Source organism: Tinamus guttatus, unplaced genomic scaffold (assembly GCF_059628265.1).
Source record: "Tinamus guttatus ecotype Peru unplaced genomic scaffold, ASM5962826v1 Tinamus_guttatus_pri_ptg000602l, whole genome shotgun sequence".
In the NCBI taxonomy this organism is placed as follows: domain Eukaryota; kingdom Metazoa; phylum Chordata; class Aves; order Tinamiformes; family Tinamidae; genus Tinamus; species Tinamus guttatus.
The window spans coordinates 1057059-1129147 of record NW_028289136.1 but is presented as its reverse complement, the minus strand read 5'-3'; positions in this window follow the sequence as shown (position 1 = coordinate 1129147).

The window sequence follows — 72089 nt, the reverse complement described above, 5'->3', positions numbered from 1 at the left end:
GGCCCTGTTCATTCAGAAGGGTATTTCATTTTAACTTTAAACAGGTGGGTTTTGGGTCCGAGAATGAGATTTCTTTGGACTGAAAATGATTTATTATACAATTGTACAACAGGACGAGGCTCTGGGTTTGTGGAATAGTGGAATGATTTAGGCTGGAAGAGACCTTGGAAGGTCATCTTGTCCATCTCCTTGCTCAGAATAGGTCATCATGAATAGCAATAAATCATCCTCTTTGGTTTTGATTAGATTTTTCTGACATAGTCAGACCTAAACCGTAGAGTTTGCTTATTTTTAATAAGAGCATTGCAGAACTTGTCCATCTCTCATTGCCTGGCATAAAAGAGATGGATCGTTCTGCTTTTTGTTCATTATCAACCCGCTGATGACTGGTCATCCCCGGATGTCGGAGACTAGGATGTGTCCAAAATGGAAATGTCTTCTAATGATGTTGGCAGAGGATTAATAGGCACTGCTCAAAGGTTAGTACTGCATAATTACATTCACATGATAAATAGCAGCAATTTACCATCCAGGAAAAAGCCCAAAGGGGTCACATATGGCTCAGTTCTCTCCCCATCCACCACCTTCCCAATCCCCTAACAGCTGAATTTACAGCTAAAATGACCAGCAGTGTAGCTGAACAGACTTAATGCCTCATTAATTATCAAGGGAGAGTTAGTGCCTGGGGGATCCAATTCTTGGCAGTTTTTTACCTTGAGAGCTCTATCTGCGAGTCTGGATGTAGCGGTCCCAGATTTTGCCCGTGGAGGACTGGTTGAACTGAACTGCCTGTGTCTGAACATGGGGGATATGGTGTCTTCACAAGCACAAGGCTTAGAAATTAACAGCTGCCCTTTCAATTTCACTATATCAGAACTACTGAAGTCAGTCAGATTTGTGTCTCATTTAAATGCCTTTCACCCTACTAGATACTAATGCAGTGGTATTTCACCTGGATTGTACCTGGCATAATAGCCTAGTGGAATTATGAAACTGTAATGCAGCACCTTGAAGAGAGAAAAGCCCACTTTTATGCATATAAATTAATATGCATATGTGCATATTAATTAAAATGCATATAAATTAATAAATACTCAGAAAAAGACTGGTTTGATATTGAATTGCTATAGGGAACTAACTTGTCCTTGGCACTACAGAGTATGTATTTTAAGCATCTGGTTATTAAACCATAAACATTTAGACTAAGATCATAATTGTTTAAGTGGATGTATAACTGTGTAGGCAGATCATTCTCCTTGTGAATAAAACGTATTTTAAAGCTTGTGTCTATAAGTATACAATCCTTTTGTGTAATTCTTCTTGTATTTGAAATGATACTTCAGGATGAGGGAATTGCAAAGCTTTGTTAAGCTCCACAGAGCTGCAATGTGTGATATAAAACCACACTTTCAGTTCAGCGGAGTGCTTAAACTTCTGCTTCAATCCTGTTGACCTCAAGTTTTGAATTCTGTTAGTGCTCTTCAGAGTTAATCCTCATTTAGCATCTTTGTTACATCAATGCCTAGAACAAGAAGTGATAATCTTTGAATATAAATTATGCATTGGGTAAGATCCACAGATATTTGATAGCATGAGGTTGGTTAATTAAATATCATAGGAATAGAATGGTTTGTAGAATTGTTTTTTGTTTCAGAGGTAACAAAATATCAGTGTAATAAGTAGTGTTTTTTCATAGATTTTGTCCTCTCTGTTGTAGTCTGTGATTTAACATCATTGCAGTGTGTGGACATGTACAATGTTTGGCCATATTTCAAGGTTTCATCTACTGCTGAGAATCTACCAGTTCACAGCCTTTCTCTTATTTACACATGGCATTTACTGTTGAGCAACTATATTTTCTTGACTTTAAAAGAGAACAGAATGAGATCTCAGACCTGTTATCTTTTGTTAGGGACTTAGGATTTGATATTTCAAGCCTAACATGGACAATGAGTTTCTGTGAATCACCACAGTTCCTTGTACATTGCTCTTCTGAAATAAATATTAGCTACTTCTTGTTTTAAGAAGGCTTGTGAGGAAGGTTTTTGAGAGTGGTCACGTAAGGATTTGTGTGATGGCTCCATTCCCTGTAAATAAGATTAAAATGCCAATAAATAGAGACATGAGGATCTCGGTAGCTCATTCAAATTGTGGAGATAGATAAATGAATCTGCTTTTTTATTTATTTTTAATGGTAGGAGATTGAGCGGGAGGTGGCTCAATGATGAGGCAATTCAGTAGAATCTCACTCACATTGGCAAAAGATGAGGGGGCAGAAAAACGTGATGTTTAAAAGTTTTCAGAACAAACCTTTTATTGGAAATGACAAAATTTTAAAGTCTATTCTGAACACTGAGGTTTACAAAGGAAACAGAAAGGAAAGCAAATCCACTTTATTGTGCTGCTCTGTCAGGAAGATGCAGGTCTTGGAGAACATATTCCTATGCACATTCTGTTATCAACCTGACCACTATGTGGGTATCAGCTCTGATGACCCAGTTCATAATCAATTACCAATTGGAGGTCAGAGGATGGAGTCTTCCCAGCTTGGTGAAGAGAGCTTTAAATAAGGAATGATGAGGGAGAGAGGTGATGACCAACATTCAGGTGGTAAAACAGAGGTCAAAGCTGGCAGACAAAGCGGGCAGGCTGATGTGGAGAGGAGAGACTTTGATCCCCATTCCATGTGCATTTGTATGCAGGTACTTCAGAGAGGCACCCACTAATACTGATTATTGAGAAAATGTCTGAGAGTTTCCCCAATAAGGCTGTCCTGTGGGCACTCCCTTAGTTGTATATGTATGTGTGAATTTATCCCCTTTCCGCCTTTAATGTTTTGCGTGCAGTTGCGTGGTTATGAGCTCGTTGGGTCACAGGGATGTGGGGCAATAGCTCACATGATAGGAATGCTGCAGTGAATGGATGAACGGATACAGCCTTTAGGAAGCACTTTGGGAAGGCAAGGAGGGAGTGTTGCCTTTTATGTGAGAGAGCAGCAGGAAGGCATGGAGCTTTGCCTATGCATTTGATGATGGGCTGAGAGCTTACAAGTTAGGACTGAAAGGCAGACTAATATGGGTGGCATTGATGTTTCAAGTGTTTGCTATAGGCCGTCTGAGCAGGAAGAAAAAGAAGAGGCTTTTCTCATATATTTGGAAGAATCCTCACTATCACTGGCCCTGGTCATCATGGGGACTTTAATGATCCGGGTATCTGCTGGATGGAGAACCCAGCAGGAAGGGGAAGGCATGCCTGACTAACTTGATAATCTTTTTCGTGAAATGACTGTCTAGGTAGGTGAGAAAAAGAGCTGTGAATGTTATTTATCTTGACTTTTGTGAGATTTTCCAAACTGTCTCACATAACATCCTCATTCACCAACTGATGAAGTACAGAGGTAGATAAGTGGACCATGAGGTGGAATGAAAACTGTCTGACTGGCGGTTGCTATCAGTGGTATGAAGTCCAGCTGGAGGCCAGTCACTGGTGGTGAACCCCAGGGGTCCTGCCTTTCAGAAAGACCTCTGTAGACTGCAGAAAGGGGCTGATGGGAACCTCATGAAGTTCAACATGGGGAAATGACAAGTCCTGTACCTGGTGTGGAATAACCACAAGCACCAGGACATGTGGGAGATGACCTGCTGGAAAGCAGCTTTACAGAGAAGGACTTGGTGTTGTTGGTGAACCTCAAGCTGAATAAGAATCCGCAATGTGCCTTTGCAGCATAGAAGGCTGGTGGTATCCTGGGCTGTATCAGGACAAGTTGGCAGGTCAAGGGAGGTGATCTTCCCCTTTACTGAGCACTGGTGAGAACACATCTGGTTCTAGGCTTCCCAGGACAAGAGAGTCATTAACCTACTGGAGAGAGTCCAGAGAAGGGCCTCTAAGATGATTAAGAGACTGGGGCTTCTATTATATGAAGAAAGGTTGAGAGATCATGGTTTGTTTAGCCTGGAGAAGAAAAGGCTCAGGTTGACTCTTAGCAGTGTGGGTAAATCCCTGATAGGGTATTTACAGATAAAGAAGCTTGAGCCAGACTATTCTTAGTGGTGCTCTGAAAGAGGTTGAGACAATGGACACAAGCTAAGATACAGATCATTCCACTTAAACATAAGAACAAACATTTTTACTGTAGGATATTTGAACACTGATGAGATGGCCCAAAGAGGTTGTGGAGTTTTCATCCTGCAAGGTATTCAAAATCTGCTCTAGTTGACCCAGCTTTGAGCAGAGGTTTGGACTAGGTGTAGGTGATCTCCTGAAAGACTGTTCCAGCCTCAACTACTCTGGCTTTTTTGGTTCTGTGAAAGGTTTAGGCTTGTGCCTGTAGCTCAGACCTCCAATTTAATGAGCATCTGTAATTATGTTGCTGGAGCAGGAAAGAGTGACCTTTGCCCCCCAGGACTGCTGCCAAACCAGTGTCCTGTTGTTTAGGGAGAGGAGTGGCAGACACATGCCCCATTTTTGGGAAAAGGCTAGTTACGAGCAGAGCTAAGTTTATGGCTGTAGTCTAGCATATAAATCTTTGGTCATGCTGCAGGGTGTAAGAGGAGAATTTGGCTTTAGGTCTTCACTACGTTTTTGATATTTTGACAGAAGTTCTCATGCTGAGGTAATTTCACACAAGAAATATTTTAAGGTTTGATGATTAACTGCACAGCATGTCTGGTAACTGAACTGCAATGGTATGCCAGTAGTACTGCTGTTAAACATGGGAAATGTATTTCTCTATAGATTCTTTAGTCAGCAGGCTGTCTGGGAATCATCCTAATGTCCTGTAGATCCACACAACCTACTGAACAAGCATATGGACTGCAACTTCCACATGTGTGTTAGGGACAAGTCATCTTCTCATGTATTCTAGGGGACCTACAGAGACAGACCCACCCGTCTCAACGGCATTGCTCAGATGGGAGCAGGTTTAATTGGCAACTGAAAAAGACATAATAAGACATAATAAGGCATAAATCTGGAAACTTTCAGGGAATAGGAATGGCTCAAGTGTGGTTTTTTGTTTGTTTGTTTGTTTATTTGTTTGTTTTAATAGTAATTGATTTTCTTCTGATCAATTCTATCATCTTTTCAATGCATGTTTTGAAATTGCCAAATAAAGTCTTTGTTAAAAAAAAATGATGTTTTGTAGTAGGATTGGAATTCATAGTATTTTCAGAGTATATAATTTAGCTTAAAACAAGGAAAGTCTTTAAGCATTTCAGTGGTTGTAGAAGAATGGCTTTAGTAGGTGGTGATATACAGTACAATTTTCATAAGATGAAAATGAAAACATACAAAATGTTTTGCAAAAACAAAATTCTGGTCCAGCTGAACTACATAAAACACAATCTACTAAACACACATAGTTTCATGACTTTTATATTTTAAAAGTCCAACTTAGTCATGAGTTCTTGGGAGGAGAATGAATGCTGAAAGGATTAACATAATAATTGAACTGGCCAAGGAAAACCTTCCTGTGCTTGCCTGTCCATGTACTTTTAGCCTGTTTTACTATGTTTTATGTTAATGGGTTGTTGTTCATATTTTGTAGGAGAGGGTAAGAGTATGAAATTGTGTTGACATCATGCAGCAGTCGAAATCTGTATATTAACACAAAAACTGATTATTTTGATTTTTAATAGACAAAGGAAATGGTGCAACATCTGTTCTTTGAAGCTATGGATAGGATTTAGTCAGCCTGCCAGTTAGCAATTATTGCATTGTATCAAAAAGAAAGAGCGTCACACAATTTCTGACATATGCAAAGTGCCTGGTGGGGTGAATTTCCATCTGGGTTGCCGAGCTGAGCCAAAAATTCAATATAAATCATTCATATGACAAAATTGTATTCTTTTGCTTGCAGGCTATTCTGCCTATCTTTTTGAGGACCTTCTATTGCTGTCCATAACCGCAATATTTGATTCTTTTTCTCACAGAATTGGAAGGGTCATTCCAGGGCACTTTGAGCAGAAATGAGGAGTCCTGGGTTCTTCTCTGATTGTGTCCTTGCAATTCACATTTATGGATCACCTGCACATCAGGTAAAATAATAAATCATGAGTGTCCATGAATGTATGTTCAATTTCCTCTTTTTCAAATAGGGCTGTTACTTCTCCTTATTAATGTTTTGAAGTTGCTTGCTCTTTCTGCTGCATTTTTTTACCCCATTACTGTGCGTCCACAGGCACAGTTAATCTGGAGTTTGATACAGCTGAAGAGCAGAAGAGAAGGGAAGATCTAAGGCAAAAACCTGTTAAACCATCTCCCTCCTTTGATGGAGAGGACCGTTGCCCAAACCTGCAGACCTGGAGCCCATGAGCTACACTTGTGACTCTGCTCCCACTCTTCTCCCCAGTGAATTGCAGAATCATAGAATGGTTGAGATTAGCAGGGACCTCTAGAGATCATCTAGTCCAACCTCCCAGCTCAAGCAGGGACACGTAGAGCACAGGGCGCAGGGTGGCATCCATATGGGTTTGGAAGATCTCAAGAGAAGAAGATTCCACAATTCTCTGGGCAGCCTGTTTCAGGGCTCTGTCTTTCTCACAGTAAAGAAGCTCTTTCTCATATGGAGATGAAAATTCCTGCCCATTACCCTTTGTTCTGTCACTGGCCACCACCGAGAAGAGTTTGGCCCCATCTTCTTTACATTCTCCCCTCAGGTATTTATACAGATTGATCAGATCGCCTCTCAGTCTTCTCTTCTCCAGACTAAACAGGCCCGGCTTGCTTAGTCTTTCCTCATAAGATAGATGCTCCAGTCCCTTAATCATCTTTGTCGCTCTGCATTGGACCCTCTCTAGAAGCTCCATGTCCCTCTTGTCCTGGGGAGCCCAGAACTGCACCCAATACTGCAGATGCAGCCTCACCAGAGCTGAGTAGAGGCGTAGGATCCTCTCCCTTGACCTGCTGGCAACGCTCCTCCTGATGCAGGCCAGGATCCCACTGGCCTTCTTGGCCGTGGCGCATTGCTGACTCATGGTTAACCTGTTGTCAACCAGGCCCCCCAATCCCTTTTTGTGGAGCTGCCTGCCAGCAGGTCAAGCCCTAATCTGTCCTGGTGTCTGAGGTTATTCCTCCTCAGGTGCAGGATCCTGCACGTCTTGTTGAACCTCATGAGGTTCCTCTCTGCCCAACTCTCCATCCTGTCTAGCTTCCTCTGAATGCCAGCACAACCCCCTGGAGTGTTGTCCACTCCACCCAGTTTTTTATCATCTGCAAGCTTGCTGAGGATGCACTCTGTGTCCTCGTCCAAGTCACTGATGAACAAGTTGAAGAGCACCAGGCCCAGTACTGATCCCTGGCGCACACCACTGCCACAGGCCTCCGACTAGATTTGGCCCCATTTATCATCACCCTCTGGGCTCTGCCATCCAGCCAATTCTCAATTCACCTCACTGTCCACCCATCTAACCCACATTTCCTGAGCTTCTCCATGAGGATGTTATGGGAGACTGTGTTGAAAGCCTTGCTGAAGTCAAGGTATACAACATCCACAGCTCTCCCCTCATCCATCCAGCCCGTCATCTCATTGTAGAAGGCTATCAGGTTGATGAAACATGACTTTCCCTTGGTGAATCCTTGCTGACAACTCCTGATCACCTTCTTTACCTTCACATGCCTAGACATTGTCTCTAGGATGAGCTGCTCCATCACCTTTCCAGGGACGGAGGTGAGGCTGACCGACCTGTAGTTTCCCGGCTCCTCGCTCTTGCCCTTTTTGAAGACTGGAGTGATGTTGGTTTCTTCCAGTCCTCCAGCACCTCCCTCGCTCTCCATGACCTCTTGAAGATGATGGAGAGCGGCTGAGCAATAACCCCCACCAGTTCCCTCAGCCCAAAATGTGGGCCCATAGATTTTACCCCTCCAAAGCAATGGTTGCTCTAAGGGAACCTCTCTGAGGCATTGCTCTTGCAAGAGAAATGGGCAATGACTCTATGTCTTTTCAAACTATTTATGTCAAGTTATTTTTCTTTGGTAGTTACAAGACAACACAAGCCCCCTTATTTTCTCAAGAGGAATATTTTGCAGACAGAGATGGTATTTTCAGATAGTCCTCATGATTCCAGATCTTTTAGGGCCTTATTTTCGGCTAGGTTTAAAAATGGAGACAATGATACTGTCCACCTGTGGATCACAAACCATTTTCTGAAGAGATTAGGAAATGCTGTAAGTGTTACACAGGCTTAGCAATGACAGGCCAGGAAATCATATGGTGTCTATTCTGGCCCTGCAACTATGACAGTATAACCCCATCCGGTGAGAATGTATTTGTAGCTTTCTTTCATACTCACAGCACTGAAATCTGCCTTCTGTGAATGTTGCTTAAGAAAATGGGAGTGCATGAATTTTCAGTGATGATGAAAAGAAATAAGGAAGGAGAATTGCCCATGACAGAGCAATATAATTATGTCTGCCAGCTCTGCTTGGTATCATGAACCACAACAAAACCATAGGTCAATAACTCTGTAGATATATATCTCTATCATATCTTTAATCTTTACTATAGCAAGTTTCTACTTCTAGATAAAGCCAGAGTTGTGAGTGATTTGGGCTATTTGGGCAGTATTTTCATTTTATTCCTTTGCTTTTGTGGTCAAATAGCCAATTTCTAGCAGTACCAGCATATGTGTGTGTGTGTGTGTGTGTGTTTGTTTGTGTGATTTGACAGAGTAGTAATTTCTTAGTTATTAAAGGTATCATACCTCAAATCAAATAGCAAGCTTTTGCATGCAGTGCAAGACAAATATAATGTAGAGCATTTTTGACACTTCTACTGTGCAAAATAGAGTCCTTCTAGGATCATCTATGTGTGATATGCAGATGCTTACATAAATCCATGCACTGCACTGTTGAAGAGCAGCAACACCTTCTACGAGGTACATTGCAGCAGTAAGAGAATTTGGAGTTCTGTTCAGCTCTAGCACTTTGTTCATCCAGGACTCTGGATGACAAAGGCTGACAAAGTTTCTGGTTAGGCAGAATCAGGCTCTACACTTGAAAAGAAGATGCTCACGTTGCCCTTTCTTGGCAATACTGCCAGTTCACTATCTGAGAAGTTATTTCATTTCTGTGTGCAGTCCCATGTGCTAGTTTGACCACAACTAAGCTGGTGCAAAAGACTGTAGTCCTCACCCCACCATCCTGGTGTCTGCTCTGCCTCACTTCCTCCTAGGATTGAAAGCTTTTACAGATTTGCTGGCTATTTTTTTTTCACTTGCCTTGTCTGCCAAAATGTCTTCTTCAATAAAACAAAACCTACTGAAAATTGTTTTTAAACTTGGATATGAATATGTTTTTTGTTTTGGAATGGTAATGATGAGCATCAGATATGCTGGATGGGAGAGGTGGGGGCAAGAGGCTTAATCCCTTAAACCAAATCAGCTGCAGGCGGTACAGCACATCTGGCCATGCTGTTATACAGTGTAAGTGAGAGAGGATCCAGATCCCCAGGACCTCAGGGAGCAGGAATTTAATTAGGATCCCTAAACCCAGGATTTACTCTGAGAGCAGCCACTGCCTCGGCCTATCTTGTCTCTATTAGTGTTCTGGCGTTTGACTGATTCAGCAGTTTTATACCATTACATACTTAATTTAATTTTTCTTGGCCTTTGACTCATCTTTTATTCTAGCCCTTCAGATAATATTCTGCTGCCCACAGACACATTAAAAATGTATTCTAATAACAGATAAATGGCATGGTAAATACTCTTGGGTCTCATTACCGCTCAAGAAATTGCTATTTAAGAAATAAGGCCCCAAATGTGCTGGCAAATGAAAATTATTAGTCATAGCCTATCATGAACAACTGCTTATGGTATGCCCTCTGCATGCACTTAACAACCTGTGTATGAGTAGTGCTAACTACTGGCAAGTGTCCTTTTTCACCCTGGCAGGATGTGACTGGAGCTGGTGCTCCCTGCTCAGGCTCTTTTCTAATATCATTGCACTTAGTGAGCCTTTAAGTCACACGATAGCACTCTCTGGGACAGTACAAAAACTGAGGAGGAACCATGAGTATAATGGAAGGTTCTTCCTTTCTGTCCTCTATTCGGTCCTCCTGTATTCCTTGAGAAATCCAGGCCATGGAGCAAGTGCAAGTGGAGGGGCTCTGACGGCACCTCTCAGTTGCCTTAGCAAGGTGTTTGCTGTTTCGGCTGGAAAGTGAGTTAGAGTACTGTTCTAATGAAATTGATAATTTGATAAAAGTCCACATGGACTTTTGTGGACTTTCTCTTCTACCTTCTTCTTGCACAGGCTCTAGTTTGCCTGTGCAGCTAAGCCCTCATCTCAAATGGTGATTGCTTCAGTTTCTCTTTGTTTCTTGCCTTTCCCCAGTCAATACTCTCAGAGCTTTGTGGTCTTTGCCTGCTGTTCTAACCCAAATGTTTGCCCTCCAGGATTTATCTCCTGACATACTTCAGTCTCTACCTATGTCTTGTTGGCTCAGTGATCCTTTATCTGATCATGGGACCTCCACAAAAACTCATTTCATGGTGAGATATTCCTTCCAGGAATCAACTTTTCCTGACGTTTTTGAGTGCTAACTTCTTGGTAGCATTTTTTTGTTGCAGGAAACTGCAAAAAGCAAGAGTAGATAATATATGTAGCACATGATCCAGAGTTAAAAGGAAAAGTTTCTCTTTCTGGTGATACCATGGCCCTGTTGCGCTGACTTTTGCAGTCACCCAGCTTTCGTGTAGAGGCTTAAAGCTCAGAGAATTTTTCTATTAAGCATATATGATAGTAATGTCTTTGCCTACCCATCAAATAGTAATAGGAGAAGCACATATGCACAGATATCATTTCCATAGTTATTGCTATGCTGGAAGATTACAGTAGTTGTCTCAGCCAGACTAGTCACTAATATTTCCTAGGGCACTTAATCAACCCTGTGGAAAGAAGCCTATGGATGCTCCACTGCCCCGTATCCACTGTTAAATATGCAGTGTGGCAATCGGAGTTATTAAAGAACTTCAGTTGTACGGAGAGCAAATCAAATGATGGCTCTACAAATGTTTTATTAGAGTAAGCAAAAGTGACTGCCCTCTCACACTCCATCCCACTGCTCGGGAATAGCTAAGATGCTTTGTGCTCACTTGAAACGTCCTCTTCCAGTCCTTTCATTTGGGCAGCTCCTCTGGTCTTTGCATGTAGAGGCTAACTTAGAGCTGCTCTCTGTGGAGGAGGAAAGGTGCTGGAAATTAGGCTGGGTTGAACAAGATCTAAGCAGCCCTTTTGAGACTCACTTTTGTATGCTCAGTAGATGATTTTTTTTTTCTGCTTCGTATTGTTATATCCCTTTTAGATGGCCTGGGATCACAAAGGCTGATATCCCAAGGAAGTGGGAAGTTTCCCATGCTGGCAGTCTTGTCACTTGATCTGGAGTCATCTATCTGGCCATTTTGTTCATTTTTTTTTCTGGTAAGCTAGTTTTTATACCTTGTTGATCACTCAAAGAAAGCAAAGGGTGAGTACAAGGCTAATGTACCCAAACTCTCAGATCTGTGCAATATCTACTTTGAAGATTATTGAACTTAGATGCAATAGGTCATTTTTCTGAATATCTTGCTGGTTTTGGCTAAAGAGCCCTATCACCCTGTTCTCTCATTGTCTCTATTTACAATTCGAATTGGAAAGACAGAATAATAACTACTTAGATAAAACCACTGTCATTACTGGAGCACCTGCTCAGTTGGAGGATACATTGCAGTATTTTTTAAGACTTGCAGAGATAAACATACTTGAATATAGAGTTACTTTGACAGTAAAAAGAATGTCTTAGTATTTTTCCAATTAATGAAGACTAGCTTAACAAAATATTGTTTGTTACTTGCAAATACTGAGAAAACTGCTCTGTGTATTTCAGAAGATTTACAAGTCCTTCAAATTTTGTAGATTTTTGCATGATTAGTTCATTGAAAAAGTCAGAAGGCTGTTCAGAGTTTAGCATTCCTTACTGTCAGTTATCACTTAGTGAGTGGAGACAATCCTTTATGATTTTGGTAGTCACCAATACATAAAAACAAGTGAATCATTACACTGCCTTTTTGGAAAGTATCCTAACTTTTACTATATGGTTGGACTCGGTGATCTTGAAGGTCTTTTCCAACCATAATGATTCTATGCTATTGTTCACTGAAGGTATTGACGAAATTTTCAAACAAAGAGTAGGTTTTTATGCAAGAAATTAGTATGAATTTGTGGAAAAATACAGAGGAGACACTTCTGTAATAGTTATTAGTTTGTAAGTAATCTGGCTAGTTTATTTATAAAGCAGTTACAGATGTGGAAAAATCTTTGTGAGGAAAGCCATAAATGCACAGACCTATTCACTCTAAAATCTGAATGGAGGATATATTCTTCTTCCTATTGCCAAACTCAAGGATAATTTTGCGTGTATCTGTGCATGGAAACCATGTAGAATGGCTTCTTAATGATTTTTCTAATGGTGTCTTTAAACCTGGGTGGGTTTCTCTCTCTCCTGAGAGAATTTCAAATTTGTCCACTTCCATTCCTTCGAGTTTGTCCAGTTCTCCTAATTATTCCACTGCTATCCTCAGTGTTCAAGTAGTGGAAACCAAGTGGTTTCTCACCTTCTCTTTTCCAGTCAGCTTTTCTTTCAAATTGCCTTGCCTTAGGGTTAAAACCACTGAAGAAGGATGTTTCTTAATAGTGATTCTCAGGGAGATTTAATTGCAGGAAAGCAGTGTTGAATTTATGTTAATATTGCCTTTGGCAGAAACACTGTTCCTTTTTAATAAATACAATCTAAAATGGCAAAACAAGTTGGATGAACCCACTGAGCTGTTTTTCTGTTACTGTCAGACTGCTCTGCATGAAGGGAGATTTGAAGTTCCCAAATGATCTGCCAGGTGTCTGGTACAATATAGCTTAAAAGATATTTTATCATAATGGAGATCGATGTATTACTGTAATTCTTTCTCCTGTGGCTCTATGTACTTGATGATTTCTCAACAATTTTGCCTCAGAAAGTCAAAATCCAGATGACATTTCGTATATAGCCCGAAAGTTGAAAATGTCTTTAGTCATCCTGATTGCTACTGTATACGTATTTGATAAATCCACCATTTAGTAGGTCGCAATGGAGGTCTGTGTGGGAAGGACATTGAAAGGCTCTGGCCAATAATGCATATATCCTGATTAGATTCAGTGCCAAAGAAAGTTGTTCCAGCTTCACACTGGTGCAAGTGACAACAGATTTGGTTGCTGCTAAAAAATTCTCCTTCTCAGTTCTTGCGTCCTGAACAGAGTTTGCCTTTCAGACCCTCACCACTGCATGGATCGGTGAAGGAGCCTTTCTATATTCTGTGCTCATACAAAAGCATTTGATGCAAACAGATAGGGTCTTCTGGCTCTGATGTCCATTCCTATCTGTTTACATTCAGAACAGGAACTTAATTCTTTCAGAACTTGGCGGATTTTATAAACAAGATGAAAAATGATATTTGTAGGGAGCTGAGATTTCATTGCTGCTGACCTGAGCAGAATGGATGACCACAGAATGCTGTTTTGGTCTTCTGAAGACAGTTAGAATAAACCAGCTGTACATTAAGAGGAGTGGCCAGAGCGCGTGTTAAGCTGCTAGCTTTAAAATGTTATTTTCTTGTTCCGACATTTGTGAAAATGACAGGTATTTAAGCTTAAAATTTATCTGTGTGGAACTGGCCTAATCTTATAAAATTTTACATCCAAAGCAGCAGGTGTGATTGACAGGGGAAGAAGGCGAAAATGTGCTTCTATGTGCTAGAAGGCGAAAGTCAGAAGAAGAAACATCAGAGTTCTCTGAAATTCCCTGGTTATTTTATTTTGTTTCAGTCCAACTGTTTTCTCTCACCTATGTGCAGATGAGTCAGGAAGAATTTAGCATTACAGAAATTAGGTATACAGGGTTTTTGAAGAGAAATTTGCAGTTTTTCTGATAAAGCAAAAATGTCTATTTTAATTTAAACTGAGACTAAGAGAATTTGCATGATATCTGTCCCCCACTATGGAGTGAATCATCCTCAATTCTGATTAGCCACAATACTAAAATCCATCTTGTGATTTCGCAAGGTTCATAAGAAGTTATTTGGACATCACTCAGATGAAAATAAATGCTCATTTAGCTAAAGATGTGGAAGAAACCAAATGCTAGAAAAACACCCAAACAAATGAAAATTCTTTGTTGTAAGCTGATGTCCTTTTTTGCTTGCCAAGTGATTGAAGACAGAGCACTTAATGACACACATAAATTCTTAAAATAGCTCCGTTTAAGCTTGGGAACTCTTGCTGTCTCCACACGAGATATAGGGTATTTATCCTCAAAGTCATCAGAAACTGTCTACCTTTTTCTGCGCAATTTGGTGCTCATTGTGTTGGGGGCAGTGAGAGGACACACAGAGATTGGGACAGTAGGTTCTCCCAGAGCTTGATTATGCCAAGAGTTGAGCATGCTTTGCTCTTCCAGATTGAAAAAGACCATTCCCTTATCAGACTCTATAAATACCCATGCAGTCAAGCGTGTGTTATTCCCCAGTTTCTCATCTTGTCTCATGCAGTGCTTGGCCACATCTCTATCTCACTGAAGATCCATATGATGCCATGACAACATGGGGAGGCCGTTTTTTTTTTTTTTTTTTTTTTTTTTTTTTTTTTTCCCCAAATCTCAATGGTTTTAACAGCTTTCCAAAAATGGCCTTCCTTTGTCATGAACAAGTTCTGCTTCACCCAGTGTATCATCAAATCCAAAATTTCTGTATATGTGATCCATGGGACTGCCAAAAGATTAGATACTCCTCATCACTTCCTCCACACTAGTCTGCCAGGCCACGGAGGTCTTCTTCAGGATCTTCTGGAAGCTCTCCTTCTACATGAGGCAGTTTCGAGGTAGATAAGCTTCTGGCGTTTGACATTGTGTCTATCTGTCCCTGCCGCTATGAAAGATGGTGTTTCTGTTGCTTTGCTCCCTGGTAGGTGCTCCTCAGTATGTTGCTGCTTAGAGAATTGAAACACATATCTTCTTTAACAACAGCCATTTTGGCAATTGCAAGTGCTTTATTTATAAATAGGTAGCATATATCTCAAATTCATTTTTCACCCAGAAAAATAACAACACCCACTGTAAATGCCTCGCTCAGCACACAGGCAGAGTATGGGCTAGGAAAATGAAGTTAATTTGACATGATACTTGTTCCTCCTCTAAGTCTGTAGCTGCTTTTCAACCTTCTCCTCCAAGCATTTAACATAGACCCAGTGAATTATGTCCCTGGCTCCATTACTTAATTCCTCCCCCTCCTTGCAAAATATTATATCAAAAAGGCTCCTCCTAAGACCTTCTGCTGGCCCTTGTGGGCTTCCTGCAGATTTCTGGGGTATAATTTCTCATGTAATGCTCGTCAGCCTTCCTTAGTTTGTAATGTCCAGCTGGGTACTATGGGAAAGACTTAATTCTTTTAATGTTTACCTTAACCCCTCTCCACCTAACTCCACAGGAAACCTCACCAGAGCATTCGGGATAGGAGTGTCAGTCAGAAAACATTTTTTTTTTCTTTCTTTTTAAGGTCAGGTCTTTCTTTTAAGGTCAGGTCTTCAGTAACATGAAGTTCTCCCATTCTGCACTAAATTCTACTGAAGGAAATTTATTGCCTTTATACCTGTTCATTTGTTCTTTTGTCAAAATTTTGCCTTTGTTTTTATTCAGTTTGGTGTTTTGCTTTTATAAAAAAATGCCAAATGTTCATTTATTTATTATCTATTGCTGAGGGTATAGTTTAAACTGTTGTTTTTTCCATTTTTTTCCTGGGGGTAGATTTATATTCTTATACAACTCTTGACATGCTCTCAGAGTGTTGCAGTTTAAGAGAATGTACATATGACTTCAATAAAATGACTTAATGTGTCCTCGTGGCTTACTGCTGAGGAACTGAGCTACTAAACTCCTGCATTTAAACTAAGTCATTTTATTTTACAATTGCAGCCTAGTTGGAAAGTGAAAATGACTTCCTAACAATGATCACATTCCAAACACCAAGCAGTTAAGTTGCAGCAGTTCAGAGTCTGACATCTCTCTTAGCCTATACCCTAAAACAACCTTCCCAATATATGCCCTTGATTTATTTAACACAGTAAGGATGGTCAAACCCAGCAAAAAAACCTGAAAGCCAAGCCATGGCTCTTTGATAGCTCTGCAGAGGTACAGCTAATAAATAATTGCACTACCATGATTTTCAAGTTGAATACGCAGATAATTTTGTGGCTGGTTATCAGTCTGTTCTGGGAGGATTTTACCCTAGTTTTAAGATCTGATGTTTTTACCGGGTGTAAGGACTTGGGTAATTGATTTTCCAGGGTCTACTACTCATTAATGGGCTAAAGTGGCCACTGGATGCATGCACCAATTTAAAGAAATGGGATTACTTCCAAAACAGAACAGCATATTTTTCTCTTCAATCAAACTTCAATAGCAACTTCTGCATGTCTGGGGGATGTATGCTAGAATTAAGCATCTTCCTCCATTTCAAACCCAAAACTTCTTTGAATGGGCCATTTTTAATAGCTGAAATTCAATGTGAAGAGCATGATGCCGAATAGTGGCTTTAGAATAATATAATTTATTATTAGTGAGATTATTCTCTGAATATTAGCACAATGTACAGAGACAACCTGGTGCAGCCCAAAAGGAATATATTCTGCAATGCATCTGAACTGCTGCAGAGCCAGACGAGCAGAAAATTCACTGTCTATGTGCTGGCCTCCGGACTAGCAGTTGAAAGCATTGCTGAGATGGCTCTGCACTGAGGTTGCCATTTTAGTGCTCCAGCAGAAGGAACTCAGTAAAGCCCAAAATTCCTCATGCACAGTGATTTGGGAGCTAAATGAAAATGTTGCGATGCTTCACTGTGCAAATGGGGAGAAGAAACCAGCTTTCTAAAATACGCTTTTCAAATCCCTTCTGGAGGCCATAAATGTTTTTTTAAAAGTGTATTTAAGAGCAGGTACACACCTATACAGTTGGACATGCTCACATGCAATCATCAGTGTTGCCCGATATGTATTTCAGCATCGCACAAACTGAAAGCACTAAAGTTAATTCGAAGGTATTTTAAGTTATTTGAAACTTACTTTAATCTTTAAAAATTTCAAACAAAAAGTAAGGAAAAGAGAAAACTACAGATGCTATTTACTGAATCCTGAACTTGTCATGAAGGTCCTACCAAAATAATTCCGGGCGACACTGACCTGGGATCCAAGCATACATAAGGGATAAAGAGCTAAGGTGAAACACTGATCTTCTGCCACCAGGTGGGATCCGAGACTGCGGTTGGCCTGGGGAGAGGCCTTGCAAGCAGCGCGGTGCAGGCGTTGGAGCCAGAGCATCCTCCTGGCACTGGGACCAAAGCCCTTCCTGGGAGCCACCTGCAAGCTGTGATGGACTAGTTAAATGTGGATGGTCCAAAATAATTTCTGCATCTGGCTGCAGCTGAAGTTTCCATGACTGTCACACAGGCAGGGAAAACACAACCTCTGCTTCTGAGGTACAAACTTCTGTACCCAGATTAAGCCAAATACATTCTATCTGCAGACTCAAGAACCCCAAATCTCTAGGATTAACTGAGAAAAAGCAAGGCAGCTAATGACAGGACACAAACTATGTTGTTATTCACCTCCAAAAAAAAAAAAAAAAGAAAATTTCAAATTCAATTTCATTTTCTCATCATTCTGGCTGTGGTGGAATTTAAAAAAAAAATCTCAGAGGCATTGACAAGGATAAACTTTAATCCAATACTGTGTAAAAGTGGCTCAAATTGCCCCCGGGGCTAGCTGTGCAATGCATGACTTTGAAGTGTCAAAGGTAAACATGTGACAGACAAAAAGTGGAATCGTCTTGAAACCTGAAGAATATTTGCTGTGGTGCTGAAATGCATGAGTGCAGGATTTGCCTTGGATAAGCATTAGATATTTGACAAATGATAAACGGACAGTGTGACTAAGTCATAAATAGGTGTAATGTGGGTGGAACTGTTTCTCTCGGCATGGATTTAAGTTCACCTATCCAATCTGGAAAAACTTGCAAGCCTGCACACAGACTCCAATCCAAGAATACCCCAGGGGCCTTGCCCCTCTCAAACAAAATAATCTGGCCCCAATTCTCCTTAGAGCAAACAATCTCATCTGATCCACTTTTTACTTTGCTCCTATTCAGAGTCAGGGTCTAGGTCAAAAAGACTTGCCTGATCAAACTGGAGTAACTACCTGCTGTGTGGGCTACCTTCTTACCTTCTTACTCAACCTACCTGCCTCAGTAGGTAGTATTAGCAAAGAAATAATTGCTGTCATATGCAAAGTAGATTTAGGCATTTATTTTCGAATTGGGAACATGTACTTAGAAACTTAGAAAGTGGCCTAGAAATCCAGACTGAAACCCTAACTCCTGACTTTAACAAGGCCAGTATTTGACCTAATGTAAGTAAAGGAGACTCCAGAGATTTAGATGCCAAATACAGAAACCAGTGTTCCTGTTACATTTACTGTTGGAAGAGAGAGGAGCAAAGCATGAGTTCAGAAAAGACTTTGATCTCCTCCTCTTGCTCTCCCAAAACAAACAAAAAACAAAACCATCATCTCCAGAAAGCATAATTCAGTGGTCCATCTTTTTGCCTCTCTGTACTGGTTTTTGTGAAAATCGCTATTGCCTAAATGTGATGGATATACCCCTTCTCTCACTCCCAAATTATTCATAAATGCAGTCGTTTCACTTTCCTAACATCAGAAGGAAATATTTCCCTATTGTATTTAGAGGATTTTAGAGCAGATTTTGAGCCCCAAATGATTGTAAATTTTAAAAATTTGCAAAATAAACCTTTTCTCCCTCCACATATTAATTTATGCAAATTTTTAGCAAAATGAAGGAAGGGGATAAGTTGGAAAGAGACAGATGAGAAGAAGATAAGGCAACCCAGTCAAAACTAGTACTGCTGATTTGGTTTGGTAATCCCTGCCTAGAGCTCTCCATGCTCTGGGCTTCCTCACCTCCCTTCCTGGCTGTCTTTAGATCCCCTCCAGCAGATCCTGATCTTCAGTTTGCTGACTGTCATCTCCATCTTCACAGCCTGTTGTAATTTTCAGTGTGTTAATTGCAGGATCATGTTACCAAACTGTTAGTCTGTACCTCTTTAAATTAAAAACTCTGATACTATTAACTTCCATTTTGAAGCAATTCCTGTATATTTTCGACTTAGATTTATAACTTTTGAGGCCCTATTTGTAATACAGAGCCATCCATTTGCTAGCTCAGGGACCGGAAAAAACAAACTATAAATTAGAAGCGCACTTGTAATTATATAATTACCTAATGGAGTATTAAAAATATTCATCTGTTTTATTACAGTCATTCTAATCTAATGGCAATGAATAAAAATTGCTTCCAATCAATTACATTTGTATTAAGGAGTTCTTTCTTCAGGTTGCCACCTCTGTGAAGTGCCAGTTCTTTCCTTATTGCATGTGATTATAAAACTTGTTATTGATGTTCTTAGTTACGAGGGACAAACTGTGATCTGATTTTGACTTCTACGGAATAGTCTGAGAGGTTACCAGGATATATGGAAAATGGATTGACCTGAAAAGTTAGGGGTACCCTGACTTTACTAGCAGTATTAACCATCTTCCAAAAATGACATACATACATTCTATTTCCAAACAGTTGGGAATAAGGAGAGAAGTATACGCATAAGAAGGTAGGGACAATGGTTAGCGTAGCTCCTCAGTGCTGCAGTCCCATCCCCTACCACACTTTGGGGATGGGACTGAGCTGGACAGTCCTAGACTGCATCGTGACCAGGAGCCTCTCCTACCTCTTTTTTTTTTTCCGTGCTCAATGCCCTTGGTCACCCTCAATGTCTGCAGATGTATCTGAACAGCTCGTATGAAGGAAAATCCGCAGGTCTGTGACCGCTGGAGGGAGTCTGAGAAGTTGTGTCCTGGCCTCCAGAAGCACTGCTGTTCTGCAGCTATTGAGGGTCTCAAGATGGGCTTTGACAGAATGCCCATAAACTGGAACCAAGAATAGAAAAGCAGGGAAAAATGAAAGTAAATCTTCAGCTTTCATCTCCAGATCTATAATCCATTGTTTTTTACAGAGTTCTTATAGAATTCTGTTCAATATCCAAAGATATTCAGCAATAATTTCATCCCAAAGTTTTATTTTGCACACTCTGTGTCTTTATGATTAAAAATTTTGCTGTTGGTTGAAACCTGACTAAATACAATAAATAAATAAAAAACACCACATTTTACTGTTATTTCTAAGGATTTTGTCTCACACTTTCGTATAAGGTCTGTGGTTTCTAGTCTAGATCATCGAAGTGTGAAGCTCTGTTTATTTATTTGTCTCCTAGGTGATTGTGGCTAGCTTGGAAGAATGCAAAAATCAAGCAGTGGTTTGTCATGATTCTTTTTTTTTTTTTTAGTAACAATTACTTATGTGACTGTACTGGACTGAAAATACTGGGTTTTTGGATCTTTATGCTACTGTATTTATATTGTGTTAGGGTATGTGAGTCTGATGTGAATAAATGCTGCCTATTCTTCACTGGACCATTTTTTTTTTGAGAGACAGGAAGCAGCCATGAGGGCTGACCACATATTGGGCTGCAATAGCAGTAGTGGAGCCAGCAGGTCCAGGAACATTGTTCTTCCCCCATCCAGCTCTTGTGAAATCACTTCTGGTTTTGTGTCTGTCCCATACAGGACAGACTGATAAACTCGAGAGAGTTCAGGAGAGGATTCCCAAGACAGTCAACGCTAGAGCACTTGCCCTGTGAGGAAAGGCTGAGTGACCATGGCTTGTTCAGCCAAGAGAAAGGGACAGTAGAGAGACTTTATTGATGTCCACACTAGCAAGAGGTGACCGACTTGTTGTATTGAGGGAAATCATTCCAATTTTATCCAATTAGAATCAACCTGCCCCACTACCACCACCAACAAAAGAGATCCTCCAAATATTAACTTGAAAATATTTTTGAATGTAGTAACAAGTTTTTCAAGGATGACATCTGCGATAGATTCTCTGATGTATGAAAGGATGTGAAAGTAACTGAATCCTACTCTTGGTCTCAGAGCACTCATGAGGTTTATCTCCTGTGCAGGCCCTGCAGTGCATAATGGTTTTGAATTCTTGCTGCCACTTTTTAGTCAATGAGGGCAATAATAGAAGCTTTATCTCTTTTGAATGTGGTGAAATCCACAGGATTATAATGTACTTGAGTCTTCATCAGATTTTGTTGAAATTAGTGTGTTCAAAAGGTTTCAGATATAGCCATAGACAGTAAGATGAGCATAAGAAATGTGATCACCTGGATTTCATTTTGATAGAAAATCTGCTTAAAAATGTAAGCTATTAAGAAAGTATGAATTACATAATGGCATATATGAACATGACAATACTCTTTTCCTGGTTATCAAAAAAGTGACAAATTTACAATAAAGGTCTGTTTATGAATAGACTTTAATATCCACTTTTTGACAAACATCACAGCATATAAAAGCAAATTAAAAAATCAGAAGAAATTAAAATCACTGATTTAAAGCTAGACATCCTAACCAATAACTCACCTTCATTTCATTAAATTTTTGTCAAATGGGATTGAAGCTAAGAAAACCGAACAGAAAAAATGATTGAGTCTGAGCACATTTTTTTCTAGGACACAAGTGACTGCCCTCTAGTCACCTCTTCCAAAGCAACTAAGAAAATTGCTGTCACCCTTTTGGGGAGGGTGGTGTGGGGAAGACAAATCTTTCCTTCATCTGAATCAAGGCAAAATCATGAGCCTTTCACCCACTTTTTGGTCTCTGCCAGGCACAGTGACTTGGGTGTGACCTGGAAATGGAGTAATGTGATAAGGTAATTTGGCAGGATAGGAGTCTGAGTAGACAATTCATCTCATTTAACCTTAAGCTATGTAAAAATTAGCATTCAATACAAATCTAGTGATTTTAAACATTTTAGTCAATGAAAAGAAAGGCAGGAATCTGCAGATACTGAGTAAGCTAATCTAGGGTTGATGTCTAAAATGAATGGAATGAACCTTCCTCTAGACCAGTCCATCTTTCTCCAGTGACAGTAGGGGTGGATTGAGGCCAGAGAGATATAACTCTAAGACACTAAGGTTAGATGAGATAAATCCTACCCTTACAGACCAAAATTCATCTTTTATCTCATCTTACTCTCCCCCTTCATCTGAGGAACAACAGAAATCTGCTGTCTGAGCTTTCCCGTTCAAATTCATAGCTCATGCAAAGGCAATATCATTTGGCCTTTGAAAAGAACGAGATACACTAGTGCTTCAGTGTCTACGCTTCAAAGGGCGTAGACATATTCATATCATCTAGAGGTAGATGATATGAATATTTTCACTTTAATTAAAGCATTTTTTTTCTCCAGTCTTGACAAACAATATATGAGAATCTTCTTTCACACAATTCAGGGTTTTTCCTTGCATGGTTTTGTGTTTAATTGCTGCAATTACCTCGACCAGTTGAAGATGTTGGATTTTTTTTTCTATTGTATTATCTGCTTGTCAGTATAACATTAAACAAAAAAAATATCTTTGTTGCAATTATTGATCTCCCAACAAGAGCATGAAGGACTCTGTAGAACTATCTAGAGCTGATGAAGAAAAAAAGTCCTGTGGGAAACACATGAAAGCTGAGGAAAATCATATAGACAGTGCAGTTTACACAACTTAATCTGTTTATGAAAAGAAAGACTGAAGAAAGACTTCATTGCAGTGTGCAAATGCCTTCATAGAAAGGAAGCAGAGGGGCAAAAAGGAGAACATAAGGGCCAAAATTGGAAGCAAGATAATGCAAGCCACAAAAACATTAAAGGAGGAAGGAAAAGGAAGAAAGGAAGGAAGGGGAAGGAAAAAAAATCCCAGTGATGGTGGCTTATCTAATATAAGTACGAATGTCTTCCTGGAAAACGTTTTCATCAAACACAAGTACAATCAGCCAGTGATTTACAGGATCCTTGTTTTGATTGTCCAATGCTTCCTTGAAGCATAAATATCCAAGGACCTAAGTTTGATAGGTGAAGAAAGAAAGCTGAAGTACAGGAAACAGCTTCTGTTCAGTCAGCTATGATTATATTCAGTTTTATTAAAGGTTCAAGACAACCTTTTTCTTCTAGATATTCTTAATGAGTTGCCAAAACTAACTGTTGTTGTTATAATGCTTTTCATAGATCGATGACTTAAAAGAAAAATGACTTCATAGGTGATTCATGAGGGTGGAAAAATGAAAATAAGATTGGATCAATCAGCATCAGCTCATGGGTGGATATTGGAGTGTAAATTTTGTGATTCTGTGGACTATACACCATGCCAGGGAATACCAAGTGTGTTTTGCAAGAGGCTTTAATTATGGGGTCTTTCTCTTTCTAGTAGGAGGGCTTCTTCATAACTGATACAGTCAGAAGTTGATGCACTAATAAAATATAGTAAAGTTTTAAAATTTTTACAGTGATGCAAAGCCAATTTGTATATTTGTTACAGTCTTCATTCACCTCCTGAACCTTTTACTCCAGTACAGGAGAGGGTTTTTCCCCAAAAGGATGCTGCCCCCATTTCCAGGTGGATGTCATATCAGCAAAGATATTGATCTGAGTTTATCTGTAACATGAATATTAGCATGGTTTTGCTTGGCTTCACTAGCTATCAGCTAGACATTGAAGCTATTTTATCTGAACTCTGGAGATCAACTAAGACCACAGTGGAACCAGTGAATGAAAGGGAGGCTCCTGCTCCCACCTACACAGCATGGGACTCTCCACAGCTGAGGCCACTACTGATTATCCTCAAATCTTCTTGCTGCATTCAGCTCTGATCCACATCTGGCACTTTCTCCAGTTCTTCAGCCAGCCCTGGCCATCATTTCTGTGCAATCAAAGCACAGAGGGAAGCCTCCACACTGCGTTTGCCAGTCGTTAGTTATTTAAGAAGGTGACTGAGTGAAGCCAGTGTTCTTCACTATAAATAATTGCTTGGCTCAGTAATCACTCATCATAGCCAAGTATAATAGCCAAGAGTCCCAACTTGCTCCGCCAGTCCCAGAAACAGCAGGAGTCATTCTCTTTCTCTTCATACTTTTCCCATGTCTATCAGTTTGGTCTTTTGGGAGGCCACTGCAGTGAAGCTGTCTCTGGTTTCTCTGTCTTCGCTTCTATATCTGTACAAGATTCTTTTTGGGCTGAGAAAGTGGCAATCGAGAACATGAAATTTAGAGTGAGCACAACTGAAAAATTTCTTGGCTTCTTTCATATAGTAGATCTGGGTTTTGGATTACAGACAGCCCTAAATACTCTGCCTTTTGACTGAAGCTCTCAGAGTTAAATTTTATAGACTGAAAAATAATAGCCATAGATTTTCCAGCCATCCTACAAGCAATTTTTCCTTAGTTAAAATGAAATCACCTCTGGGATTAACCATCTAGCTTATTTTTGGCAAAGTAATATATTTGAATCCTTAGGGCTTTACTTTCTGCAGAATTATTACGTATCTTTATGGAAACAAGAAGAAATGGCTTGACCTTAGAAATAGTCATGCAAGTGGACTGTGGAGTGCATATTCAGGACACTGAGCTGATGGTGTGACTGTTTTTACAAAGTGCTGAGTGTCTAACAGCTTTCATTCCTATGAAATCCAGTAATACACACTTACCAGGTTCATTTTAAACAAATATTTTGTATTATTTTGTCTAAATCAATTGAATTTTATCTAAGACAAAAACTTTGTTAGTAGGTAAGCTGTGAAAACTGGGAAGAATAAAAATATCTTTAAAACAGACAACAAAAGACAATCTCCCAGACCCTGGAAAACTTCATAAGTGTCCAATAAAATAGGAACTGGGCCTGGGTTAACTCATCACTTCTTTGATAATGGACAACAGTATGAAATATAATAGGAAAAAAATCCACAATGGTTCATATACCACTTCTCGGAAGTATAATTTTAATACATCAGTGAACCAAGAAGAAAGCCCATTCTTACTGCTGGTTGTTTCCAAAGAGCAAAAAAAAATCATGTAGGGCTTTGTAATAATACATTATAGTAGTATTTAACTAAATGGAGTAATTCTTGCATGTTATAGTATGTTCAAGAGAAAGATAAAGGCCATAAACCAAGGATGCCCAATATTAAAAGGAAAATTATCATAAGTTTCAAGACATCATCAGGCTTTAGGCTGAACATTAAATAACAAAATATGGCTGATTTTAAATTCTCTGGCTCCTGTTCAATGTCCCTGACGCCAAGTTATGATGCTACTATCATCACAGATCACCACAGATTCAGTTCAAGATAAAATTTTATATTGAAGCAGGAAGGCAAGAAAACATATTAAGAAGTGTAGTCAAAATATATCTATTACTGAGGTAAATAATGGTAGCTACAATAGAAATTTACACAAAATTAACTCTTTTGCTCACACACAGAAAAATAAACTTTTAAAATAAACTTTTTTAAAGAACCTTTGGGGGGTTCAACTTTGGGAAACCCAAATGTTGTTTCCAAACACTGGAGAACCCCCACAAAAGAAACCAGTTTTATTTCTGACTTTCAATTCTCCTTGCACTGTATTTGTTGAGTCTGGACTCTTATTTTACTAGATATGAAAGAAGGACAAAACTAATAGAACAATTTATTCAAATGCTTTTCATATTTCATATGGGAGCTGATGCTAAACTTTTGACATTAAAATCTTCCTCCTTCAAATCTCTTGTGAAAAACCTGCTCTTCTGAAATGTCTACAAGGTTCTGTAATACTTAGATACATTGAATCAAGTCTCGTTTTCCCTCACAGGAACTTAAAGTGAGACTGATTGAAGAACAAGTTAAAAGTCTGGGTGAATAAAGATTAAATACATACATACATACATACATACACACACACATATATATATATAGTTAGAGAATGTTAAAAAAGACAGAATAGAAAAATTGTGACATTTATGTTAGTATGACACTTACATTAGTATGAACCTCTACGGCATTCCTTCACAGATTAAATGCATTTTGGGCTGCTTCAATACAATAACTGTAATCTCAGTAAGACAAATATGTTCCAAATTATTCAAATTACAAAGTATACTAAGATGATAGAGTGGAAACTACAGATGATTATGACACAGTAGAAAGTTTTGAGTAAATGACTGTAATGCAAAACATTAAAGCTAAATTCAAGTCTAATTTCATAGCAGGTAAACTGTATGTAAGATTCCTTAAATGAAGGGTGTTTCCAGCTCTCCTTGCACATACAACAATGTACAGGCGATAAGAGCCTTCTCTTCTGCTTTCCCGGTCCGTGTTGTGGGACTGATGCTGCTGTCACACAGGTCCTGTCCATTTTCCAGGCTGAACTTTCTCTCTGCTCTACTTTATTTCTTTGCAGTCCTTTTGAAATTTACAGGCTTATTCAGAAAAGTTTCTGTTAGATCTGTGAGGATTTTACGAACTTATTTAATCAAACTGGATGTCACTGCAAAAACATGCTAGTATATCACTTCAAACAGATTCAGATTAGCTCAAAAACAGCCAGAAGTCTTGGTTATATAAAACCTCGTCTTTTTTTTTCTACTGTTCCTTGTTCCTCCAGTAATGAGTCTGAAATTTTTCATCTCTTTATTTCCATGCAAAACCCTAATAAGCCTCAGTGGATGGACATCCATTTTTTAATGAGCGGTGCTTAGGTTTACCTTGAGGATGGTCACTCTGTGCTGGATTTTCAGTGGGAAGTCATTACTTAGGAGGAGCAAGGTCCCTTCTTAGGGAACAGCCTGCTTTTCAGAAGTGGTGAGCCCCAAAATTCCAGTGTGAGAGGCATTTAACAGAAACAAAATCTCAACCTACTTCAGCTAAAGATACTAAATATGGTTTCTGAAACCTTGCAGGAAGGCTTTAGTATTTCTAGCTGATAATATCATACAGACATTTTCTGCATTATAAATCTTTATGAAAGCAGAGTTCTACCCTTTGGATAGGGAACGGGATCTCTGGGAATGAAATGTGCTCTATAAATGCAGCTAATTAGACTACATATTGCATTTTGTTCTCCAGAATTTTATCCCCCCATAATGCTGTGACCAACTGTCACAAGATGGCCACAAATGTGTTATTGAGCTTTGAGCTTCCCTAACAGGGTCCCCGTGGGACCTGCCTGCTGGGCCTGTCCTGAGCCTGTGCCAGGTCCTGAGCTCTCCCTGAGAATTTTTTTGGAGAGTGTCAAAGCCATTTGGCAGAGCCAAAACTGCACCAGGATAATTTAGTAGTGTAAATGGACAATTCTATTGCATTGCTTGGAAATGTTCCTGGGAATGGCTTAATTTACATGTACAGACATAGCTTCCATGTCCAGATATGTATCTTTTACTTACTTAATGGATGCAATTTTATCCATAATTGAATGTAAGCCTCTGAAAGAGTTTATCCACCTGCATGGCAAAGTCCAGGCCCACAGCAGTGGGTACTCTACAGCTAAGGAACTGAGATGCAGAAACAGCAAAGCCCAGACACTTACTCCACTATTTCTTTATATTAACTAAGGAAGCATTTTTCCTAGTTTGATTCTGTATTAAATATGGCTATAGAAGAAGCCATAATATCTGTTGGGAATGTGTCAATGTTCAGAGATACAGGCATTTCTGGAGGACCTTTCAGTCCACGTTTCTCCGCTGCTGGGAAGAGACAGGACACAGAGGCTCCCAGCTGAGCCACTGCAGCCAAATCATTGATGCCAGGAGGCTGCAACAAGGCTAAAATAACCTGTGAAAAGTTGCATGCAAAGTTAAGATAAAACAGCTTTTCTCAGCCCTAAATAAAAGACAATGCTGGTCACACATTGCTGTTGCACAAAGGATGCTGAGGTAGACTTAAGTGCTTAATGTTTTATTCACAGGGACTGTAGCTGATAATATACACTGTCTCCAAAATTATTTTTGAGGAAAAGACAAAGGAGAGAAAGAAGAAAGGAGAAATGAGAACATGAAAACTCATCCCATGGCCAGCAGGGAAGAGACATGCCAGGGTCCTCTCCACAAGCACCCTCCTCCGCCTGTCTGGAGCAGCAAGTGATGACTACCATGGTGGTTTTTCCACCATGCTTTTCCACAATAACCATATAGCTTTCACCAGGATTTGGTCAAGATGGACTAGACGTAGCCCAGACCTTCAAACCTTCCTCCTGCTCTGCAACAGAGCAGGTTCAGGCAGCCCTAATCATTTAAGGCACATTAATTTCATGCATTAGAGACAGGCACTAGGAAGCAGTAATTGTCTAAGAATTTTTCCTAGACTGTTTGCTTAGATTTTATGTGTCTGTTTTCAAGGGAATAGTCTATGATCACCCAAAGTCAGGAAGTCTATTTTTGTAAGAGAACAACAGGTTTCTCAGACCAGTTATTCTCTGTTTAAAAGTCTGTTCGTGAGAAGTTGGTGGCTTCCTCCACGTTTACTTATTGTACATTTTCTGAGGATACAGTCCTCTGGCTACAAGTGCTAGCACACTGCCGTTCCAAGCCATAGAATTCATTACAATATTAACTTGGCATGTGTTTTGTACAGTAACTATTTTCCAGGGTAGTAAACTTTTCCAGGATAGTAAACTCGCAATATTTCCCTGGTCACAGTTATATATTTCAGCCTGCTGCCAGATGCTGCAGATTTTCTTGAGTCTGGCAAGCTTCCATGTGATATAACAAAATTGTTGGTGTGTATCATTTCTTTACTTAAAACTCAAACCTCTGTTCCTGCAAAAAAACCACTTTGCCGTAGTTGTTATTATAGGTCAAAGAGAGCAAGTTTAATGGAAATACAGTTGGAAATATTGCCTTAATGTGGCCCTTGTTTTGCATTTTGAAAGTGATATTCTAGATGATCCTAGGACGGACTCAAGCCTTTTGGGGCTCATAGTATAAGGCTAGAGGGAGCAAGCAACGGGAAGGGCAAACCAGCAGTGAGATAACACCAGTCAACCCAATGGTCCCCATCCTAGAATCATAGGTCTAACCACGCTTCAGTTTGGATGGATCCTGCTTGAGAGCTGGAGAAATTTGTCAGAAATTACATTTATGCTTGGAATGTGGCATGGGGAAAGGTGGCAGGACGTTCGCTTGCAAATGTAGCAGAAGGCTGACAGCTGATACCTTTGGCAAAGATAGACCAGTCGCTGGCATTCTGCATGTATTGTTATTCTGTGAAAATATAAGTAATGGGAGAGGCCTGGGGCTGGCTCAGCAAATTTGTGAGTGACAATTAGCAAAAGCAGTTGCTGGCTATTTTAGTAGAACAGGGTGAGTTATGACAAATAACATGAACTATATGAAGTGTTAAGAAGCTGATAGAAGTGAAAGGACATCTGTAATTGAACTGAATCAAGTTTGCTCATAACCGAAAAAACATCAGTTAGAAAAACACATTTGGCAGACACTGCATTTAGATGCTAACTACTGGTCTATGCATGTGTTGAGAGGGAAGAGAAGGAGAAAAATGTATGTGCGTGCATATGTACTTGTATAGATACAAAAGTATTTGAACTATGGTTGTGACGCTGTAGCAAATAATAATCACAATGTGTTTTGTGATGCCGATTCCTCATTAAGTTAATTTTAACAGCTTTTGTGGTATGTGGGAAAGGCAGGCACAGATATGGCTTCTAATCCACGCCTGCATAAAGGATGGATAAGAAGAGAATATATTCTACAACAAGGGTGGTCCCGATAGGGATGGGGAAAGCAGAAAGACTAATTTCTTGCAAAAGCCAAGTCACAAAAAAACTTCACCAGGATTTAATTTGCAGTTTGTCAGCATGTCAAAATTTCATAGTGAACACTAAATGATACTGACTTTGGGAACAATATTAGAAGGCAGATTTTGTCCTCTTTTTAAACAGCTTCTCTGCATTGCTACTTTGATATATTTTTTTTCAATTCTGTGTTGAGCCTTGTTGTTCCTTTAGCTTTAATGATCCACTCACTTATTCTTGCTTATGAAAATACGGTCTACAGAGTGCATTATACCGTCACTTGAGATTCAAACAAATGCTTAACTAATGTCACCAGGTATGACAAAATCAATGCCTTTTTGGCATTTTCCCACCTGCAGTCCATCTGGGACACCCCGCTTCTTATCTCTGTTCTGACTCTCTGATGTTTTATGATGTTTTACTGGCCTATACTTTATTCACAGTTCTGCATCTGTTGTCTTTTTTACTTATTCTACAGAGATGATACAGGTTTCAAAGACATCATATCCCAGGGGATCTAGCCCCAGCTAAGACCTCAGAGGTGTTTTATGCAGTCTTTTCCATCTTTCCTCATTTTTTTTATTTATTTGTTTGTTTGTTTGTTTTGTGTCAGTATGCTGCAAAAGTTCGTTCACTCACTTCATGAGAAAAAGAAATACTTCTTTTGGGGCAGGAGAGAGTTGTTCATGGGAGACTAAATCCTGTCAGCTTCTCTCAGGCATCTCTCGGCTCTAAAGTACATGACCCAAATCTGCAGTAGCTGCTCCTTTCATCCTGGACAAACTTCCATGTGCCTGGCTGTACAAAATAGCAGACTCTGAAGTTCCATGAAACTACATATTCTCTGTCCAATCAATATCATTCTCTGATGTCATGCTCCACATCCATGTCATGGAGCTTCTGGGAAAATCCCTCTGTATTGTCATTTCACCTGCAGCCTCAATTACTCATGGTAGTAGTGTTGCCAGTGTTTGAATGCATAATCATCTAAGCCATATTAACTGGCGTAAATACTGTATAAGCCTGTATACCCAGTACATGGAGAAAACATGACTGCTCAGAAGAGTTCTGAGGAGTTACTTAATGGATTGGAATAAGACCTTGAGTATGAAGCCACCTGCACCTAGCCAACAGGAAAATGAAATCATATTAGGTGAGCAGAATGTGGGCTACGTGAATATGCCCGCATGTGTCTAATAGCAGACCACATGGAAGCCTTTAAATGGTCACTATTAACTTAGTGGTGTTATTTTGATGGAGATGGTGAGATTCTGAATTTTCAAGAGAAAGGATTCTTTAGTGCTTGTGAGGCAACTCCCATTACTTCACAAAAAAGTTTGTTGGAATTTGAGGTGGTCTTCATCTCACTTGCTGGCTTAGAGGCTTACACTGTAGGTATGACTAGAGTTTAAATTCCAGAGTTTAAATCCTTAAATAATCTTCCTAAAATTTAGTAAGAATCTAGAGATGGTGTATATGCCTAGCTCAGACAGAAATATCTACATTGCAACACAGTTGGGTGGAATGAAGCCTACATTTGGTGCTTGGACACATGTTGAATATGATAAAATATTGTAATGGAGGAGAAAAGACAGACTTGGAAGGAAGTATCTTATATCAGTAAGTTACACAAAACAAGAGGATTGAGGGGAATGCATGGTTAAATTGTTAATGATATTGGCCCAGAGGGAACACTCAGGGAGGACTGGCACCTGCTGTTCTGCTTGTTCTTTAAATGCAGCCAAATGGAAAAGTATTACTGGTACAAAGAGCTGAATCGTTGAAAAAGAAGGCGACATTATCATTAAACAGAAAAGCTGTCAAAATATTTGTACCTTGGCTCTCATTTCTAATACTTACCTGTCAGAAAGTCTTTTTTGCCCAAGGCCTTGAAATGTTTTAAGAAAACAAAATCTTTGGCAGGAAGGGAAATGGATTTTCTGTAGTTGTAGCCATTAGGAGGCAATTGAGACACAGAAAATCTGATGCAATGGGTAGAGCAGGGGTAGACTAAAGCATGAGGATGGCATCCAGATAAGGTAACCAGGGACAAGCCAAGCCTGGAAACCAGAAAATAACAAGGCAAGCTAGTGGTCAAATTTGGGGCCATGAGGAAACTAGACAAAATAGCACTGTATCGTATCTAAGCAGGATCAAGGGGTTCAGGCCAAAGCCAGAAGGTCTGCGCTTTGGGGTAAATCTTGCACATGAAGCAGGCTGAACGAGGACTTAAGGCTTTGGCAGTAGAAGTCAGAGTAAGCAATCAGGGCTAGGTGGATAGAAGGCAACTACAAGGGTGGGAGAGGCGCCAAGTGCCATGTTGAGCTGCAGAAAATAACTGGCTCATGCAGCTCTTGGCTTCACGAGACAGAGTGAGGCCCTGTTTCTTGCTGTAAAGCTCAGATTCCCAGGGCCTGACAGTGACATTGCAAAAAAGCACCAAGAAAAACACCAAGTTGCAAAGATCATCCATGCAAATGCACGGAGTGTACAGCCGCCCTTTTGGAGAGTGGAAGCAGTCTGCAACTCTTCAAAATGGTATCCTTGTAGCAGCATGCAATATGAATGTACTGTCTTTTATTCCTCCATCTGAAGGGATCTCAGTGGACCTCAGAACTAAACAACATAACCATTACGGTGGTGTGAGAATGGCCACAAAAAAACTTACAGAGCAAGAGAGGTCCAACAGTACTGAGTGATTTGGTACTTGTGAGGAATCTGTCCTAAATCTTCGGGAAAGCAGAATAAATAACCTGTTAGTTTCAGACAGTTTTTCTCCTTTGGGAATAGACTGGAGCAGATTACGAATTCTTGGAATGGATTTATTCTTGGAGCACATTCAGTAAATGATTCTTTGAGCATTTATCCTACTGCTGAATATGAAGAGTAAGACTGTGTTACCAGGAACAAATCTTGTTGATTTATTCATATTTCTTAGGCTGTGCTCAATTCCAAGCAACAGAGAGACCACACTGCAAGATATTAATGACCCACAAGTTAGATGCAGTATGCGGCCATGTATGAGCTTTGTCCTAATGCAAGTCACATCAACAATCTTTAAAAGAGAGCTATACTGGGAAATTTGGGGGTTGTGGGACATATGCATTACCTCTGTATAAGAAGACTGAAAATTGTGCCTTTCCCCCCTATCTCCTTCCTCTTATCCATGCGTATACTAACCTCCAGCCTTGAAGATCTGCCTTCATTGGCCATGGGGTTGTCTCAGCATGAATGAATACTGCTGTCTTGAAGCAGTGATTTTAGCTGGCATTTGGATAGAATGAAAATATTATATCAGTTAATTACCTTATAACATCTAGAGCAAGATAGCTCTTGAAAGACAGTTGCCTGACAAATTCTGCCTGTTGAGTGTGAAAGCTCTGCTCCATTTCTCCAGAAATCCTGAAAAAAGAAGAATCCTTTGAGGACTTTGTAGCTTCTTTGTACCCATCACCAAGCACCTGATAACCATGGATTTCAAAGGTGCATAAGTGCCTGGAGAGAAGTTATATATTTCAATACCTTGGTGCAGCTTCTCCTTGTTCATGTAACAGTGGAGAAGAGGTTTTACATCTTACTACTTCTCCCTTGTCAAAAGAGACCGAAGAAGGAAGGGTCAGGCACACCAGGGCAACATGCTCTCAAGGAAAGAAGCCTGGAACTTTAGGTCCGACATCTGTACATTCAGTATAATAGCTTTCACTGTAAAGTCATGCGAGTCTTGGGAGTGCCTGGAAATTAAATCCGACAGCTTTTCCATATAAAAACAATCTGGCCAGTTTTCATTATGTTTTATTTCCTGAGGAAGCAACATAATTTTTTACAAAATTGAAGAGGAATGTTTAAATCCACCTAGAAATCCACCTGGCTTACAGTAAGAGTTAAATTACAGCTTGATGTTTTCTTATGATCCTATGGGTGAATGGATGCTAATTTACAGGCTTTATCCTTCAAGTTGCTGAATATTCTCACCATCAGTTAAAAGCAAGAGTAGTCGTTGTAAATGTTTGTCAGTTTTGAAGGTTGTCAGCTATGGAGCTTCTATTTTTCTTGCTCTTTTCAAGTCATGCACTTTACCTTTGTGTTATGATCAAGAACTGACATTGAAAAAAACATAGGTGTATTATCTCCTGTGCTGCCCATTACTTTTCTCGAGCAATCTGATGTTGACACACCTTGTTTTTGAAGCCATAGTCCTCAGGTATTGCTAAAGGACAAATGGTCTTAGGAACTGCACAAATAATACAGCCTGTGTTTGAATGCCAATCCTAAACAAACATCTCAAAAGAAATTCTATTTAACTCACTTTGAAATTATGAAGAATAATAGAATAATAGAAAGTCAGATCATTATGATGTTTGTTTGTGCTTCATTTTATCTTCAAACAAACAGAGCTCCAGGACTAAGGCCAAACTTTCTGTTCTCTCGGTTGGTTACAGTTGGGTATTTGAAACAGCTGCTGCTTCTCATGAAAAGCTTCAGCCTCCGTGATTCTTAGAAGCTTGCCCCCCACCACTTCTGACGTTAAATGAGTTATTGGATTTTAAACTTCACAATCACAACTACCATCTGTATCGTTAATTTCTGACATAATTCTCTTCATTCCTCTTGTTTTTGAGACTCTTGCTTCATGCTGCATTGTGCATTTTACCATCCATTGATGGATGTTTCTCTCTAGAATGAAAACCAAATTTAAAAAAAATTATTTTAATTTTTATTTTTTATGAACAAAATGTTTATATCCTGGTGTCAATTTTGGAAACTTTCTCATCCATCCTGATTGAATACATATTTTTGGCCAGTGGAACCTTAGGATGCTTGTAGTGAATTGTTGTCTGACTGGGGGATCCCCTGGAGTGTCTATAAACTTTCACTGACTATATTTCATACTTATTTAAAGCAAGGCTAAATAATAGGCAATAAAAATGAAGAGAAAAACTGAGCAACTCATCAGACGACATTTCTTGATGAAACCCAGCATGAGGGAATAGAGATCAGTTTTAAAGTAGAATAAATCTAGTGAAAGTTTTGGTGTGTTACAAATATTTCCCTGCTGTACAGCCAGACCAAACATCTTCATTTTGACCCCCAAAACACTGTCCTTTGGTGTCTTTTCCTTGCTAGATGACCAGAAGCAGGGGACTGACATCCACCCCTAGATGACAGTCCCAGCTCCTCATCTTGGATGTAGGCATTCTTGGCGACATGCAGTCTCTGCCATTCCACTAAACCTCTATGGACTCTTGCCACGTACAACTATTTCTTGCACTCTCTTTCCCAAATTCACTACATTTCTTTCTACTAATCTTATTTTTTTTTCTCTTTCTTAGCAACATAATTATTGTTTCTTCCTTTGTGGTAACCCCACTCTAACCTGAGGACCATTTGTACCCAGTTGGAGGTAGCAAAGAAAAGCCCAAATACCATTTTCTGCAATCTGAATAGCCCCCAGGCTGCAGAAAGAATGATTGGAGAGCCTTTTGGAAAGCCTTTTGGCCTTTTACTTTCCTTAATTATCAGTTTCCAAAATTGATTTTTGGACTCTTTTGCCTGACATGACCATTTTAAATGCCCCCTCCCTCGTGCCCCTGCAGAGTTCCTGATGACTGGAACCCACCAGGGAGCTGCTAAACTAGTGGGGGCAGGTCCCTGAGCCACCTACATCCACGTTGCTTTGCTGGCTGCTGGACAAGTGCACCAAGGCACCTGGGAAGCAAGTCAGCCACCATGAGCTCCTGGCAGGTTGCCTTCCCATCTCAAAATGCGTAGAAATTTAGGGACTCATTCAAAAAGAACTTTTGCTGCACTAGTTCCTTTAGAGAATATAAGAAATGGGTGATAAGGCTTTCAATGAACTTGCTATCATTTCCCCCCTGCCAGTTATTTCTTTCTCTAAGAGTCTGTACATATATATGCTAGAGATCCCTGCCATCTTTGTACTTCAATGGTGGGTAAAATATATACGATGGAGGGCGGCACGCTGTCAAACAAGATTTGCTGTTGGGGAATTCATAACAAGGGACTGCACTTTATTTAAGACACGGGGCTATAAAAGGACATGTTATGCAATGCTCAGAGTCATACCTTTGTTTTCTGTCATATCTAAAATTATCTTTCCTTTTTTTTTTCTTTTTGAGGATTTTAACATGTATTCTTGTCCCTGTGACTCACTTGCTCTACTTAATTTAAGAAGATGAGGATAAAGCAATATATGCCTTTTCTTCACAATTGTGTAACTACTCTAGTCACTGCAAAAATAGTTTATTGGTCTTAAGGTCCTTGTGGAATTTTTCTGTTAAGGTGGGTAAAAATATGAAGACGAAAATGAGGTCCTCCCAGTTTTATTCTGTGATGGTACAGAACTACTTCTGCTTTTTCTGTTACAGGTAGCTGAAAATCATTGCTTTTGCTGATAAGCTAATGCTCGCTGCCTTTTCTAGCTAACTTGTGAAACACTCATTATAAAGAGAAATTCTGCCAAGGTTTGTACTTGATTGGGGGCTGACAGGGCCTTTTCTCTCCACATCCAAACCTGTCAATGTGGAGTTGGTTTTAAAAGCTGAATCCTCTCCTTCACCCCAGAATGATGCCAGTTTGAGCCACCCAAGTCTTTGGGCACTGCAGCTCTGAGCAGAGAATTCATGAAGCAAGCCAGTGATGGGTTTTCTGAGACATTTTTGGAGATGGGAAAAAAAAGGTATCTGTCTGAGAGGCGGAAAGTTTTTTTGTGGTATAGAAGTATTCAATTTCTTCCTGTTCCTGAAGAGATATTAATCTTCATCTCTGAGCTCAATGCTTTATAACTTTGCTAATTGAGCAATATGTTAGGAACATTAGGTAATTCTCCATCCCTTGGTCCTTCTTAAGCTTTCCCCAAGGATCATGGGACAATGTAGCTTACTGGGTGGGCTTACACAAACCATCTCTACACGTGGCTGTAGAAATTGTTCTGCTGAATTTTAGCTGGCACAAGGACGCAATCTACATCAATTTGTTTATCAGTGGAAGAGACATATATGGGTCATTCAAACCTCTACTGGAAGATATAACCTTTTCTAATTGAAAGAAAATCCGTCTTTGATGAGAGATTTCTTATCAGTACCATATGACTGATAAGAGTCTCCCTGCCCTTGTATCGCAGGAAACAAAATGTAGCTACACCTCATATTTTTTAAAAACCTAGAAAGCTATATATGTTGACATGAGTCAGCATTTCTCCTGCTACATTTTCACACTCTTAGCAATCTTATGAATCATACTGCTGAAATTAATGTAGCTAAATGTAGGCATTAGCTAAAAGGCTAATCTCCCTAGGCTCTTCATACAGTCAATGGAGAGAGAAAAGATACTCAGCGGGCAATGCAGAGTATGCAAGTCATGTTCCTTCTCTGGATTGTCCTTTGGAGAATTTTTTTCCTTCTGCTACTTAGTGGAGTCCTGATGCCGTCTGTCTGTTGTGCTGTTACGATATCACAGCAAATTGTAGGCCACAACCATTGGGAACAGAATAGAGCCTATTGCTGTTTTTCTGTCCATATTTTTCAGAAAGTCAGACTCTTAGAAAATCAATCAAAACAGGAACGCACAGTTTCAGCCCTTCAAAAAGTGGTTTTGGACTGTGGAACAAACATGTTCTCATTTGAAGTCCCAGCAGAAGACCACTCTACTAGTTGCTTTCTGAGTCAAGAGTAGAAAGATATCTAGAGTGCCAGTACAAATGCAGATGAAATAATTTAGCAAAACCACTTTCACAGAATCATAGAATGTTTGAGGTTGGAAGAGACCTCTAGAGAACATCTAGTCCAACTTCCCTGCTCCAGCAGGGACACCTAGAACACATGACACAGGGTGGCATCCAGGTGGGTTTGGAAGATCTCCAGAGAAGGAGACTCCACAATCTCTCTGGGCAGCCTGTGCCAGGGCTCTGTCACCCTCACAGGAAAGAAGTTCTTCCTCACATGGAGATGGACCTTCCTGCGTTTCAATTCATACCCATTACCCCTTGTCCTGTCACTGGCCACCACCAAGTTTGGCCCCATCCTCTTTACATTCTCTCCTCAGGTATTTGTATGTGTTGATCAGATCCCCTCTCAGTCTTCTCTTCCCTAGGCTAAACAGGCCCAACTCACGTAGTCTTTCCTCATACGACAAATGCTGCAATCCCTTAATCATCTTTGGTGCTCTACGCTAGACCCTTTCTAGATGCTCCATGTCCCTTTTGTACTGGGCAGCCCAGAACTCCAGGTGTGGCCTCACCAGAGCTGAGCAGAGGGGCAGGATCCCCTCCCTCGACCTGCTGGCAATGCTCCTCCTGATGCAGGCCAGGATCCCATTGACCTTCTTGGCCAGGAGGGCACATTGCTGTGCCTCTCTGTTCACTCTCCATCCTGTCCAGGTCCCTCTGAATGGCAGCACAGCTCTCGGGAGTGTCGGCCTCTCCTCCCAGTTTGGTATCATCTGCAGACTTGCTCAGGGTGCTCTCTGTGCCCTTATCCAAGTCCTTGATGAAAAAGTTGGAGAGTACCGGGCCCAGTACTGACCCCTGGTGCATAACACTAGCCACAGGCCTGCAACTAGTTTCATCCCCATTTATCACCACCCTCTGGCCTGCTTAGGAGGTGATGGACTTGACTCTAATTTCAACATAGTCTTTTTTTAGTGATTAGCATACTAAAAAGTAGATGGGACTTGATAATTTTGTTTTTGGATTATCTTCTACTTCAGGCTGCAGAGGGATAAACAGAGCCCATGATTCTCTTTGCCTTAATGATGTCTTAACCTTGAAGCTGACTTTTGCACTGCAGCTCTCTGGTCTCCCGCTGTCCTGAAGTCGAGATGCTTAGAGGCGGTCTTGCAGCAGCTGAGCAGAACCCGTATTCTTAATTTCCATGGCCTCACTGCATTCTTAAGTGAAGTCACCTTGTGCCACAAGAAGGTGGCTGAGGAGAGGAGGAAGGAGAGGAGAAAGTGCAGGTCAGGAGATGCTGCAGCTATGGAGAAGAAGGGAAAAAAAAGTTATTTAAAGGGCAAAAGTCTATTTGATACAGGTGGCATTCATTTTTGTGAGAGCTTTTTGCAGGTAAAATTACACTAATTTTAATTAAACCAGGGTGTTAGCAGTCACTTCAATAAATATTATTATTTGGTTTGTCTCTATCTGTTCAACAGGACGTCCTTCTCAAAGCACTGAGAGATGATGACTCTCACTTTCATAAAAGATATCTTTACGAAGGAAAAAGTATAGCATTGGGTAGTAAAGAAAGTCTATTTCTCTATGAAATTAGCAATATCCTTCTTTTAATATTTTATTTTACATTCAAATATTAGTCTGTTACAATGAACTTAAGAAGTAACAGACAATGGAAATTATCACTGCTCAGTTTAAAGTGTGGCTTTAATAAGAGAGTTCTAATCAAACAGAAAAGACCCTTTCCAAATTCTTACAGATCAAAGAAGAGTCTAAGGTAAAAATAAATGGTGTTAATATTCAACTTAGTCATTACTTGACCACAAAACAATACTTTAGAAACTCTGTTAAGGAAAAAATCACTAATGTTTATTCCCATACAAGTGAAAATATATAGTGGAACAGAAATGTAAACAAATTTTATTGCAGGTCATGGTCCATGTGTGTCGTGAGGCAGTTTCATCACTTTTGGCAGACTAGCTCTGAATAGTGTGTCTGTTTTGCCTGTGCCTTGGAATGGCCTGGTTATATAAGAAGGAGATGAGATATTGCATTAAAAATAAAGGAAAAAAAAAAGAGTTTTTTTTTTTTTTTTTTTTTTTTTTACCTATACCAAGGCCTGGACTGGATTTATCTGTAATTTTGTAAGATGAACAATGTAAAATGTTATAAAGTCAAATGAGTGGCTGTCATAGCTTAGTTTGACTTACAATATGCAACCAATACTGCTGTCCTAAGTTTTCCCATTATGATGTTTTAAAAAGATATGCTTTAAAATGGACAATTGCAGGGCAACCAATACTGCTGTCCTAAGTTTTCCCATTATGATGTTTTAAAAAGATATGCTTTAAAATGGACAATTACAGGGTATCTATCACAGTTAAGGGTAAGCTGTAGTAATTAAATATTTTCATATTAAAAGAATACACTTTTATTCTAATCTGAAATAATAACTTCTATTTCTGTCACACTGAAGGGTCAACTACTTGTTCCACTAAATACTCAAGAAAATTAAACTGTGAGTTTAAGGGATTCCTGGATCGGTCTATTCAGTTCTTTGTAGTCATTTCAAGACACTTAATTGATGGAGAATCCCCAGGCTGAGCACATAAAACATGTCTTAAGCTCCTGTAAATCTCAGATCTCTGACCAAAGGAAGACAGCAAGGAAGACTGAGACATTCCTGAGGTGAGAAAGGATTTATGTAAAATTAATAGACAGAGCTTTGGAAATGGACTAGATGTGGTTCTGTAAAATAAGCTAAAAAAACAACCTGTCAGACTCATTCAAAGAGAAATTTAGTCCTGACAGATCTGCCAGAAGGTTTAACCCCAAACCAAAGCTTCCTGATGAGACACAACCTCTTGTCACTTGCTGTGACCTATTCAGTGTAACAAGCTTTCTGCCTTGTTCTGTTGCTTCAGAGGAAAGCAAAACCTCTCTTTCAGTCCTGAAATAAGCTGTGCATTGAGACAAAAATAAATCCATCATGTAAATATGGTGCAAACAAATAAAATCAGCAAACAATTATCAAGTCTCTTTCAATCAGCCCTAGGGATTCCAGTAATTTAGCCATCCAAGCTTTCACAAAACATGAATAAGGGCTCATTTTTCTTTCTTTATATTGTTAAACTGGACTGCGCTCCTGAATTGCTCTCTGTAAAGTCTGTCATCAAACCCTCCATCACACCTGTAAGCCGAAAACAGTATCCCTGGATCCAGAAGCGGGTACCATGCCCCAGTAGCAGTCAGATCTGCTTCAACAAAGTCATAGATAATAACATATGCCCAAATCAATAGGTTTATCTGTCAGACCTTTAGTGACAACATCTTCTGTGAGTTTGCATTTAGTCAATCACCTATCAGCTCCATTTCAGAGTGTTTGCTAAAACAGAGATTTACTGTCAGAAATTGCGGACAAGGTCCTTTTTGATCCTAGATGTCCTTTTGCATCATTTTGAAACATACATTTCTTCCTTGCTTTCCTGATTTCCAGGTAGTTCTGCCTCATTTTCTTCTTCTTTTATTTTTTGTCCCAGTTGCAAACTGTAGATTTTTTTGCCTTTGGTCCAAAAACCAGCAGAACATGCCTGCAGAAATTTGTAAAAATATCTTTGATAAAACTGAAGGTCAGTCTTAACATGAAGATCCTGCTTTCAAAGGAAGGTTAATTTAAATGTAATGTTATTATTCAAAACTCTCTATTGTTTCAAGTCAGTCTTGTGAAGGAAATTAGAAAAAAAAAAGAACAAATTTCTCTAGGGTTTTCCTGTTTTATTATTCTGTATGTTTTGGAAGTGCTCTGGATACACTTGATTTCCCCATATTCCTATGTAGTCTATTAAGTCCTCCCATAAATGCTTCAGCACATGCTTAATTTCACTCATGGGAAGTAGCCGCATGCCAATAAGGGAAACAATTCACATATAAACAAAATTCTGCATTGAATTTTAGCAGGTTGTTTTCCATGGTACATATAACAAAGGACCAGGGAGTATTTAAAATAATGAAATGCAGTGCAATGACATATGACAAACCTTGTCCGATCTGGGAGGTTATTAAATTAAAAAAAAAAAAGTTTTGAGGAAAAAAAAAAAGTGTTAAAGTGCCCATTTTTTTTCCCAAAAAGTGATTCGTTTCTGCTTGTTGGTTGACTAGCTGATTTTTCTGATCTTTTTACCTACACCAGTAAATAAAGCAGATAAGGGACTGCAAGCTGGTCCTGATGCCAGCTGGTGTGGCACACCTTGTGTTGTGCCTTCCTTGGGAGATCATGAATTCGTCCGAGTTCCCCCCTGGAAATGGTGTCAAGTCATGATATCCCCTGAACCATGCCCAGGATTTCCTCGGGAGGCAGTTAGATAGTTTAAATTGAGATTAGGACCATAATAATTTAGCACGTGCTAACCTGTTCCCTGTCCTGCTGAGTGCATTAAGGCAAATGTAGCTTGTGATTCCCTACTTTTTAGGAGACATATCCTTTCTTATCTCCTACTAATCAGCATTTAGATTTTAAATTTTTAGTCTGCTAATTAAAAATGACAGGAATTTGCTCCTAAGAAAACTTTCTTGTTGCTATGACAAGGCATCATTGCCAGGAGGTAAAAAAGTGATTACAAATATACACTTGTATCTTAGCAACCACTGAGAGCTTTCCTAATTAGTATCGTACGGCTCCTTGAAAGCTTGATTGGTTCACAGTACTTAAAGATGAATTAATCTCAGTTAAAAATTGATGGTATGAATAATTTTCTGAAATTCTAGCTGTGCATGAATTTAATTTTAAGACTAGCAAGCAAAACTTTTTGTCTTGTTTTATTGGTTATTTTTCACACACAGTTTTAAAATGCTCAGGCAAACACAGAATATGTGTAAACAACAGAGGAAGAAATTTCTGTCATTTGCTAATAACTCGATATCTACTTTCTGCTCCTTGAAACTCTATCAGCCTAATTGGGAAACAGAAAATGAAAACAATTAAAGAGGTCCTTTTGCTTTACCTGCGCCAAACAATAGCAAAAAACAAGAGAAAATAGTATTCTCAAAATCCTAAGAGCTTACTGAGATGTTGTTCCGTTTCATGGCAATTACTAAACCACCCTTTTCTGTATATGAAGTTCCTTAGAAAAAAACAAAGATATGGAAATAGGTGTTAAAGCTTTGGGTGATGCTTATATGAACTCGGATTTCAACAACAAATGTACTTTTATGGTCAGGGAGCATCTTTAGGATTTCATATCATCTATCTATAACAATATGACCGCAGAAGTGCGGTCTCATTAAAATGATGATAGATTTACAACACAATCATAACCTAACTTCTCTAGGGTAACACCAGATGGTGCTGGTAGATAATTGCAAGTTCTTTTCTCTTGTTAATATGTAAAAACTCATTTTGGAGACGATAAGGATATGCGACTTTGTTTACATAGACCTTGGATAGATGTGGACTGTTCTGTAAGTGTTCTTTTATCCTGATATTTTCTTGAGTTTGATGAGTTGTTGTTTAGACATTAGATTTACATTGTATTATACTGAAGTACTTGACTGCAGCACTTTAGATAAAGCAAAACAAAACAGAACAAAACAAAACAAAACAAAATATTGTTCTGCTTTCTTCCAACAAAGAGATCCCTGTTTCAACCTCCTCCTGCCTCAGAACTGCTGCTTAGGTGTTAAGCTAAGCACACAGGGAGGTTTTCAGTGTTTACTATGCCACCTGAAGTGTCTCCACTCCCTCTATATTATATGGAGATAATCAGGTATGTAAGGAGGAAACTCCTTGATTCCTACTGCTTTTAGTTAGAGACAATTTCTAAATGGTCTAAAAAACCCACTAATGTCCTGGCAGAATATTAGTTATCTGAATTACAAGGCATGACAACAAGGTATGTGTGCACTAAGTGGGCAGCAACAGGATCTGGTGTAATTTTATGGTCCTCCTCCTTTTAAACTCACCCTTTAAGCAGTGCATTCATGGGTGTTTCCCCAGTCTGGCAGAGAGGATAGAGACATAAAACTCCTACTCCAGCAAGCACTCCAGCTTACAGTAATTGTTTCAGGGACATCTCTTGGGAGACATTTCACAGAACTACAGAATAGCTGAGATTGGAATGAACTTACTGTTGAATGTAGAAGACATAGCCATGTAGATGATCTAGTCCAAACCCCCATGTTCACATCAGAGTCAGCAGGTTTGTCAGGGCTATGTCCAATTGAGTTATGAATATTTCCAAGGATGGGGACTCTATAGTCTATCTGGACTCTCTATATAACTATGGCTGGCTCATGGTTAACTTGTTGTTCACCTTGACTCTCAGGTCCTTCTCTACTGAGATGCTTCCAGGTGGTCACCTCGCACCCCCAGCTGGTATTTGTGCCTGGGGTTATTCTTTCCTAGGTGCAGGACTTACCATTTCCCTTTGTTCTTTTTTTCTGAACTTTATGAGGTTCCTCTCTGCCCATTTCTCCAGCCTGTTGAGGCCCCTCTGAATGACAACATGCCATGTAGTCAATCAGCCACTTCCCAGTATTGTCTGAACTTCAAACCTGCTGATGGTGCAGCCCATCCCATCATTCTGGTCATTAATGAAGATGCTAAATAGTAGTGTCCCCAGTAATAACCTGTGTGGTACACCACTGATAACTAGCCCCCAGTTAGCCATCAAAACACAATCCTCTGAGCCTGGCAGTTCAGTCAGCTTTTAATCCACCTCAGTGTCACTTATTTAGTTCTGTATTTCATTGTTTATGATATGAGACTGTTATAGGTGACAGTGTTGAAAACTGTTCTAAAATCAGTATGAAAAACATTCAATGCTCTCCCTTGATCCACTAAGCAAGTCTTTTGTTGTGAAAGACTTGCCAGACTCAGCTACACACGGCTTTCCTAACCCCATTTTTGTAATATTTGGACAATGTCTCTTGGACAGTGTTCCTTGGTCATCTGTCCTTTCTTCTATCACTTGTACTCCTTCTTTCTATCTTCAATTTTGTCTGGAGCTCCTTGCTTATCCATACAGTCCTTCTGCCAGCTTTGCTTGAGTTTCTGCCCTTGAGGGTGGATGATTGCAAGAGGTGATCCTTGAAACTCAGCTGGCTGTTCTAGACCCCTCTTTGGTCAAGGACATTCCCCCATGGGATTATTCAAAAAAAGGTCTCTGAATAGGCCAAAGTCTACTCTCCTGAAGTCGAGGGTTGTGATCCTGCTGTCTGCCTTGCTCCCTCCTTTCAGGATCCTGTAATCCACCATCTTTTGATCACTGCAGCCAATGCTGTACCGACCCTCACCTCCTGAACCAGTCCTTCCTTGTCTGTCAGTGTGGAGTCCAGGAGAACACTTCCCTTCATCATCTTCCCAGTCACCTGTGTCAGGAAGTTTCTCATCAATGTACTCCAGAAACCTTCTGTCTATTGTGTCTATTGTGTTGCCTCTCTAGCAGGTACTGTAGTAAAGTCCCCCCATAATATGTTGTTCTGCTGATACATGAGCTCTCAGCTGGTCCTTTACGTGGAGGAGGCAGAACTCCATGCATTCCCACTGCTCTTTTGCAATCCAGGAAATAATCAGACTCCGAGGTAATGTCTGAAGTCTCTGCTCTGTCTACATAGAATTAATCAGAGTGCACAGAGACTCAGGTGTGCTACTCTGACCCCACTGAATATAGGTAAATACACACGTCGCCAACAGGATAGTTTGTTCACCAGCAGCAAAGAGCTGCTCTATGCTCTTCAAAACAAAACAAAACAAAAACCAAAGGAGACATACTTGTAACGAATACATTGAGAAGACTAATCAGTGGTGAAATAGATGCATAGGTGATTTTTTTTTCCCAGTAAAATAAGGGGACTTATATGTAGTTGCAGAAGAAAGAGTGGTTTATGCTTGAAGTTACATACAGGAAATTCAGTGCCAAAGTGTAGAAAAAACAATTTAGTTCTTCACACAGCATCTACAGTGGCAAAATTCAGTAAACCAATGTATTTGTGGACCTAACTAGCTAAGATTATTCATGCTGTGTCTGTGATGAACCAAAGCCTGCTTGGTGTGAACAGAGAGGTACTGCTAGGAGAATACATAATCTTTGTCTGTGTGAAATGCTTTAGCAGTTCCAATTAGAAATAGCTCTTCTAGAGATAACAGTTTTTTCTATAGCAGTCTGTTTATCCGATGTTCCTTGAGAAATCTGGAGGAGTTTTACTGGCATAAAGGTAGAAATATTGGGTATGTAGTCAGTGAAATCAACTGGGGTGAAAAATGTGGTAAATGACTTAATCTTATTGTCTGTTATGGGAAAATGGTAATGGGAATGTCAGTGGCTGGCTGGCTGGGAATACACTGTGATAGGTAGGCTGTTCCACTCAGAGCAGTGCAGATAATCTGATTTGCACCTCTGATAAAGAGAAATGTGGAGGATTTTACAAACATATTAAAATTATAGGTAACTTCATATGTGACATTTCATCGAAACCTTCCTAAAGTGTCATGTAGAATTGAAATTCTAAATTACACTGGTAAGGTACTAACTGGTGTATTTCTGCAATAGGAGCAGATATTTTCTTTCTTTTGCAGCCTGAATAATAGCAGTTCAGGCTCAAAAAGAAACAGTCTTTTAAAACTCTGTTTCAAAGGTCTCCTTCCAGCACAAACATTTGTATTTTTGTCAATCAGCCCTTAACTTCTCTCCACTCATTAGCTTGGTTAATGTTTGATTACAGTCATGACAGGTCTATATATTCCTTGCTATTAATATTGCTAAATACCCCTTCATAACATCTAGCATGAAAATAAGCACAGTGTGTCGATACTTGTTGGTCCAATGAAAGTACAAATGCAAAAAAAAAAAAAAAAACCTCTGAGTATTTGACAATCTGAAGATATAATCCTGCAAACATACAAGAATATACTCCCTGCTATCAATGGCAATAATATTTTATAATTTCTCAATAATCATGGGATTAACAGAACATACATAAGACAGTTTACTGATTCAGTTCCAGTCTCTTCTCCTCCTTTTCCTTTTCACATATTTTCCATTAAGAAAAAAAAAATGTATTTTAACAGTTACTTTTATCTGAAGTAGCAACTATATGATAGGTAAAAGAATATAATTCTTTTGAATATTAGAATTCCTGTGAAGTATACGGAGAACTTCAAACCCTTCAAAAATCAAAACAAACAACCAAAAAAGCAAATTCAAAGAACAAGAAAATATCATCTGAAAGAAACAATGTAATAAAAAACATAAGAGAAAAGGAAATTAAGTTTTCATCTCTGTCACACAAATTACTTTTCCATTGTAGGAGGATATGGTACTATCAAAATCCCTGTTTCCAGGTAGAATTTTGTTGAAAAATACCCATGCATAGCCCTCTTTTCTCTGCAGTGTTATATGTGAATGCTAAAAACCAACATTCTTTTCTGCATAGCTCCTATTTCTCCCACTGTTATATTTTAGAGCAGAGAGCATAACTAAGCTAGGGATTTAGTTAGGGAAAGCTCCTTCTATAAATTGCTTGCAATTGAAAGCCCTGATGCTATATTGATTAAATAGAATCTTAACTTAATTTGTAAATTGGAAAAGTCTATGCAATGCAATATATATATCTACCCTATTAAATGACAACAAAGTGACACCTCAGGATACCATACAGGAAGGCCTATTTTGCCATAACCAGAAAAAATATCAAAAACAAGACAAAAGCAAATAGACTAGAAGTAGATGGGAAAGAATAGAAAGTAAAACAGTGAATGTTATTATTCTGCCATTTAGCCATGGTAAACTTAATTCTTAGTAGTTACACTCCCTCCATTTTATAAGGCTGCTCACAGGATGTTTAAAGATAACCATGACCAGTTTTCTTATTTTGAACAAATAAGTAGGCAAGGACTTTACAAGCACCCAGAAAAAGGGTGGAAGGTGCTGAGGTCTATAAAATCACGAGTAACATTGAGAGAATGGGCAGTACCAGGTCCTTATCTTAGAGGTTTCCAAAAATCTCTCAGAGACTGTGGGAGGATGGGTGCCTGTCATAGTGTCAGACAGAAAGACCTTCAGTCTAATACAGACCTGATGGTTTTATATAACATCATACTTGGAAACGGATTGAAGAAGGAATATCTCTGGGGCATAATCTGAGGGTATTCCTAAGGGCCGTTAACATTGCGGGTATGTGTAATCAAAAGTCAGACTAACTCAATAGCAGGGGAAATGTGGTGAAGCTGTTGGCTAAGAAAGGGTATGTATCATTAAGAACTGAAATATATATGAGTGGCCAGGCTATAGGCCTAGAGGACGCATTGTAAATCACTAACGGGAAACCCGAGACACAACCAGCCGCAGTTCAGTCTATGGTCTTGAGCAGCTGGATGGCTGAGCCCTGCTGAGCCTGAGCAATTGCATATCACCCCTCCCCACATGCTCCTTGCCACTGTATCTCGAAAAAAAATGGACCCGAGCAAAGTAGCTGGTGCTAAATCTGCAGCTCAATCTGCAGCTAGAGAGATATGGATTTTTGGTTATTGGTGAAGAGCCAGGTAATGGTCCAGGATAAGGAAAAGACAATGGTTTGGTCATTGGCATGTAGAAGAAGTACAAATGAAGATGAAGAGGATGAGGATCTACAATTGAACATGACTGCTTCTCATCTGAATGAACCCATCTGAAACAGAGATAGGGCTGATAAACTATGATTGAGGTGATTTGAAGTCTTTTAACTGGACTATAAATGACCGCAGTTTCTCTGCAGGAGGAAAGGACCTTTTTTATGTATTTTTGCCATTTTGGTGTTTTCTGTTTGCATTTTTAATATCCTCAGAAGCAATCAGCTTTCCCAGGATTCTGTGAGAGGGAAGAATGTGGTCTTGGCTGATCCTTTCAATGGTCTGAATAAAAGAACAAATTGCTAGTGAGTAGCACAAAGAGCTGATAAACTCGTGGAAAAAGCTGAGCCCATCAGTCCTGTGACAGCAGAATACAAAAGAATGTGCAGACTAGATTTCTAATGGTGGTCAAAGGTTTTATTTTCAACAAAACTGTGGTAAATCTACATAAAAGGAAGCTGATCTTCTTACCAATGCCAGTGAAAATATAGGACAATGCAGCTGTGGGTAGCAGATTCTCCTTGGTTTACAAAATAAAAGAAAGACAGAAAGAAACAGGTCCGGGCGCATTTCAACAGGGTCTTTTACCACCAGGGCAAAAATATTCTTCATAGGGTGTTACAAAGTCTAAGTGAACTCCTGATTACTACTTTCCTTTCTTTCTCTACTGTCAAAGTTAAAAACCCATCATTTCATCGTTGGTATTTTTATTGTACAAGACTATTTGGTACCATTCCAATGTGCTAAATGGAAATAACATCAAGCCTGAAAGTATTTGAATCTGTCAAGAATAAACTTCTCTTAAATAGAGCACTTGGTAGTATATATTCTGGTAATGGACTTGCCATGATACTGACATTGTCAATTGAAAGACAGATGTGAGCATAAGAAGAATATAGACTGAGTGGGTTTTGTAATGTAATGGGAAATAACGTAACTTACGATCTGAAAGGAATAAAAAGTTATGGGCCTTGGGCTTGATTCTGGGCTGGGCTGGATTCTGTTCTTAGTTACTTCAATTTAAATGCAATTTATTCACCTTAGAATCATGCCAGTAAATAGAATTGGGATCTTTTCCATTTGGTCTGTGTATTTGTCAGTTCACTGTCTACACGAAATGAACTGAAGAACTGATCATGAAAATTTCTCTTAGCAGAAGTAATGGCCAGAGGAACATTGCCATTCCTTCTGGATCTGATCCAGTTTTTACTTATGTTGACAATAGGACTATGATGGCCACTGGAGATATTGGGACGTAAATTACTGTAACACAAAATAATATTGAGCATACGTTGTGATGCAAATTATATAGTAACTGGCAGAATCTCTCCCCACACATGTGTTTCTTCTACAAGCCTTCAGATGTGTTACCTTCGGAAGGGGACAGACTTTTTTGTAACTGTCATGGTAGCACTGGCCACAGAGTAAGAGACAGCGCTTGCTCAGAGGAGCTTGTGATGTGGACAGATGAATCAGACAAGATGGGGAGAGAAGAGCAGTAATGAGTAGCCACTCAGGATCTGTCTATCCATTTTTTGCAGTGCCAACAAGGTACTGACGTGTCTCTGAGCTGGTAGATGTCCCTGTATGAGGAAGAGCAGAAACTCAGTATTCTCAGGAACACCATAGCTATGTCATCAGATGACTGTTCTGTGTTAAATAGTCCTGACAAAGAATTACATTAAAGTATACATTTAAATTCATAACATTAGATTTAATTAGTTTAGTTCTTTGGGATTAAAATACAGGGAAGATGAATGAGAAGAATCAGAGGCTAAGGTTTTTTTTAGGTCTAGAGTGATGCAGAAATCCTCATATTTGTGAGAACTCACACAGTCCAAGGCAAGAAAAGCACAGTCAGAAGAGAGGTCTGAAGCTACTTTCTTTCTGAATATACAAATGATCCTGTAGAGGCCACTGAAAAAGCTCTACTTGTTCCTGCCTGGTCTGCATGTGTTCCTAGATCTTTAATAGCCTGTCCAGAAGGGTTTCTGACATATTTAATGGACTGAGTGGATTGAAATGGGAGGGGAGAATGAAGGTAATAATAATTTTGTCAATAATAGTAGATTGAGACATCCTGGAGTTTGATCAATCATACTGTTTAGCTGTTTAACTGGCTCCCTAACTCTGCTCCTTGCTAGCTGGAGCTCTCCCAGACCATGGCAGAGCTTGGTGTCAGAGCCAGCATGGGCCAGGGACCTTTCCAAAGGCACTTAGCAGGCAGCCATCCTCTTACAGAGGAAGAGCAAGATAAGCGATGTGGGCATGTATTAGTCCATCCCTGTTTGCCTCTGAGCTTGCAGTTATGTTTAACTTCTCCAAGAACATTTAATTTGTGGGTAGATAAGCACGTGATGTGTGTGGAATTATGTTTTTCTCCTTGTTTAAGCCAGGTGGAGAGATAAATGTCTGCTGTCCTTGAATATCCTTGAATTCACAGATTTGTTCATTCCTAACTCTTTCAAAACTCTGCTTATTTTCATGCTCTCTAGACATCTGGTGATATTGAAAAAAAGATAGGGAAGGTAATTTTAAGTCAGAAGAATTAAGAAACTTTTATTCAAAAGGTCATAAAGAGAGGCCGAAAGAGGATGGTCTCCCTTCATACTTGTTCTGAACTAGTCATGGAACCAGCTGGAGTAACTCGATTACAGCACTTGCTTGTCCATCCTGCTAGTGGCATTCAAGACTTTCAATATGCTTTAAGATTTAAGAAGAAACAAATGCCTGTTTTTTTTTAACTCTGAATGCCTTATTATATGTTGTAATTTTATAGTACTTTTGATGAGCCTTGATAGGCAAGGTAACTAAGAGTTTTTTTTTTTCATCTGGGTGGTGGGATAGCTGCACTGTGATGACTGTAGAGGCTAACACATACAGCTGCTACTCATGTCTGATGATGGAGGCTGTCACCCCTACACAAAAGGCTGATTTTCTCAAAAATTTAAATATCTAATGCTGCAGAACCATAAAAGGTAGTTTCTTCTTGACTTTTAAACAAAGAAGTCAGTAACCTAAAACCTGAAGTTACTTAGCAGGCGTGAAACTGTGTATTCACCTTGGAAAGAGTTAACAAAACTAGTTTTATTTACTGAATAACATTTCTTGATTGTTCTAACATAACTTTTTTAAAAGGGTTCAGCAAAATTTCAGTTTGCTCTTTGAATTTTAAGGATGTATGAAATCATCCAAATCTTCTGGATCTAGCTATTCACATCCTGAATCAGCTAATATCAGGATGACTGCATATTAGTATTGAAAATTACAGCAATGAAAACCCAATTTAATGATGATGAGAATCTGATTCACTGTTGTTGTCATATCTGAATTTCTTTCTTTGGATACAGAATCTCTGCCAGATGCTAAGTGTAAAATTGTGACATAATGCAATTATGTATGCTTCATCTCTATTCTTTCAAAGACCCACAGAAATTAAAGATGAAAAAGGATATGTATGCCAAGCTGTAGAGCCAGCAGTGTGAGTTGCAGACTATTAATCACTGCTTTGTCCTTTGAGTTTCATATTATTTTTTTTAATTTCATAGGCCTTTGTAGGTAGGAAATACAAAAGTCCTTCACTCAGTTTGTAGAGGCTTTACTCTCTGGTCAGCCAAGGAATTGGGGACTGCCAAAAATATATATGCTTAATTGTCTATTTAGAAAATCTCTACCCACTATGCTCCTACATATGCATTTCATAATTCCTTACATAATAAATGAGTCCCCTTCATGATACTGGTATAATTATATCCTTTGTAATCATTCATTCACACAGACATTGTAAGGTGCCTGTATCTTCACATTTCTGTACCTGTGCTGGGTGGCCTAAGCAGATTGCACCCTGCTATTGCATAAACTCCTGTCCATCTCTAATAGATTTCCCCATTTTGTGTTATACTTTGAATAGGTCAAAATGAAATTAAAGTTTTTTAGGAATTATTTTTTTTCTTTTTTTTCACTGAATCACTGTTTGCAAACTGTTTTAATGGTGACATGTTTATTTCAAGACGACTTTCTGGAACAATTACACTGAGAAAGGCTGGTTTTGGAAATTTAATTCAAATGAAAAGAAATAATAATTGGAATATTAGGGAGTGCTAGGGATATGTTTCTTTGTGGAAATCCTTTAACATTATAACCTGCCTTGGTAGGAATGCCAGGCAGCAGTGAGAAGGAAGGAAAAATTTTCAGTATTAAGGGACAGATTTTTGAAATCTGTCCAATAACAAGTAGAACAAGTCCTGTTGATCTAACCGATGTCCTCCTCCTTTGCTAGGCTGACTGCCCACTGCTACATGTTTTGCTGTAAACTGTCACCTTGGATTAACCTAGTGTGGATTGAATTTACGCCAGCAAGAGAAGTAGATACTGCTGCATGGTCTCATTCAAGGGAGAAGACAGAAAGTGGTGCTCATCTGGAAGGTTCAGCCTGGAGAAAATTTTAATCAATACCTGAAAAGCTAGACCTGAGATCTAATTGAGCATGGAAAAAAAAGAATTTGAAGAACCAAGGGCAAAAACACAGACATTTTAGCCTACATACTCCTGAATCAGTGAAAGATGGATCTTAAGTATCTGTAAAAATCTAAAGAGGTGATCATGGGACAGAGGAGAGAAGAATGCATCACAAGGCATAGTCAGGATTAAGTCCTGTTGTGAGCTGCTAAAAGAGGGAGAGCAGCTTTGGAGAGCCTTGCTCAATGTGCCTAGACTGGCAAAGTCCTGTAAAGAGAACAAAATCATTGATAGTGACAAGTTGTGCCCTACTGTAATGTTGTGACTAAAGTAATACACAGAATGAGGACTGACTGATTTTATCACATTCTCTCCTATTTGGAAAATCCGTGGAGGGCTCTGTCCAGGGCTGGGGTCAGCAAGGTCCGGGATGAGGTGAATCTTGGAGAGGCTGGAGCTGTGGAGAGCAGCCTCATCGAGGAGGATCTCGGAGAAGTGACTTCTCCTACTGCCACTCTCCTGTGCACACACACACCCCACAGGCATTTGGGAGGGAGGTTTCTGCCAGCTGCAGTTCATATGACTTTCTTTTTGAAGAAATTTACTAATTTTTCAAATGTCATGTTTAGCTCCTTCTCACTGAAATATCCTGATTTGAAGGTTACTGTATGGCAGAAGTCTTCTCCATTTATTTAAACCCTGAGAAAAAACATTCTTGTGAGGGGAGCTGTTTTACACCTTGTCCTGAATTCTGACTTATTTGAGGCAGATCAGGAATATTTGCTATAACCCTACAAATCCAGTCTTACAGCTAAAATTTTGTATTCAGTCATTTATATTCTCCATACGTTTTGACATTATAGAATAAATTCAGTCTTCAGAGACATTTTCTGACTCAAGATTTATCTCTAAAATCTTCAAAAAAAAAAGATATATTATTTGCTATAGGCATTCATATTATGTCTGGACTAAAAAAAATTGTATTCAGTTTTCATAAGAGGGAGAAAAAATTCCTCAGTGGTTGAAAAGCACTTACAGAGAGCATACTACATTCTGCTAGGAAGAAGAGTTTGAATCTTATCTTTTACTGCGTTAAAAAAATAATAGTAGGAAAATAAACTCCTTTCTTAAATTCTTTATTATTATAAACCAAGAAGCTGTAAAATGATTTTATAGAAGGGCTATTGGAAATCAAATTAAAGCTGTGTTAATAGTTTGCTGTAGGAATAAGCAGCATGAGAATTTTCACAGCAACCTTAATTAGTGCACAAATGTAATTGAATTGCAGCTGACTAATTGTAGTTCATTTCTTCAGCATATGAAATGTTTTACTTGCCAAACTGTGCCCTGTGTGTGTTTTTGCATATCTTAAACAAAAGCTCTCAGGAAGCAGTATGACACCCCTAAAGTGAATCTACTACTGTTAAACTTTTATTGCACTTTGTCCTGTATCTGTCCAGGTCACTCATTTATTTATTTATTTATTTATTTATTTAAGTCAGCGGTAAAAAGTTTTATGATGGGCATTTGCTGAGCTTATTGATAGTGGTTCCTCACAGGGATTCAACAGTGTCTTTTAGTTTCTATTATGGGGATAGGGGAGCAGTAAAACCACATATGGAAGCTGTTTAGCCTCAAATTTAAACTAAGGGACTTTTAGGAAATGGAATAGACATCACACTAAAGGAATAAACCAAGAAGCAGCAAAGAAGAAAACCAGAAATCATTGGAATAAACTATCTTGTACCTCTCAAATGAACTTCTCTTTAAATTAAATGCTCAGGTATAGGTGTCAGAATACATGCTGAATTTTGTCAAATCCCGCAGGTTTCTTCTTTGTGCATTATATGTCCCAAGGAGGGCAAAAGTGATTTCCATGCATAGGAAAATGGACATTCCTGGCTAAATCTAAAGCCTAAATTGATCTTCAGCTGTTACCTGTCACTGGGTCTCAGTAGGCAAATGGCAAAGTAGGACTGTCCTGGAAGCCAGACCTGAGAAGACACATGCGTGTCTTTGCCAGTAGCTCTAGTTTTCACTTTTCTTGAAGGAAGTGCCACTATGACATTTTGACAGCTTGCTGCCTGCACAGCTGGCAGGGCCAACATCTGTCAGCATGGATTTATATTCACCCTTGACAGATGCATGGGGATCTGCACTAAATGTGCTGTTTTGCAGGTGTAGATCTTGTGTGCTTATTCTGCTGTGTGAATCCTCCCAGCTGCTTCATATATAAGGCTGTTTAAAAATGTGCATTCAGAGTTTCATCAAAGTGTGTAGGGTTAGATGTGGAGCTGGAAAGATGATGTCTAATGCCAAAAATTACATTGGAGGAGAATATGAAGTGATAAGCAGTTTTTAGAAACTTGTCCAAAGGAACTTAGCACGGGTTTGAGTTAGGACACTCTATGCTTTCCTGAACCGATAGGTTGAACAAACAGGTCTTTTCACTTGAGGACACTAAAAGAAGTATTAGAATTTCTAGCATTTTAAGAACTGTAATAAACTATGTTGAATGCACAAAGGGAAAAAAAATCTTCTTATCCCAGTGAAATAAATTTCCAATCATAGGTGATTGGAGAGTTGTTTCTTATTCATGTCTGGTGTGGTTATACCTGGTACTTCACAAATCTTTCAGGGAAAAAAAAAAGACAAAATAAAATGCTCTTTCTCTCTTTCCTTTTCTTTCTTTCTTTCTTTCTTTCTTTCTTTCTTTCTTTCTTTCTTTCTTTCTTTCTTTCTTTCTTTCTTTCTTTCTTTCTTTCTTTCTTTCTTTCTTTCTTTCTTTCCTTCTTTCCTTCTTTCCTTCTTTCCTTCTTTCCTTCTTTCCTTCTTTCCTTCTTTCCTTCTTTCCTTCTTTCCTTCTTTCCTTCTTTCTTTTTCTTTCTCTCTTTCTCTCTCTCTTTCTTTTTCTTTCTCTCTCTCTTTCTCTCTCTTTCTCTCTCTCTTTCCCTCTCTCTTTCTCTCTCTCTCTTTCTTTCTCTCTCTCTTTCTTTCACTCTCTCTTTCTTTCCCTCCCTCTCTCCTTCCCTCCTTTCCTTCCTTCCTTCCAAAATTTATTTATTTATTTATTTGAAAAGAGACCATAACATGAAATTTCCAGTCTATTTTTGGCTACTTAGGTGGTTTGGATAAATTCTTAAAGGAGAGGACATAAAAACTGAAAGCAGAGGTAAACACAGAATGAATCAAAATAAATTAAACACTATAACAATCGTGGAAGCCTGCAAAGAGATTTGTCATTATGCTTTTTCCAAAACCAAGCACAGAATAAAAGGGCTACCTGGCCATGACAACAGTGAAAAGCAGGGATATTTTTGTGAACCATTAATTATGGGTCTGAGAGGTAATGTGTCACGTTAAGGATTCAGTCTGCATATCTAGTCAGGCAGTATTCTTTTTCCTTTGTGTATTCCTATGGTTTTGGTTGCAGTAAAAAGAGAAAGCAGCTGATAGCTCCTATTCCAAGCAACACATAGAAAAAAAACAGGGAGAAGGGAATAAACAGAGGTCCACCTGTGTTACCAGCTATTTGAATAGACAATGGCGGCAGGGAAGCAATCTGCCCTGTAAAAAATGATCAGCAAAAATTAATTTAGATGGGACGTTAGGGAACAAACTGTGGCCGTGGATCATACTGAATTGTCTGTGTTATTACAAATAAATACTTCCTGTGTTTCTCTCTTCCTGCAACTTTAGTCCAGATGGCTTGTCCTGAATATTCTGTTGCTTTGCTGAGCATACTGATGTTTGCTTGTTAATTTGGGTGAAAACTGTAAGAATGTAGAACACAGAAGATATAAGAATGGCTGTACAGGTCTGTCTTGGCTTCACAGAGCTCCCGAAGGAGAGCCCAAGGACATTCCAGTTTCCTCCAGACCCTCCCAGCCTCCAAGGCTCTTACTGGGGTTTTTGTCACAAGGTAAATATTTATGCTTGCCTCCTAATAGTCTTCTTTATGAAACATGACCACTGAGCTCTTTATATAGATTCTTGTTTCAAGCTGCCGTTCTGCTCTTGTTCTCAGAAATACGAATGATTATCCCAGTACTACAAACCTTGATTTATTGTTTGGTGCTCATCCTTCATTGCATTATATGATTAATTTTCTTGCTCGATCAGTTATGGTCCCATTTCCAAAGCTTTATGCATTTTCAATATTTTTGTCCTTGGAGCTAGTAGAGAGATATACATATATGAGGAAGTATTATTTATGTGTCCATCAGAAGTATATTTCATGCATTTGTAAGCAAATCTGGAATAAGGAGCATGGTATGTTCAACCTCTCATTATAACTTGTCTTAAATTTATAGATATTAGCAATAACACTAAAGTGTTTAGCTAATACTGGAGTCCTAATGTGAAAACTCTTTACAAATACACAGTGAAAAGCCTTCCAAGTATCTTTACATACTAAATGTATTTATATCAGAGGCAAAGATAGGAGCTAAGACTAGATCCAATGGATGTGTACCTTCTGTAAAATAAAAGAGGGTCACAAATCAAATTTAATTATCTAAGTGCTCCTCTTTTAGACCATTTCTCTTACATCATTTCAATGCAAATACTTCAGGGAAAATTTAGCCCTCCGAGTGATCACTAAAAAAAAAGCAGCATGCGCCACTTTTGGTTCTTTTGGTTTTCTATATGGGCTTTCTCTCAGCCAGCTTTTCACCTTGACACACCCTTGCATGTCTCTATGCTATTCCCTCAAGGTCATACATCACATTTCTTCACTTTGTGCTAATTACTGTCAGAAACTGAGTGTCTGCATCTGAAGTGCCTGTCTGGAACAGTTCTTGGTCCATGCTACAGTTCTTGGTCCCAAACCCTTGGGAATTTAGGGAGCGCAAACTGAAGCATCAGAGGAGTCGAACAACATCAACACCAACAATTTAATTCTGGATTTTGGGCACATTATTAACACTCTTTAATTTAAGCAGAATAGCCAGGGGATGCTCTGCCCCAGTCAGTGCTCTGGCCCAGTCGGTGTTCTGCAGTGTAGATGCAGCTGATCTATGCCACCAAGGCTCTGGTTCCTGGGCCTGTTTTGTTTACGAGCGTACAGGCAGTTCTCCAGCACAATTATTATATGTTTCTGGTTGTCTTGCAATTGACTTCAAATTGGAAGGCATATACTTACTTACCACACTGGTTCTGCATCTTAGGTATGAAATTGCCATCACAACATGTCCTGAATCAGCATGACTTACTTGGTTTCTGCTTCAGAGTTGAAGAATGGTCCCTCACTTTATTCATGTTATTTCAGTGCATCGTGCTGCTGTTCTATTGCACCCTTTGCTTTTTGACCTGTATGAGTTAACGGTCAGGTGTCAGAAATTTGCAGGAAATCAAGAAAATTCATTCCAGATTCACTTTGCTGGTGGATCTAATATTAAATATTAAGTAACTGTAGGCTTTAGAAAAGCCTATCTGTACTTGTAAGCTATTTATATTTCATAGGGTGTAATTAGTACCATGGTCCAGCATTTGCAGCAACTCAGTTCTATCAAAATGCATGTTCATTAAGGCAATTGCTATATGGGGAGATATTCTACACAGTCCATTTGGTGCTGATGGCTTTGGTCTCATTTTGTATTAGACACCACTACTTTCTTTCCTCATCAGTTTTGCCTAGTTTTAAGTTCCCTGATGCCCAAATGTACTAGTTATACTTGGTACTTTAGTACTAGTCTGAAGATACAAACTCCACTGGAAAAATTGGTTTTGGGTAGGATGCGTATTAAGCTAGCCAGCTAAAACAATTTAGTAAATATTTATGCTGTTCTAAAGCCCAGTTATTCAGATTCTTAACTTTACAGGCACATTGTAGGTGGTCTGAAAGGAATTTGCTATGAGTCTTGGTTTCTGTGTATGTTATGGTACAAAACACAGATTCTTTTTATAACAAAAAAAAATGTTAAATACATATTCATTTTTTAATATATATATTGTGAGGTTATTTGGACTAAAACATCCAGTTATAAAATAACCAGCTGGAAATTGCTCATAATTGAATGCATTAATAGATTTTGTTTGCAAGTATAAAGTTTTGCAAAAAGTTTTTCTGAGTTTTCTCTCATGTCCATTAATTTGGAAAGAGCTTCATCATAAAGTGGATGAAGGTTGCACAATTTCAAATCTTTTCAAACTGTTGTTTGCATGATAATTAGGTTAGAAATCAGCTATATGTACATAATTATAACATTTTTATTTCATTCTGATATTCAAATAAAAAGCCTCCAACTCAAAATAATCTATTTTCAGGTAAATGTAAACTCTATGTTAAAAGTCAAACATAAATATTACTGTAGTAAGCTAAAAAAAAGATTTTGAAAAAACATTTTAAAGCAAAGAAATCCATACTCCTTACCTTAAAAGTGTTGAAATAAGCTTTGTCATTTTTCAGCTATCTTTTTACATCTTATCATATCACTTATCAAATGCAACCACTTCTCACTAGTCCTTGGTCAACGCATTTTTAACCAAACAAGTATTCCTGTGTTTTCCTTTAAATGATACTATTCCCCAGCTCCAACCACGGACATTTGACATGAAATCTGTTTCTCTTCTATGTCTGTAGCACCAACAGTACCAATATCCCGGGTTGTAGCTTGGGCCATGAGGTTTTGTGGTGGCACAACTGCTGATCACGTAGCTTACCAGGTTCTTCACCTTATAAGACGGCAAAAGCTGGAAGGGGGTATGAAAGGACACCTAAATATATCAGGGTGAATATTCTGTTTAGCTCTGCAGATGAGAATAAATTAATCTTCTGTGGAAAAATACAGTTCTTTCTTTGACATTCCTTTCGTTGGCCCTAGAGACTAACAAGCATTAGCAGCAATCTGGGGGCTCGCTACGTACCGACTTTCTTCTGTAAATGTAAATCATGTGCTATTGTTTCTGGCTCAGGATTGAATTACTGAAATGTGTTAACTCGGAGAATGATATATAGCAAATAACAAGTGGATGATGAGCTTTCGGATATAAACTTCATGAAATATAAATATTCATGTTAGTGTATATGAAACACTTGGGAACAGACAGTGTTTTCTCTGCTATCTAGGAGATGGGTAAATACATCATATGCTTATGAATATATTTTGTTATTGTTTTTCTTTTTTCCTTAAGATTAACTCTATATTCTGTTCGATGAACACAAACACCTAAAATATGTTTTGAGAGTGAAAACATTTCAGCTAATGATGCTCTCTTATACAGGCTGCTATTTTCTATCAAAAGTGGGATGCCTTTTATAACTTGAAGGTGGTATTAGATTTTAATTACATGCTGCCTGTAATACTACTTAAATAGAACTTGAGGAAAAATCCTGTGTAAAGAATAAGCTAAATTTAATGCATGGGTTCCATTTAATTAGACATTTTCTGCTTTAATAGTTGAATTCCCTAACCAAATTTCATTTCCATAATCAAGCCATGTTTAGACTGTTGACATACTATTACTTCATCAAAGCATTCACTGTAACCTTCTCTTTCCAAAATTCTCATTATGCCAAGATTAATTGAGAGTATTTGCATAATGCCAAAAGACAACAAAGTTTACATGAAGTAAAATGGATTTTTTCCATGGCTTTCATACTCTAATGAATAAAGCCAGTGAGGAAAATTCAACAGTTGACACAGCACTGTTACTGTAGATTTTGTAAAGTGAAAGAAAATATCCAAAATACAGCAAGTGCAGTAAAAATATGTATTTTTCTTGTCTTTTAAAAGCCTAATTTTTCCTTACTTTGTACCTCAAATGCATTATGTAAAAGGTATTTCCATAAAAGTTCTTGTCCAATATACTAGCTAAAATTACTTAAAATTCTAAAATGTTTCATCAGTGAAGATAGAGCTTTTCAGTCAACAAGTTTATGAAATATTGGACAGGATTGTTTTACAATTTTGTGTAAAACAGCTCCCAGACAGGCTAGCACATTACAATAAAAGCCAGGAATAGGGGTCTTGTATCTTAGTACTAGAGTGAAGGTCTTGTCCTTGTCAGCAGGTTCTTTATACCACGAGTTTTTCCTGTTGGATCCCTGGATTATAAATAGAGATGTGGGTGTATACAAATGTCATGGCAAATATGAAAAAGGAACTTCTCTAGCTTACAATAGAGAAAAGGGAGAAGGCAGAAATGAGAGGCAATAAGTGTTTTTGTCCCTTTAAATTATCCTGAAAGAATGGAGAAATAAGTCTTGACTCGAAGCAGGCAGGTACATTTTCTGCACAATTGCCCAAACTAGCAGTCTCCAATTCATATTAGAAAAAAAGGGAAAATGATATCCACCTCTCTAACATGTTCTAAGATCATCAGACAAGAAACGCACATGGACAGTAAAGCTGTTCCAGAATTAGAGTACCACCTGCATCCTATCACAATTGGTTATTTACCTGCAATTCAAGTCCTTTGCCTTAAATCTCTCAGTCCTTTGAATAAACACTTGGCTGTTGCAGGAACTCCTGCGTCTTGTGCTCACAGACAAGCACATCTTGAGTTGAACAGTGACTGTGGAGCAACTTTTATAGAGGTAATAAGCTAAGAGGTCAATTCATATCTGTAAGAAGGGAATTCCAGAAAATGTTCTTTACATGATCACTAGTATGGTGGTAAAACTTAAAAATGTTCACAGTTTCAGTATAGTCAGCTTTTAGTCGCATAGTAAGAAACAATTTTCCTTTTTTTTTTTTCATTAGGATGACAGATGGGCCCAAAATGAACAGAGGTATATTCGATGGAGACTGCAGAAAATCAGAAAATATTACTATCTGAACCATAAATCAACCAAGCAGACATCTCATGAACTGATCTGGCTTAAAGAAAAGTCTTAAAGAAAAGATGACCCTGTATTTGTGCCTAAGAAATATAACTGGCCATCCTTTCTTCTTACCTCTTTTACTTTTTAATTCAATTTCTAGTCTTCAAGATAACTAGCTCTGCAGCCTTTTGTTCTACAGTAACACATACTTTGACCTGGGTTTCCATTTCTCCACTTTATACCCTCCTTTGGTTTTTATTTCTAACATACATTTCCTTCATGGGCATTACAAAAATCATAAATTATTCAAGAAGGGTAATCAGGAAATAAGTAGTCAGTACATATAAGTGGTCGATATAGTCATACATATCAATACATCCATATGTGTGTGTATATATATATATATATGTAAAAACAAGGAGCCATAAACAAATTAAATATTGCATTTTTTTTTCAGAAAAGATATAAACATCATCAGAACTATTGCCATGGGTTGTTAGTGCGGAAGCCATAATGTATTCCAGAATAGACCAGAATACAATCAAAGGAGGCTGAAGTCACTGGAGGCTATTAAGCACTAAGGAATAAGTGCAAATTTATCTCAAAGTTCCTTAACAGTTTTTTTAGAGAAAGAACACATCTGGGGCCTCAAGTTGCAAAGCACCTAATGAATTGTCAGTGTGAGCAACATTCTGTAAACAATAGTTGCAGTTTTATTTCTGAAAACAAAATAAAACAAATAACAACTAATGGGCATTGGAAACTCTCATTGCTTCTAAGCAGAGAGGCCTCTCTTGAGTAGACATCTGAGAGGCAAGTTATTTTCCAGGATGTAACTGTATAACTTATGTAAAAGTATCTTGAGATGCTGTTGCCTTCAAGTATGTGACACTGTCACGTGCCCACAGAGAATTTTTTATAGTCACAAACGGAAGGGAACAAAAGTGTTTCTCTTTAGCCCGAAAATAGATAAATGTCACTGTTATGTATGTAGGAAGGTTACATAACTTTCCTTTACAGAGCCCATGTTAAACCATGTTTTTCTCTCTATCTGAAAGAAACCCACGCAAAACAAATATGTGGTGAAACACTCACTGTATTTCTAATGCTTTTAATTGTAGCATTTATCTAATGGAAGCCAAAGGGGCTGATGTCAAGGGCAGGGCACCTAGGGAGGAGAAAAAATGTGTGTTGCCTTGAATAGGCAGGACATGCCTGGTAGGACATGCTGGTGTGACCAGGAGTCCCACATGGCTGGTGGGAGGTGAAGGACCTCCATGCTCCCAAGCAGTGTGAACCAGCAGGAGTTTGTCTGAAGAGCCTCATCATCAACAGAGAAATGGAGGAGGTTTCCTGCACCATCGATCTATACGGCTTCACTGAGCCTCAGCTGTGCCAGTCTCTGACCTGCACTGTAGGATCTTGCATGGAATTAGGAGAGAGGAGTCAGGGACATGAAGGTGAAGAGTTTGAAAAAGGTACCAAAAACCTACTGTGGCACACATATAAGGAGGGCTGCCTGCTGTCGTTGCCAGCTGTAATCAGCTCTGTAATCTCAGTCTAAAAGACTCGGACTGGTTTTGAAAACACAAGGTCTCAATACACTGTTCATCATCAGAAGAAGGTATTGCAGTGATGCCTGAGCTCCGAGAGAGACCTGGGCTAGAGAACTAGGAAGGGGTGACCCATCCCCAGCTCTATCTGGATGCAGTCTGTCCCCTTTCTGTTGGGAATGCGCTATGGCAAATATACCTGGGAAGAGGGATTAGAATTAGGAAAGGACTCTAGTCTGGAAAAGATGGTGGAAAGAGATGATGTAGGATCTGTGTGATCTGAGGCGAATGGCTGTGGTGGGTGCAGAATGACCGCTCCAGTCCAAGATTTAGGGGGACGTCAAATAAACAAATACCAGATTTATGACAAATAAAAGGATGTGGTCCTTACCTAGCATGGGATTAAGCTGTGAAACACTGCAAGAAATCATAGATAGTAAAATTTTCATGTATTTCCAAAAATGACTGGACAAATATTTGGAAGGCTATTAAATACAAAGACCACATCTTCAATTTAGAACATTCCTAAGCTGCAAATCTACTGGTGTTTGGGATGTTATTTATTTCCTCTTCTATGTTATACTCTTCTTTAACCATCTGCTATTGCTTACTGTGAGAGCGAATCTTGGATTGAAGGACTTAAATCTAAACTACAATCACCATTCCTTGCTCTTGTGATTCTTGGAAGTGCTTATCAGCTTGGCACAGAGCTGAGCAAATGCAGCTATAAGCCTGTGGATTCTTGTTGGGCTGAAAGCCTGACATGGTTATTTTTGTGTGATATTTGGTCTTGTTAATTCTAGGGCAAGAGCAGTCCCAGTGAACTTATGTCTATCTCACCTCATCAGCGTATACTTATGCAAGAAGCACTTCCATGCCACATTGGTTTATGCAGGGATACAAAGCATCCTTTTTCAGAACAAGTTTTTTAAAAGTGATTTGGGAAACGATGCATTTCTCTCCTAAATTATGCATCTTCTCATTTATACTTTGGATGTTAGCATGTAAAATCAGTTTGTCAAACTACCTTTTTTTTTTTTTTCTTTTTCAGATGCACAATTTTCCAATCTGGTCTCTGTTATTCACGATAATTTTCTAAATGCTGGCATGAATTCATTTATCTAGCATGGTTTTGTTCCTTAAGTTAGTTATTTCAAGGCCATCTACAGTAACAGCAGATAAATTGCTTCTCCACAAAATTCTTTTTGGTACTATGTCTTTTATTGTTGCTGCCTTCTATGTTTTTTTTTTTCAGAAGACAAGAATGATGATGCAAAATGTAACATAAATCAGTGAGCTGTCAGGAGAGAGCCGCATGCATATACATGTGATAGAGTGCTGTATTTCTCCTTCAGCAGCTATTCAAAGGCAATCTGATTTCTCTTACAATCGCTAAAATCTGAGGCATGGCCACAGACTTTCTTCACTTTCTTGCACTTTGCAATTCTGAACGCTCAGGTTCTTGCAGCACAGAGACAGAATAAAAGAAATGCTCAGCTGGGGAAACGGGAACAGAAAAGAAGTGAAGAACAGCAGCTCTGGTGAGACAGTTTGACCAGTGATTAGTCTGTGTAGGAGACTGGCTGATGCATCTAACTTCCCAATTTGGGCATGGAAAAGTGACACAACTTTCTCCAGTATTTTCACCTGCATAATTAGTGTAAGAAACATCTTGCAACTCTATCAGACAGCAGACTGAAGCTTCATTGTATATATTGATAGCCTGTCTTGCTGTCCCTTTCCATAGCCCCAAGCCCGTCCTGTGCTTCAGAACTTAAACTAGTCAGTGGGAGGAATGATACCTCGCTAATTCTTCACTACAAAAGTAGTTTATAGCTTAGCAGTTAGGATAATTGATCTTAATGTTTAAACTGTTTAACAATACTTATGTCAGTTGTTGACTTCTAATTTATATGAGGTTCACTGATGGCATCTGAAAAATTTATTTTACATTCCAGAGTAATTAAGGCTGAATGTATCCTCTGCTTCACCTCCCACAGGCCTGCTGAGGAGAAATGGGCTTCTTATCTATCCTAATGTTACTGTGCAGAAGTCAAGCTGCATGTTGTATTTTGCTTTACTGAGTCCCTAGAGAGTTTGTTAATGCTGTTGAGAACGTTTCTCCACTCTAAAGGCAAATGCACAACTGTCCTTCATGACAGCTTAAGCAACTACACACTGTTCCTTCTTTTTGGGTTAGCTGTAAAATGGGCATTGTAGAACGTGCTACCTCAAGGTTACCACAGCACTGGACTGGTAGCCAGTGTTCTCTGATAAATGACATGTTCTTCCTTACTTGCCTGCTCTATGTAAACATTTCTCTGCAGTTAACCTTTGATCCTCAGTTCTCTCCCTGCATAGCTATGTCAATAGTGTTTCTTTCCCAGAACCTTGTCTCCTCTGCAGAGAAGTTTCTTTCTTACAGTACTTCCAACCCTCATGGATGCGATTCAGAATTGTGTCAGTAAATTATTTAGAATAAGGATTACAGCAGGTAGGTCTGTTCTTCATGGTTCTGCAACACCTTTTCATGTGGGCTGTAAGGCCTACGCCAAAACTGATACAGCTAAAGATGTGTTCACATGAGCACATGCAAAGCAATGAACTAGCTCTAGGCACATGTATCACTGCTATTTGTTTTGTCATAGCAGATGCCTGAAGATTTTTCCCTGAATTTTCGTTCACTTTCTTGCTTGTCCCTAACACACTTGCAGGAAGTGTGTGGTTATAAGTGGGCCATAGCCAAGATGGCCATCACCCAGCATCTAAATGCCTTAAGAAGCCTGTGATCAAATGTTTCTCATATTTACTATGGGGAGAATATGCCAATAAAATTTAACACAGTTATTAGAGAAAAGAATGATCACCATAGCATGGTAGAATAGACAGACTACATTTTTTTTCTATAATGGTCTAGATAGGTCTCAACTTGCCACAGAGCCTGAAGGTGATCTGGCTGGAGCCTTCTTTGGTGTTAATATGACCGATTTAAACAAGGATGGGAGGCAGGGAGAGAGAAAAGTCTTCTTGATATTTATGGTTACTCAGAAAAACTCAGAAAACCTAGATTCATAAAAGCTGTATCAAAGCAAAACAAAAGAATATATATTTCTGTTAATTTTGTTGTTGAGAATATATTAAAGACAAGTCTGAACACAGCTGATATTCGTGCAATTTGATGCATCTATGCAAGAACCAAGCCTGGTTTCTTAGTTAATAGCAGCACCACAGTTCTATAAATGAAACGTTTCTCCTTACCTATCTGCTCTCTGAGGACTTTTTTCTGCAATAATAAGTGTGCATCATCCCATTATGGGTGTGCCATTAATGTTTACAACTCCCAGTGTTGTACCAGAGCTCCCTGTCTCTCCCTCCACCTTCTTCCTTCCACATTTTCATGGAGCTAAATTATTTAAGCCCAGGACTCCTTTGCAAAGCTCCCACCAAAGGTGGCTGTTTGCTAGGCTGAGAAGCTGGAGGAAAAAAAAAAGTAATTAAAATAATTCCTGTGTTCCTGTGGAAGTGACTCAGGGGTGGTGTGGAGCCTGCCTTGTCTGACCTCTCCTATGATGGATTCATTAATCTCCCTGAACATGCCAGATCAACTAACCGCTTTTCCCATTTGGCTGCCCCAGATGGCATTTCTGAGGAAACTGTGAAGATTGGATGGGAGATATGACTAGAATTTCAACAAACTATTGCTGCTTGCAGAGTATTTAGCCTAAAAAAAGGTGGCAGTTACCTCAGTCTACTGTGTGCATGAAAAGCATTTGGAAGTACATATAGATAATGCTTCTTGACTGACTGAGACACGACCTTCAGCCACAGGAGAAATCACACTATACACTGCTGTATAGAGCTCCAGTCTGCACTAAAAAGCTTTTTGAAACAAGTGACTTAGTTCTTTTGTATTCTTAGAGATGAAAAAGATCTTCAAAAAAATGTCATTAACGTCCTTTATGGTTTAAGTGTCTGGATCATCTCTGTTACATCCTGATACTACTACATAAAGTCAATCTGTCAGAGAGCAACTTGAGTCAGTCTTTTGTGCAATATGTTTCCTGCTTTCTCCCATGGCACACATCTGCCTTAAAATACTACTTTGTCAGCCTGAATTCTCCACTGGTTAACGTGCAATGATGCTATATATTTTACTTATAAGTCACTTTGGCACCTGCTCCCTAGTGTGCCAAAAATAGGTATTTGTAGTCAAGATAGGGAAATGGTCTGTGTTCGGCATAAGGAAAAACCCTGTGCAGTTTACAGGATTTTCTCCACGAAGTGATTTTAGGATAGGATCCTAAATCTATATACTGAAAGATCTGGAATATAGTCTGTCCCACTTGTTTTTAATCTTCCTGATTGATTTATGTTGTAGTTTGAAACTGCAGCATGTTAGAGGGATCACACCTTACCCAAATGTGCATGTGCATGCATGGGACTAGAACAGCAAGGAGGAGCTTTGCAGAACTCTCTGCATATGAGGGTGTCATTGAATATTGAATATTTCTTCAGGGAAAGGTAAGGAAGTATCTATCATACTAAAGAACCTATAGACATTATGTTGATATCTATACTACTAACTGATGAGGTGTAAGAGCCAGGACCCTGCATTCAAATTTGCTCTGTGGCCCTGTTTTATTTATTGATATAGACATAGCCAGTCCTTGCCTCAAAACCAGCACTCTGAATAGATAAAACAAACACGGTGGAGACCAGAGAGCAGAGGGAACACGTTAAATTAAAAGTGTCTGGAAATAACCTCATAGAATCACAGCCCTGGTTCATTCTGTCTTTCTTTATGACAGGGACTGAAAGTCTCTGCTCTTCTTCTTCTAAGACTGTTCTTTATATAAACAACTGACAAAAACAACCAAATATGTTCAGGACAAATACTTTTGTCCTCTAGTTGCATGATTAAGACAGCTACAGGCCTGTTTTACAGCCAATGAGGGATCTCTCTCTTACAATTTCAGAGGTCTGTAATACCCACCACTGAACTACTCATTCCTATATATGATTATTTAGTGCTCTCTGATTTATCTTACAGTCTACATTGGGATGCATCATCTCTAAAAGTGTTTTTTTTTCTTTTTTTCACCAGCTGTCACAGAGACCTAGTGACTGGTTCAGAAGGCTGGGGACATCTACATGAATGTCACATTAATTCTTCCTCCCAAGCATCAATCAATCTGCTAAGCTTATAGTCTAAAGACTTTTGACTTTTGGCTGGCTAAATGCCAGCCAAACCCAACTGTTTTCACAAGGCCAGCTTGTCTAGAACTTTGGTACCTGGTCAAGAAAGAGATGCTGAATGAATTCCAGTACTTCCAACCTTCTTCTGAAGGCCCTAATATAGTGGAAAAAAAAGAAAAAAAAAAGGAATGGTTTTATGTAACTTCATCTTTAAAGCAAATGCCACTTGTCATCAGATGTGACATGTTCTGTGAAGTTATTGCTTCAGTAATTTGAATATATTAATCTCTTTAAATAGGGCGTACTTTGTAAAGAGAAATGCTATCTATTATTAGATGAAAAGTTATAGCTGGAAGAAACGGACTAGCTCTAATATCTAAGCTTATCTCCTTTTTCCCATGAATTGATACACAAAAATATTCTCTCTACCATTGCTGCTCTCCTATCTGCCATAACTCTCAAAGCACTTGTTTTGTATGTTTCTTTCCAGAGTTCTAAGTGGGTAGTGATTATTTTTAAGTTTATAAACTTTATTCAAGTAGTCTTTCTCTCTGAGAAAAAATCTTCCTGAGAATTTGAAATATTTGTGCTCAAGTGGTCTGAAGCTGTTTTTTTCACTTGATTAACTACATGGCTTTCAAATCAATATAACTCTTCTTGATATGGGATGTTAAGCCACCGTACGGTATTAATCTATAGCACTATAGTCATACTTACATAATTCATCATGAGCCTACTCTAATTCTGAACTGCATGACTCTTCTTACTGTTATCCCAGAATTAGAAAAGTCATTTTTATTCTGTTCCTGTATCCACATTAGAATTTATGTTCTTAAATTGGTAGTACCATAATTGTATCATCTTTCTGCTTAATTTCTTTCTATTGATAAGTTCTTAGTCCAACCTGTATAAAATGTAACATAGGGAGTTATATCAGTATGAAAAAAATCAGTAATTCTTATTTCAAAAGGTAGTTTTCTTGGCACTGTTAATAAGTCATGCTATTTGATTTTAACCTAATCAGATACATGTAATATATATTTAGTCTTTTTTAAAATATATATTTCTGTTTGGTAGTAGTTAAAACAGAGTCTCATTAACCCAGTGTACTGATCTTGGAAATAAAATAGTGTATGTGTATGTAAGTGTGTGTGTGCGTGTATGTTGCAATTGCAGAAATAGCTTTGAATAGATGGTAAAACACCTTTTCAAGGTCTGATTGATTGCTTTTTAAAGGAAGTTATTCAACTTAAGCACAGTCTTTTTTTTTCTATATGCTTTTAAAGTTCATCCTAATGGAAATAATGACATTGAATAGCTGTATAGCAATTCATATATTCAAAGCACTGTGCAAACATTAACTAATACAGTTGCACAACATCTAAATAACTGTAATACTGACTGTCAGGGTGATGAAGCAGCAGACAAATGGAGAGCACCGTGTGCTGCTCTGCAGTGGATGATGACGAGTGTGGGTGAGACCTCGCTGGAGAGAAGGAGGTTCAGCCGCCCGTGCAGCCCAGCTCGGCTCGCTCCGTCTCAGCCACCCGCGATGCTGTGCTTAAAGTAGCAATTAGTCTGTAGCAGATGCTGATCCCTTGCCAGTTCCACCCTGTGAGGCTTCTTTGTAGTGTACATCAAAACGTAATGATGCCAATTCCAGGTTTCCGGTGACTGGTTTCCTATCGAACATCTGCATAAAATTCTGAGGAAATTCTGAAGTTGTTTGCTTAATCTTCTTCTATTTTTCTTTTTCTTGTTGTTGGGATTTTTTTAAACAAGCTGCTGACAAGGATGCCAAGAAGACTTGGTTTGGTGCTGTGGGTGACACCATTCTGTCACTGTCATCTTTACAGTTTAGCTGGCCCACAGCAGAATATGCTGATGACTTTATGGGAGTGCTTGAAAGCTACATTTGGAGACAAGCAAATCTTTACACCTTCTGGTAATTTCCTGTTTTAAAGACCAGTGCTGCTGAGGTCTGCGAAGCAGCGGCAGTATTCGAAACAGGGCCTGCCGTTCTTCCATGACACTAGCTGAAATCACATTTTTGCCCATTACACGCACACTTTTTATTCACTGTACCTCGAACTGATGAGAAAATAATAAATTTTCCTGCATCCATGACTGTACCTGAGGGTGTGTGGCCAATATAAAACACTAATAATAACCCAGTCTGGTGGTGCTAAAAATGTTGATTGCTATTTTGATTTCATTCCAAGCCGAGAAGAATGTGTCCAAGCCTTTGACCCTTAAGTGCAGGGGAAAGTGCTTTTCTTCTCCGTGCTAATGTTCATACGTAACAGAATAACTTATTCCATTTCCATGTCATCTTTCATTATAACTGTTTAAATGTGGCATAGCAATGTAATTGTGCATGTATTTTCTTCAGAATCACTGCACATACCTTCGGAATAAAGCTGTATTTGATAGGCACTGTTGAAGATGCTGTCACCGAGCAGTAACAAGTATCCAGCATGGCAATCCAGGGCATGGCTAATCGAAACTCCTTTGCCTGTGAGAAGTGACATGTCTTTAAAGATCATATGTACAATAGTTCTGATTTTATTTAAAATAAGATGTCTCAGAACAGTCTGCTATTCCTAGCCAGTGTCTTATGACCTTGGTTCATCTGTTGAACATGAATTCTTATTATTAGATATGAATTCCTTTTCATTGTTAGCAATTGGCAGATTCTTCCTGCTGGTGCTCATTATGTTTTTGCTTCATATTGCAAAAGTGAAGAAATTATTTTTTAAAGTAATGTTAAAATATCGATATGTTTTCTCAAGACAGTAATAAGAACCACAGAAAATCAGTATGCTTCAGTTTGGATTCTCAACACTGAATTCCAACATTGAGAACAAGCCCATGAGACACCAGTGATTATATGCATTTCTTTGAAGCTGACCTTCAAATTCTTCTTTCCTCTTCACAGTTTGCAAAATTCAGCCTCTATCTTCGTGTATTCCAATGCTGTCCCCATCATTTTCATTTCAAAAGTCATACCTTTGCCCTAACAAAATGCACCTCCTTTAAAATCTGTAATAACGAGTCATATATAGGTTTTTCATTAAAAACCAGCAGATGTCGTAGTTTCTCCAAGAGTTGGCTTTTCTCTGGCTTTTTCTCTCTTTTGAAAATGCAACAACTCATCAGGTTTTCTGTAGAATGTTTCATACTGCCATAATCCTGTGTTAGGCAATTTGCTGTTGAGCAACATGCTCTAATTATCAGATTTTTTAGCTAGTCACACTTAAGGGGAGAATACATTGATATGAAAAATCTCACATGCTGAAGTATAGGGGAGATATTGCGGTGATGCTGCCCACCCCAGGACTGTGTAGCACTGCCTCATTTTGATTTTTTTTTTCTGTAACTTTGTGTGTCCAAAATGATCAAAGGGATTCAACTTAATGAGATGTACCTATGAAATGAAGTAAATAGTTACATAATGAAAGAATAAATGGTGGAATGTGCATGCTAGTTAAATCAACTAAAATTCATTTTTCCTAACTTCAGCTACCACAGGCTTGGATATTTAGTCTCAAGTAGCTATCTTGCCTTCCTCTGTGGGGAGAAAAATAAATACTGCCAAAGGCTGTGTCATTCCATCCTAAGATTAGTGCTGAGAAATTAATTATCCTCTGGACTTACCTGTATCTCCCTATCAAGTACAGAAGGAAACTAATGGCTATCTGAGCTTAGGTGAATATTTTTTAGATGTCTAGAAGTAGGTGATTTTAGTAGTCATAATGAATCCTGCCTGTTCTACCTTTTTTCCCATCATAAACCATGTTTTTAATCAGTTGGACATTTTTTTTTTCCTCTAGCAGCAGCAGTTAGATGGACAGTATTTATTCCATTACATCTATATACATCCCTGTAGGTTTTGTTAGAGCAGTGTCTAAGCTCCTGCAAAACCTCACTGGCATTTTCCCTGTGGTATCTCCAGGCAGCTGAAAGTGATTAGGGCTTCCATTTTTCTGATACAGAATTGAAGTGTAACAGCTACTATCCCAATCTGCTGCACTG